The sequence below is a fragment of the Sminthopsis crassicaudata genome, chromosome 3 (assembly GCF_048593235.1).
Source record: "Sminthopsis crassicaudata isolate SCR6 chromosome 3, ASM4859323v1, whole genome shotgun sequence".
NCBI classification, from domain to species: Eukaryota; Metazoa; Chordata; class Mammalia; order Dasyuromorphia; family Dasyuridae; genus Sminthopsis; species Sminthopsis crassicaudata.
The window spans coordinates 421,382,717-421,454,805 of NC_133619.1; the positions used below are offsets into that span (position 1 = coordinate 421,382,717).

A 72,089-nucleotide genomic window follows, 5' to 3' on the forward strand; every position below is an offset into this window, starting at 1 on the left:
ATAAATCAATAATATAATCAATACAATTGTAATATATCAATCATTGGCTACATTTAATGAACCTATAAATAAATAGATGCATGAACATGATTTGTCCAATTATATAATTCTTTTTACTTTATAGATTGTATTTCCCTTCCATTTTACATATTTCAAAACCATATAAAAGAAAGGTCTGCATAAGTCTAAGGACAATTTTTGTGTTTATGGATTTCCTAGGTTACCATGTCAAACACTTTCACCACTTAATTTCTATTCAAGCCGGTAATGAGCCTTTCCTCACTCTAGCTGATCCTTCTAATATGGCTATCTAACTATCCTTCCAGATCATTCTTAAATTCAACAAGCATGATACCTATTTGTTCATCCATGCCATTGAGATGTATTGTACAGATTTAAGCCATAGACAGAGCCATGGGAAAACCCTAAACTCTGAACTCTAAGTCAATAGATTTAGACACAAGAATCCTTATGTAAGGTTTAAAGTCTCTGTTTCTGAGATTGACATCATTGGCATATGTGATCTATTGATGTAACAACCCTGTCAAAAAAAGAAATAAATTTAGCTTAACAAATGGTTTTCAGGCAACACATAGATTGTACATCTAGTATATTATCTCCCCTTTTAAGTAGATTTTATTTGATAAATTTTGTTTTCCTATGACCTAGATTTCCCTCTATAGCCTTCTCTAGAAGGGTCTTTCAAAAAAGGAAAATTCAGAAAACTAATCATTATATTGAAAAAAATCTGAAAATATATGCAATATTCTATATACATGTACCTGCTACCTCTCCAAATAAGTGTGTGTATGTGTGTATGTACATGTGTGTAGCCTTTTCTTTTTGTTGATAAATTATTTTGTGATGTATGCCTAGCAATAGAATTTCTGGGTCAAAATGTATGACCATTTTAGTCTTTTATTTGCACAATTCCAAATTGCTTTTCAGAATATTTATACTATCTCATAGCTCAACCAACAATTCAATAGTATGGCTGTCTTTCTGCAATCCCATCAATTCTAGTTCTATCTTCTGTCATCTTTGTCCATTTGCTGGATATGATGAATGTTCCCCTTTTTTAATGAAAAAATCACATCACTTCACATATTTCATAAAAATACATGCAAATAATTTTCCTATCTAAAATTTTATTCTAATAAAACTAAGAATTTATTAAATTTTATCATATAATATTGAAGACACAAAATGATGTAACATTAAATTTTCATAATTTCAATTATGAAATAAACTATTACTGCAATGGGTGGATTTGTTTTTAAATGTGAAGTATATATAAATATATATATATATATATATATGTAAGGTGATTTTCCTAATGTGAAGTATATATATATATGTAAGGTGATTTTCCTAATATGACTACTTGTGTTTCAGCTATTAATCAAAATTGTTACTTTATACTTTTACAACTGTTAGATTGTAAACTCCTTAGGAAAGTTTTTGTTTTTCTTTATATCCAACACAATACTGTGCTTGATACATAGTAAGCATTTAGGAAATGCTTATTGACTTGACTCCACATTTAGTAATTTTAGTCCTGCAAGACTCTTTGTAACCCCTTTTGGGAGTTTCTTAGAGTGAGTAAATGACTTGTATGGGGTCTTTTTTGGGAGGCCAGATTTCAGTCAATTCAGGAAGATTCATTTTCCTGACTTCAGATCAAGTACTCTATGAATTGAGCTACCTAGTTAACCCACTGATTTGACTTAACCTAATCTAAAGTGTCATTCCATAGGAATAAGATATGATTAGGTTTGTATTGGTTTTGTGGAAAACTAGATAATTCTTTATTCATCTACAGACAAAATATTAAAATTTGCAGGTTCAAATATTTGCCTCAGCAATCAACAAGGCTATTAACTATGCTTACTTAGATATGGTAAAAGCAAAGGTATCATATTTGTCCATAGTAAATGGGTTCCTTATCCATTCATATTTAGAAATATCTGGATCCCTAAAATAAAACAAGAATTACTAATATTAATTATCAGGTCTTTGCTTCTATTTCATTTGAAGGCTAGAACTTTTTTCATTGGGAGTCACAGAACATAATTTAGTAAATATGTTATCCTTAGCTATAAAGTTTTGTTGGTAAAATGCTTTTATGTTTCTTGAATTAATGAATAAATTTGAAGGCCTTGAATTGATTATTTAGAATAATCATGTTTATCAAAATCAAATATTCAATTTCATGAGGAAACTTTTGTAATGAAATGAATTTATTTTGTTTTTCTTATTTCCTAAGAAAAATGGATATTATTTCCTTTTTAGTTTCAAACATCCTTTGAAGTACATAGACGTGAAAAAGCCAGTGTTGGACAAAATAATATGTGATCCAATTTGATATTCCTCTATATCACAAAATTGCAGAAGTCACATTTTTAGTCATGTTATATTTAGTCCTAATGAAAATTGAACTCCTTTATATCAGAGGTCAAGCATGTATTATTTTCATTTAAAAACCTGTCACTTGAATTTTTCTGTAGCATTACTATCAATAAATTTACAAAGAAACAAATCTCCTCTAATATCACTTTTTAAAATATACAATGTATATATATATATATACATATATATGCATGTACATATATATGTATATATATATATATATATAAAATCAAATGAGCATCTTTAAATATATCTGTTGCTTAATCCTCTAACAATGCAAAATGGAAAGATTTTTATTCTTTCCAGCAACATATCACAAATGTCTTCAGGCATATGGACAATTCTCCTTTCCACAATATCATCTTCAGCTTCTCTGAATAATTTGACAAGTATCAATCTAGACATATAAATAACTCCAAGTACTAGTAATTTTTCTTCAATGTAGTGGGTTTTTTTTTTAATGCTTAGCAATGTTGTATGCAATTTTTGTGGTACAAACAGTACTTTTGAATTCACATGTTTTTAAGGTTTTTTTTTTCTTTCTAGAAGTATTTCATTTTCTTTGGAAAACAATTATGTATTACATGTATATATATAATGTAATTATATATATCAATGTATTTGCAAGATACTCTTTCAATTAAGTCAGTTTCAGACTATCAACAACTAATTAATTTGTTCAAAACAAAGATGCCAATGATAAATATTTGACTGGACTTGTGATTTTCATTAGCAAAAGAACTTCCTTTGGGAGATTAATATCTGCTCCATAATACATAACCTTTTAAAGTTGTTTGGGGCATTCAAAGATTTACTCAGGCAAGGTGACACTGTTAGTATGTATAAAAGGTGGGACTTGAACTCAGTCATTCTTCCTTGAATACCACTTCTTGAGTCACTATTCCATAGTGCCTCTGCACCCCTCTGTCTCTCTCCTCTCTCTCTCTCTCTCTCTCTCTCTCTCTCTCTCTCTCTCTCTCTCTCTCTCTCTCTCTCTGCATATATATATATATAATTTTAAAACATATTTTAACTTTTTACTTTGTATTTCCATATGCCTTCTACTTGAACTATTTATTCTGTTATTTTTGCTTGTACTAATTGTATCTATTCTGATGAATTTTTCTCCAAAGAGTTTGTGTATTAATCCACTGCTAAAGACAACAAAAAATTAAAACATTTAAATATAATTATTGAAAATTTCAAATAATTGTCTATTAACCATTCTCATGTTATTTAATTTTTAATCACATTTTTTTGGAAAGCAGTTTGCTGAATTGTACATACAAAAATGAGAAACCAAGAAAAATAACATGTTATACTAGTTTTACCTTCAATACATGTTAGTTAAGTTCTAGTTTATACATTTCACATTAACATTGCAATAAGCAGCCTAAAGAAATAACTTATCTGTGGCCTGAAGAAATAACTAAAAGTGACAATAGCAGGTTACAACTTCATAAATGCTAACTAAAGTTTGTTCACACCATGTTAAATAATTGTATGTTGCATTCATTGTCCTTGGGATGAATTATCTTGTTAGTCTCACTTTTTTGGACTTTCATTTAAACATTGTTTTCATTGAGAAGAATCATTTAGTTATACAGAAGTGAGAAAATATTCAATATTTATTTAATTATCATTTAATTTTTAATTATTAAATACATATACAGAGCTTGTGTTCCCATCCCCTAGAGGAGTGCACCTAGGACATGAAAACTGGCCTAGCATGACCTATTAAAGACAAATCCATGCTGTCTCTTAGTCATTCCTGCTTCCTTGTACAAATCCTTCCCCTTAAGATCAACCTTTTAATAATGTATTTTATAATTTTGCCATGAATAGACAAAATTCTTATACCCCCATATTATTTTGAATGATAGGCACTATGCCCTATATCATTTAGAAGGAAATGGAATGAAATTTCATTTGGAATATCTTTTGCCAAATTCCTGCCTTAGGGATACCTCTCCTGGTCTCTACAATTTTTCAAAGACCACAAACAGCAAGCAAACAATGAGTGAGGTCTTCAAGTTCTTTCAGTATTCAAAGGTACATTTCTTCCAAATTTCATTTATTTTGGACTATATTTGTCCTACATTTTCCATTCTGAAATTAACTTTGCCAGAAGCAAAATGTAAACTTTCCATATCTTCCTTCTCTCCATTGTCTATAATTATTACTACATTCACCCAGACGTCCAATTCCTCTCCCCTTCAGTACTTTCTCAATCTGTTACCCCTGCTATGCTTTCATATCACTCCCTTTCCATTCTTGACCTTATATCTAGCCAGTTCAAATCTACTCTTGAACTCCTTACTCCATTGTCTTATTCCCACTCATTCCTTGCTAAAACTCTGCTATAGATCACTCTTACCATCTTCTTGATACAAGACACAGCTAGAGGAAGTCACACAACCATGATGACTGGGCACCTTATAAATTTGTTTTCCTAGTTCAATTAGGCCCTCTTTGAAGCAAGAAAGCTTTTTTTTTTAATCATTTCCTAATTGTTTCCCTATCTCACTTTTCACAATAACTTTTCAAAACCTTTTCTCCTCAAGCCTCCCATATATAACCTGTACTGTACTGTACTGAGAAAATTAAGGCCATTCAATAATATGAGTTATCTCTTCTCCCATTCTGTTCTCAGCATCACTTGATATCATCTCCCCTTCCTTCCTCCTTTCTCTCAATCTCTGGACTAGCACCTCTGGTGTGAGAGCTTGCTGAGATCTTTTCAGAGATGCTTATCTACCTTTGGTGCTTACCTGGTGTTCAACTCTTACCTGTAGCTTCAATAACCTGTATAACACATGCAAGGGCCGCAGTCTAGTAAACTTTTGGCAGGCAGGCTAATCCTGGTTAAAAGTAACTGAAAGACCTCAAAAGCATTGGTGAGTTAGGAGATAAAAAGTTTGTTCCAATAGCCATTAAAGTAAGTGAAGTAGCCCCTTAATAAAGCACTTAGAGCTTGGTCAAACATTAAACACCAAAATCATTCACTACTTCTAAGACCATTGTCAGTCATCCTGACTTTTGTCTTGCCAATGGACTTCAATGATTCTGGGAGAAAAGAGGTTGACAACTTTGTGCAACTCTGCCTCAGTTAAGTCCAATTCATACACTAATCAAGAATTCACCCCATGATGCCATTGGTCTGATCCAAAATTAATAAACAATATACCCATTAATCCCATCCCTATCTTCTCAATTAATTACAACCTCGATGATTCTATCTTTGTCTCAAATTTTCAACCTCTATCCACTGTCTCCTTTCTCTGCTACCTTTCAAGTCTTATTCTTAAAAAAAAATCTTCCTTTAACTCTGCCATCCCCTCAAGTTATTGTCTTGTGCTTTTCCTTTCATTTTCAGTAAAACTACTAGAAAAAAGATGTTAGCTCTTCTGCCTTCACTTCCTCTCCTTTTAATTATTATTCAACTCTGTAATCTTACTGTTGACTTCACTATTTAGTGGAAACTAATCTCCCTGAAATTGCCAATGGTCTTCTGTTGCCAAGTTGAATGGTCTTCTTTTTGGTCCTTATCTTTCTCAATCTATCTGCTGAATTTGAAACTGATGACCATTCTCTCCTCTTTGGACTTGGTGATACTACTCTGTCTCCTGATTTTCCTCCTGCTTGTCTGACCACTCCTCTTGTTTGCTTTGTACATTTGTCATCCAGATTGTGTCCTTACCTGTAGGTGTTTCCCAAAGCTTTGTCTTAGGATCCTTACTCCTCTTTCTATAACCTCTTCTCAGTTCCTGTGGGTATAATTATTACACAAATATTGCTGACTCCTTGATGTAAATATTGAGCCCCAATCTTCAGTCTCACAAATATCTGTTGAAAATTTCCAAATTACATAATCCAGAAACATCTCAAACTCAACTTGTTCAAAGTAGAACTCATTTTATTTTGCCTAGACACTTGTCTTCTAAACTAAATCTTGCTGCTTCTGTCTTCCTAATCTCTCTTACCTCTAGACTGTTTCTATCTATTCATGTACCTACCATTTTATTTCAGGCTTTTATTATTTTCACCTAGATTATAATCTTAATTGACCTCAAATCACTCTTAACTTCAGTCCATCCTCCAAGTCAACAAGAATTTATTTAGCACTATGTGCCATGCATTGTGCGAACCACCAAGCAAAGAAAAAACAAAAATTTTAAAAGATCTTATTCATTAGTTCATAGTCTAATAGAAGTATTGACATGCAAATAAGTATGTAGAAATAAGATACATGTTGGATGAATTGAAGATCAACAATAGAGAGGAAGTTCTAAGATCTCTACACAATTGCCAGATTTTCCTTAAGTACATCTTACCATGTTGTCCCCCAATAACTTATTACCTCTAGAATTAAAAATAAGCTCTTTTAATTAGCTTTTAAAGCTTTATCATAACTTATTCTTCCAATCTAATTATTCATTATTCCCCCTTCTATTCTGATTCAGCCAAACTTTTCTCTATTCATTGTACAAGCCACTCTTTAATTCCCATTTCCCTGCCTCTGTTGGCTAGTATTTGACTGGCTGTCATCCATGCCTTGAATGCACTCCATCCTCACCTCTACCTCACAGAGTCTTTTTTTTTTCCTTCTTCAAGATATAGGTAGAGTATTACCTTCTACATTTTGTTGTTGTTGTTGTTTGTCCTTTATTTTCAAAGAGGACCAAAGATATCACAGGGCCATGCCTTGACTTACATGTGGGTTGGATTTAAGTGAAACAGAGCTGCACCAAGTCATCTCTCATATGGTCATTGAAGCTCAGTGACAAGACAAATGTCTAGATAAATGGTGATGGCCCAAGATGCAGTGGATGACTTTGGTGTCTTCCATGTCTGACCAAGTTCTAGACCCTCTATAATACTTGCTTCAGTCGTTTTTGTGAATATTGGAACAAATTGTTCTCATCCACCCATTCTGCTATGGGAAGTCTTCACAGGTTTGGAATCCTTTCCTGATGATCTATAACTTCTAATACTCACTCTTTCAAACTATATTCTATTTAACTATTTAGTATTTTTCTTTTAATATTTATTCTGCATATGTGTTATGTCTTTTTTCTGTCCCCCTTCACAATGTATGGTTCTTGTGAAAAGGGATCAATTTATTGTATTTGTATGTTCAGTGCTTAGCACACAATATTGGCTTAACAGATATTTATTCATTGATTGAATTCATATTTCTTCTTGAATCTTCTTTCTTCCAAAATAGATTTTTAAAGATCTTTTTATTGTTCTCAACATTCATTCAAAGTTTAAGTTTGTTTTCAGCTTTAGGATGCTGATAATTTTCCAGAAACACATCAATTTTTTAATATACATTTTGATTATATTCATTTTTTTCTTCCAAAAAACATATTGTTACCAAATTATCTAATATTTATAAAGCACTAACCCAATAGTTGGCCCATAGTAGATGCTTAATAAATACTTATTATGTTCTCCTTCCCTCCCTTTCCCTTGTATATAAAAAGATATGAAGTAACAATAGTCTTGCTTTAGATGGATCTCACTTTTTTCTTCTTTGTAATCACTTACTTGTATTATCAGAATTTCATTCATGAATTTTTTTTCATCTTTTTTGAGTTACCTTTCTTCTTCAATGATTGGCCATAGGATCTATATAGTGAAAATATTTAACATATTAGATTATTATTATATTTTCAGGTTGACATTATAGACAAACTATAAAAAAACCTGTTTATAATAGTATCTTATACTATGATTCAAGCACAAAGGATATAATACATCCTCTGGTGGCCATCTTACCAAGTTGATTGAACAATCTGAGCACAACAGAAACACACCGAGATTTTGGGCCCTAGATTCCCTAGTAGCCCAGTGGGCTATATCAGTACAATCCTATTTGTACTGAATAGGAAAATACTTCCTTTTCTTCCTCCCCCATAGACTGTTTCATTTTGTTTTCTTTCTTTCAGTTGACTAATCCTAAAATGACCAAGAACCTCCTTCTACTAGATTTATAAACTTCATGTAATTACTTATCCCTTTAAAGGCAAAAATTCCCTTCAAATGCTCATCATCAGTTGTTAAAGGACAGGTCAATTCTTTGAGAGCCTCCACAGATGTGAATCTTAACATCAGGAGTTGCAAGGCAGCCTTTGCTGACATGGTTATTGTGGACTGGGAATGAGATATATTGGAAGGAGAGGGAAGAGGAGAGAAGTCAGATAACACAACGGCCTCTCAGACAGAGAGATCAGAGAACAGCAACTGCCTCTCAGTCTCCTTGTAACATCTTCTCATTAGAGGAGATCCATTCTGCAGATCTGGGTTGGATCTCCAGCAGCCACTGTCAGGTGGCTCCCATGTATTCCAACAATCAGCTATCAAAATCATTAGTACTTGCATATTGCTCCCTGTCCCTTCTATCCAAATGAGGGTTCAACTGACCCACATTCCAGCATGCTGCAACAAGATAAAATATAACTGCATTATATGAAAAAGAATGTTTCACTAAAAATTATCATATTATACAAAGCTTTACTACACATCAAAAAAATTCTTTATACAAAAATTATATTACATTTGTTATGCTAATGTCAAAAACCTGTTGCTCAGTTAAACCAAACTTCCTTTCCTTGATATTCAACCATGTGAATAATTAACAAGTATTTCAGATACAATTTTAATTTCTACTTTTTTCACATTTAATATATGCTCCATCACTTCTTTAGATGTTATAAGATGATATCAACAGACATTTTCAAGGAGTACTTCCATATCAAAGGGATTTTAAAGGTTATTCAATTCAACTTTCTATCCATATAGGAATCTCTCTTTCAATATCCCAATCAGGTAGTTTAGTCAGCCTCTTCTTGGCTAACTTCAGATTATTATAATTTAGATAAATTATAATTCAGATTATTATCTGGTAGAGAATTCATCACTTCACAAAATAGTTCTGTTGCTAATCCATTCTAATTTTTAAATAGTACTTTAAAAGAAATCAAAATTTACTACCCTGTAATGTCCAAGAATTAGTCCTATAGAAAAAGTCAATTCTTTTGTAACTGACATCTCTTGAAATATTTAAGGACAAAAAAAATGTATCTCTCCTTGATATTTTATTCTGTAGGTTAAAACCTCCCAGACATTTCAAACATTTTTTCAAATTTATATTGTTTATAAATCTTAATATAAAGGTTCTATCACTTTTTATTTAACCTTACCTGTAGGTATGGTGTCAAAAAGTTTGGTCTATACAGTCCCAAACCTGCCTCTTCAATATTGCCTCCACCTGACTTCCCACCTTTAACCATCTTTAGAAAAAAGGCTTTTATTGGTTTCTCTATTGTCCCTGTTTCTGTTGTTCTTGGCTATTGCATTCATTCACCATTCTTGCATTTCTGTTATCTAGGATGTTTGAGAAGCAAATGATCTCCTCACTTCTAATTTTCTTTCTAAAAATGTTTTGAAAATAATGTTTTTATTATTGAATGTTCATCTTTTTTCATTTGTGATTAAGCAGAGATTTGCTGACAGTCATCTGAGAATTTTCAAAACAATATTCCATTCCCTCCTGTATTCTCTGGTGGCTGCAAACTAGTTTTGTATTATCTAAATTTCTTTTATTTAAATGTCTTTCTTCTGTTTGCTTGCAGGATTTGTTGTTTCTAAAAAAGAATGATTAAAATAAAACACTTTAGTCTTGAAATTTGAAGCCTTGGAGGGCTTTATTATTTTTTTTCCTCTAAAAGTAATTTTCATATTTCTTCAATTAGCATTTCATTTTCTGAATTTTTGATAGTTTTCTTGAACCATTTATTTCACTGTAGTATTCAGATTTTTTTAATTTTCATGTTTTTCTAGAAGACCTATAATTTTTTATATTCTCTTTATATGTTCTGTCTTTAAGATGATTATATTTCACTTGAATTGAGAGCATGTTTTCTTTTAATGTTACTGTTTTGTGCTTTTCTTCTTCTAGATTGTCCAATCCCGATAAGTTCTCTTCTCTTTTCTTTATTTGGTGAGATTTGCCATCAAAGAATTAAATTCATCTATTCTTACAATTATTTCTGCTTTATAGATAATAAATTCTATTCTCCTTAATTCTAATTTCTCTTTTAATCCACTCAGAAACAGTGTGATGTGGTTCTATATTTTAAAATGTCATAGGGTCATTTGTCTCATCTAATGCTGAGTAATTTTCCTTCATGCCAATATTTATTCACAGAGGTCTGAATTTATTTACTAGATTTGAAGACCATATTTCTTCCTACTATTATGTCTCCCTTATTAATTTATCTTCTTATGCATATCTTCTTCCTGACATTTTTGTAATTTCAGACTTCCCACTCCTTATTTTCCCCTTTCATTTTTGAATTTCCTCTCCTGTAATGGTGATTTACCTAGGGGCTGGGTTTCAAAGTATTTCAGCCTCTTTCCACACTGCTGATTCCATCTTCAGTCTGCCCCATATGACTTTTGGGGGGATCAGAACTAGCTCCAGATTAATGCTAGACCGTTTCCTTTAGGTTTAGTGGTCCACACATAAGTATATGTCCTGTTCCTCAGTTCTCTAGCTGAGAAGATCAAAGCACTTCCATGTTGGTGACACTACAGCCAGGGTGAATTTCTGTAACTTGGAATTTATATGTCTGAGGGGCAGGCTAGTAGAGTGAGGTCTAATTCAAGCCTAGATATATATTCTGCTCTATCCCTTATCCTATACCCTGGATCTTCAAGGAACTAGAAAGAGGGGGGGAGGGACCAGATTGTGAAGTTGGATATTATTGAAAGCTCATGATTCAGGTCCTTGGCTTGGCTAATGAAGCCTCATTTATCAGTAGCAAGATAGATAGTAATGGAAAAGTAGTAAGTGAGATCAAAGCAACAATATTTCATGGGACTTTTTTTTAAACTTCTTTTATACTAGAATACAGAAATTGTTTTCTCTTTGGCACATGATTTCTGATTTGGAAAAATCTGAGAGGTCATGAAGATCAGAAAAAAATGTTTTGTTTTGTTTTTTTTTTCTTGTTGATCACATTCCCCAAAAGCAAAATAAGTTCAATTTCATCAAAAGTGTCAATGGAGATGTATGTCTATTGAATTTCTCCTCTCATTTCCTTACATTCCACTTTTAAAGCTAGTTGATATTTAATCTATCCAACAAGTTTCCTCCACTCCTACCCCAAAGTCTTAGATATTTCCACAGAATCACAAATACCTAAGGATTTCAAAGGAACTTTAGAGACAAGTTAGTCACAATCTATAACCAAATAAGAATTCTCTCAACAAAATTCATAAGTGATCATCTATGTCTGTTTGATGTTCGCCAGAATAATTTTATCTTTTGATAGCTATAATGTTAAGTTTTCCCTTATATGAAGACTAAACCGACTTGTTTGCAACTTCTAACCATCATTTAATTGTCTTCCCCAGGATCAGCAAGATGTCCAATTCCTTTTCTATTTGACAGCCATTAAAATACTTGAACACAGCTGCTATATCCCTTTTGTGTCTTCTTTAAATAAAATATCCCCAATTCTTTCATCTGGTTTTCATATTTTATTAACTGGAGACTCTTCACAATCCTCATCCATCAACCTTCCACCCTCACAATCTGCCATCTATAAATGGTCTCCAATTCATCAGATTGTCCTAAAATGCGATGTCCATAATTGAACACAATATCTATCCAGAGCAAAATATAAAAAACAGTACTATTATCTTCTAAATACTCAAAGATTACCCTTGATAGAATGTATATTCCTTCAGAAAAAGAATTGTTTTATTGTATCACCAGTGCCTGGCACATAGTATTTGATAAATGTTGCAGCCTAAAATCATGTTAGCTCTTTTGGCTAGCCTATCACACTTTTGAATTCATCAACTGTTTTTCAGATGAATTGCTTGCTGCCTGGCAAAAGTTCCCTCATCTTATACTTTTAAAGATGATTTCTTTTAATCCAAATGTAAAACTTTAAATTTATTCTTATGAAATTTAATTTTAATCAGTTCAGCAAAATATTTAAGACTGCTGAGGATTTTTTAGATCTGTGCTGTTTTATAATGTGTTAGTTGTTCCTCCTAGCTTTATGCCATCTATAAATTTGATAAGCCTGCCATCTATGTCTTGTTGGAATCATTGATAAAATTGAGAAACAGCACAAGACCAAGGACAGATCATGAATATTGTACCTGAGACTCCTTCCAAGTAAACATCAAATCTAAATCTATCAATCAAGACATCAATCACAATCTATCAATTAAGCACCTACTATTAGTCAGCCATTGTGCTAGGCCTTGGAAATACAAATGTAATGAGTAATGTACATTACAAATGAGTAATGAGTTAAAAAAAAAAAAAGTAAAAAATGAGTACAAATCTCCACAAATGACTCCTCTTTGTGTTAGGTTACCCATTTTGAATGCAGTCCCCAATTGTTTACCAGGCTAAATAAAACTTTTATAGCATAGATAATAGAGAAATTAAAAGTTTTTTTTTTAAACTAAAACTAAAAGGAATATTTAGAATAATATGATCTATCACATGTTATTCACAAACAAAATCAGGCTCAAAGACAGGAACATGAAGTTATTGGCACTTATTAAAGCAACAGCTTTATTACAACTTAATTATTAAGTAATAAATTATTATAATTACTTCTCTAGACAAGAAGCTTATGAGACATAATAAAAAATTAGAAAAACTTGCCAAGTAATGACCTAAAAGAAGAATGTTTTCCTTTGACAGTCAATATATCAAAATTTTGCTCTTATATGGCCTAATTTTCACTTATCATTTAAAAACACTTCAACATGGCATTTGGTCTGAAATATGCTCACCGATGAACTTAAAAAGATGCAAAATCTTGTAAAATAATGCTAAGAAAGATAGCACTTTCATAAATCTTTAGCTATGCAGGGCCAATGAAGATATGTCTTAAAGCATTTTTTTTTCTATTTAATGTAAGGTGGGACTGATCCTCATATGAATCAACGTCAAGTCACCAGAAAATACAAGCCAATGAAGCTATATTGCATAGTTACTAGGAGAAAAAAAAAGTTTAAAATAACTAAATTATGAATTACCCAACAGTTTTCCTAAGAAGAAAGCCTATCAGTTACCATGGCACCAAAGCAAGTAAATTCTTGCTCATATCCTTTAAAGCATATTTATAAACTAAATAATGGAAGGGGAAAATGTTATACTTTTGACCTTCTACATTGGCCAATTGTCCTCCATGACCTATTTTGATAATAATAAAAAAGAGAGAGAGCTATTCTAATTAAAAAGCAAAGATACGCAGGAAACATTCTCATTAGGGTTATTCCTGTATGGAATGATTTTCTGTTTCTATTTCCCAGCTGCAAATTACAAAAGAGATGAACTAATTTGAGAAACTTTAAAACTTAATTGGTATTAATCTTTATGGATACAGGTCTAAGAACTTGAAAAGATATGATTATTACAATGTACAAGATATTTTTACTGTAGCCTTACATTTTAAAATAAATTATTTTTAGAATCTGATCAAAGAAACACAAAGAATAGACAAAAAAATTTTCAAAACTTTGCTGTTATATTCACTATGTTCTACTGACACCTAGTGGTTTGTAAAATTAGGTAAAAGTATTGAACAGAATGGTATATAGACACATTTTTTACTTCCTAATCCTAATTATTTTCTATCACCCCCCCCAATAATTCCTTTTTTATCATTTCCTACAAGAACAAATAAAACATACACATATGTTTGTGTACAAACATGGAAATGAATATACATATATAAATAGTATTATTCAAAGAATAAATTTACTTCAGAGCCAACTTACTCAAGAAATATCTTTGAGGGGCGGAGCATCTAAAACATATTAAACACCATATAAAATATAACGTGAAAATATTCAATCATTCTAAGAAGCTTTTCCACACAAGTCTTGAATAGTCCCTTATTTTGATTTGGAGGCAACCTTGAGTTCTTGGATGTTTTTACAATGCGATACAAACTGAAAAGACTTTATGTATGGGCCGTGTAATTGACTATGTCTTTTGTCTAAGTACCAGACTAGTGAAGTACTAAAAGGGTCACCATCAGAAGGATGGTGTACAAATGGTAGCTTTTTGGTAATCTGGGACTTATAAAAGATTTGGAGTATTCTAGAGTCAGTGTAATATAGTGATAGAAAAAGAGGTGGAACATGCTAAGAATCAACTAGCTATATAGCCTAGCTATAAACATTAATTTAAAGGATGATACTAAATGTGAGATTTTTTTGCCCAAGAATGAATAATACCTACTAGGGAAACAGAACTCAATTCATTCTTATATTTCAGTATGATTGGAAGTTAAGACCCTTTAAGTCAGGGCCTATTTCATTGGTTTGCATGCCCCTAGCATCTAGCATTGTGTCTTACACTGTTTGTTTTTTGGTTTGTTTGTTTGTTTGTTTTATTGGATTTGAGAATTCATTGGTATAAGAAATTCATAATGAGGATACTTACTCTATCAATGCAGATCCTAACCTAATCTACAATTTATAATCACCAAGATTATATTCTTGGATCACCAAGAATTAAAGTGGCTTTCTTAGAGTCACACAGTCTGATTGTGAAAGAGGCAGGACTAAACCTAGAGCTTCCTAAGTGTGAAGTTATTTCTGTCCACTACATCATACTGTCTCTCACATGGTAGTTGCTTGTTGAATAAATGGAGTAAAGTCAAGTCAACAAGAATTTCTTAAGAATTTACTATATGCCAGCCATTGTAAAGCCCTGGGAATACAAACAGAACAAAAGGTTGTTCCTGACTTTCAGGAACTTTTACTTTAAAGAAGGAAGACAACATATAAAAGGAATCTGAAAAAACAAATGGGGAGTCAAAGAAATGAAAACTTCTGGCATGGGGACCTGGTAAAGAAAGTCTAGAAAGTCGAATGCCCCTAGAGAAGACTGAAGACATCATTGATCTGATCTCTCTAAAATGAAGTTTCTGGAGGAAATAGTCAGAAGGGGGAGCTGCTGGAGAAGCCCCTTTATAAGCCTATCAAAAAGAACAATAATATCAATGAAAGAAAATTATATATTTCAGTTTAAGAGGGTGGGGTATGACATGCCAAGATTGTTTCCCATTGATACAATAAAAAACTTACTTTGGCTGTGGTGTGAAGGATAACTTGGAGAAAAGAGAGACTTGGGGATTAAGGGATTGAAGAGATCCAGAATTCTGGAAGTATACTTAAGGCTCAGTGTAATTTAGTCCTACAACAAAGTATTAATTCAGTGGAATTGATAAGACAATGGTTATCTAGTTTAGCATGTGAGCTCTAGTTCAGTAAGATTGCCCTAGTGATATAATGACTGGCTTATAGTCAGTATAATGAATGGATTTAATTGTAATAGAGTATTTAAGAGATCAGAGTCAGATCTAGAGGGAGGACTCCAACAGACTCAGAGAGACATTCCATCTTCATCAGCCTCATGGTGGCTGGCCTGTCCTCCTGCTTCTCCCACTGAAACCAAAGCTGTTTGAAGGGCCTCCAGAAAGCTAGCGGAGCCCCAGGCAAGAAGAAGACAATGAAGTCTTTCGGACTTTTATCTCTGGCTATTCTCCTGGTGATCACTCAGCTGAAATGAAGGCTGATCCCAAGACCTCCAGAAAGCTAACCAGAACATTAAAGGGGATAATTAAGAGTTTATAACAATAGCTTTAGTGTGATTAAAAAGGAGTCAGAACTAGGGAATTTTTTTGTTAATGCATTTGCTTTTTATATGTACTGATAGATGAAATAAAAATTTTCAGCAAAATTTTAAAAAGAAACAAATAAAAGTAACTTATGTCAGTATGTCATAGCAAAGGATAAACAAAAAGATCCCTTCCTCTTCTGCTCTCTGAATGGCCCTTTTTAATGTGATTATCTCAAGGATCTAGAAATATTCAAGGACAAACTACCTGTAAAAAGAGATCATGGTCAGGAATCATTACAATTATCTTAATCACTTTGCATTTGTTTCCAAGTTGGGCTATCTTCCAGGTGCTATAAGATCCATTTGGAGTTTCTCTATACCTAACTCCATTCCTAGAAACAGCAAAGGAGTTTAGAGGATTGAAGGCAATATAACCCAAGCCAAGAACCTGAGTTAATACTCAATAAATCTGCAACATATATTCCTGAGTCGGTTGAGAAGATAACTGAGCTTTCATTCAACATTGTCAATTAAGGCAATATAATTTAGGGTAAACCAGCATACCTTTAGCAGTAGGCATCAATGCTGCCCAAATCTTATCCTAGTGGCCCCAGCAGTACTAGACTTGTGGGAGTTCTCAAGACTTTTCATAAACTCAGGCCAGGCATTCCTGGTAGGAATTTATATTAGATCTGTTTCTCTATAAATGGCTGACTTGGTACAGACTTTTCATGAAAAAACATTTATCCCAGATCCAAGGAGAAAATTAATAATTATGTATCAAATACCAAGTTGCTATACCTGACTGTCTTCTCTTGTTCACCCTCTCCTACTCCTCTTCCCCACACCCCCTCCACCCATGAAAAAGGAGAGGAAACAAAAGACTGGCTTCTTGCTTCCCTTGGGGGTGGACTAGTCATTGGACTAGATAAAAGAGGAGATTCTTTGCCTCAATTGCTATCTTGACTTAATCACTGAATGGGTGCAGCCTCAGTCAAACTGAGGCCTGTTAAAGGCCTTAGCTTAAAAAGGCCAACGTGTCCCATTTCATCCAGGATCATCTCCAGTTGTTTTGATTCATATCTTATCATTGGACCCATGTAGCTCTGGAGGGGAAAGGGAGGCAGGTGACCTTGCCCTCTCTCATTTAAACCCAACTCACATATTATGGCATCACCTCCCTGATGTCATGGTCCTCTTTGAGAACGAAGGACAAACAACAACCACCTTACATTAATATGAGCCAGGCACTTCTGTTGGACTCATTCTACTTTTGAGCATGGTTGCTCTGCCAGGTTTCTACTACATCAAAGATGCTTCTCCCAGGATAAGCTCATGATTTCTAAATTCACCCCCATATATCCTTCTCTTCCCTTTGAGTAGAGGATGAAGGGTGGGATACCAAAATAACTTTCAATATCATCTTTTATAGAGGTCAAAAATCCCACTCTCATCTCATTCTACTTTGCTTTTATTGCTCTGCCTAGTTTTAACTCCATGGAATAAAATGCTGATGGCATCCCATCTCCATTTCAAGCCTTATTCTGTGTATTGTCTCTCCCTTTAGGATGAAAATGCCTTGAGGGAAGAGGCTATCTTTCTTTTTATTAATGTATCTTCAGTACTTAGCACATTTCCTGGCACATAGTAAGAGCTAAATATATGGTTTTTGAGTTGGATTAGTTTGGTCTACTGTGTCAGGTGTTGTACCATACAAAGCAACAACTAAATGTTCTATGGAAATGTCCTCTTCATTTCTGGTAATACTCTAAGGTTCTATCTCTTCCCTCATTAATCTCTGTACTATTAGACAAAGAGGGGACTTCACAATCACAATTTCATTCATGAGACTAAGATTTACTTTTGTTAGAATCTGCCAATTTCAAATAATTTATTCAGCTCTTTCATTCCTTCAACCAAGTGCAGATACATAGAGATAAACAGATTCCTGCATGGGAATTCTGCTTTCCTGCAGACTTGCTATTTCTCCCCTGGATCATTGCCCAGAAGATTCCTCTGCAACCTCCCCTCTCCCCCTCAGAAAAAAAAAAATAAAAAAAAATCAGATTTTCAACATGGGAGAAGGAGGGTTGGTCATCAGTGGACTTTCTCCACTGCATAAATTTAAATATGAGTTCTCTAACACTATCTCACCCAAAAGAGTAGCTCTGCAAAGCTGGAAAATGGCCAATTTAAATAACTAGCCCAGGAAAATTTTCTGTACTAGGCTTTATAATGCTGTATCAGAGCATCTTCTGCATGGGAAGTTAGGGGGGAGGGGAATGTAGAGAGAAGGCATAACTAAAGTTCTCTAAAGGTATAGCTTCAAGTATTAGGTATGGTCACTCTTCACAATTATGGTAGCAGCTTCCTAAGAGAAATGAGCCACTTCTATAGACAAATGGAATCAATGGTACTTATCTTTCACCACCTGGCTTAATAAAAAAAAAAAAAAAAAAAAAAAAAAAAAAAAAAACCTCAAGGAAAATAAGCCAAAGACACTAGATAAATATGGCTCCTTCAAGGTCAGGGTAATTTACCTACACCAAAAAGCATCCTTTCTGGAGTTCTATGAAGTCAGAGTTATTTTCATAATAAAATCAAAATGTTTTAATTTTTAAACAGCAAATATCCATTGACATAGCACATACGATCAAAATATCTTGGGGGAGGGAGGTAGTCCTCAAGAAATTTTAAGAGTAGAAAGGAGTTTGAGCATCAGAAAGTTTGAAATAGTATTCTTGTCTTGCCTTTCTCTCTTGGAATACAAATCCTTAGAAAACTATTTAATCAAATCTGGCCAAAGGGATTTATCTAAGGAAAAAGAGGAAACCAGGAATAGGGAATAGCTTCCTCATCTGTTCTCTATCTTATCAGTGTACATTTTAATTTTTCTATTAGCCAACTTAATTCAATTCACAAGAACTAATTATAATACTAGATGCTTACATATCTAGAGCCCTTCTTAATAAATTCAAGAGGGTTAGGGTAGTTGGTGTCCAAGGCATCCTCCTATATCCCTATAATACCAGTCTTCATCAAGACTGCAGAATTACCCTCTTTGAGTCATTTAGGGAGGAGACTGAAGACTCTGAGTAGGCCTGTGGCTCAAATGAAAACTTATTCTTGATTATAACAACAATAGTGAACTTCCTTGAATGCCAAAAGAGATTTACAAAAATAAAAAGAAAAAAAAAAAAAACAGGAAAAAAGAAAAGGAAAATGACCTACATATACAAAAATATTTTCTTTTCAGGACAAAAACTTTAGAAACTGAGAGAATGCCCATCAATTGGAGAACAGCTCAATTATAACTATGGTATGTGTTTATGATGGAATATTTTGTTCTTTGGGCAATGATGAGAAGGATGCTCTCAGAAAAAAAAAATCTGGAAAGTTCTCCATGAACAAAGTGAAATATACCGTATACAAAGTAATAGCAATGTTCTAGAATGACCAGCTGTGAACAACTTTGTTATTCTCAGTAATACAATCCTCCACAACTACTCTGAAGGATTTAAGATGAAAAATCCTATTCATACCCAGAGAAGGAATTATTGTGTCTGTATTTGAAACATTCTCTATTTCTCTTTCTCTCTTTTTAATCCTAATTTTTCTTGTGGGTTTTTATTTTATTAGGGTAGAAAATCTGTGTTTTCTTTCATAACTTTACTTTTATGGAAATGTTTTGTATAACTTCATATGTGGTTTCTTAATTGTAGGCTGGGTTAAAGGAGAAAATCTAGAACTCAAAGGAGAGAAACGAACTCAAAAATCTTTTAAAAATGTAAAAATAAATAAACAATAAATACAAGGAGAAAAAAAGTGAATTTCCTTCACAGAGCTATTTATTGGTTAAGACTTTGGCAATCCTAGAAATTCTAATGATACTCATATCCAAAACTTCTTCCTAAATTACAAAGTTAAATTCAAAGCTCATAACAGGCCACCTCAATTATTTGAGGAAAATTTAAGATAGTTAAATGTGGACCAATAATCTCAACCCAGTACAGTCCTACATTTTAGGTCAACTTCTCCCCACCTACAGAAAATATTTGTCACTCAATGAGACTACTTAGGATAGCTGGTGTTAAGGGGAGACTGAGCAATGTTCAACTCAATTCTATAAACACTGATTAAGCTCTATCATTAAAGAACTCACAAGTTAATGTGGGCTACAACATGCAGACAAATATGTATAAAGAAAACTAGATGTAGACTAGGAAATAATTAAAAGAGGAGCAGCTAGTAGATAGATTGTAGAGCATGAGGTCAGGAAGACTCATATTCCTCAGACAGTGTGACTCTGGGCAAGTCACTTAACCCTGTTTATCTCAGTTTTCTCATGGAAAAAATGAGCTGGAAAAGGATATGGCCGACTGCGCTAGTATTTTAGTAAGAAAATCCCAAATGGGGTCACGATGAATGGACATAACTGAAAGGACTCCAAAATGACAACAAAATAGAGGAAGCACTGCAATTAAGAGGAGTTGGTTAGGGAAGGCATAAAGACAAATGGCTTTAATCGCGTAGAGACTGAATCACCGTTAGGGAGACAGACCTCCTTACATCGTTTACCCCAATCCCCAGCAAATGGTCAGTAGAGGAGTCACCAAGCAACGGCGAGTTCGGATTCCTAACTAAATACTGCAAGGCTGCGGGCTTTGACAATAACCCGCGACCTGCCAGCAGATGGCGCCACCCTGACAGTGACGCTCTCGAGCTTTCAAGAGAAGAGGGAGGGGTCGGGAGAAAGGTGGGAAGACGCCACTGAGTTCTCTCCCTCTGCGCAGGCGCGGCCGCAGCCCAGCTCTGGAGTCCAGAAATGATGGAACTCGCAACAACCCTAAAGCAATGTTCTTGCGCGCGCGCGCGCTCCCGGTTGTCTTGGGAACCAGTTCGCTTCTGCATCGGGATTCGGGCTTGCGGCCTGCGGGAGAAGTTGCTAGCCGAGGAAAAGCTGAAGCTGCAGCAATGCCTCGTGGCTTAGGCGGTGGCCGCGGCAGCGGAGCTGGGGGCTGGAGTTCTGAGAAGCGGCGGTGTGTGAGCGACTGTCTGAAGAAGCACCAGGACCAGGCCCTGAACAGCCATATGTACCTACTGCGGGAGACCGGCCCCACGGGCTTCCTGATAAGCGAGAACGAACCCGACGGCTCCAACTATCGAGTAACCGCCGTTCCCGAGCTGGAACGAATCCCGCCCCTCCCCCCCAAAAGGAAGTTCCTTCCCTTGGTGTGGGCACCCCACAGTGACCCTGCAGTCCTCTCTGGCGTCCCAAGAGCCACAAAATTAAGAAAGAAAGGGAGCTGAAGAGTTCCCAACTTATATAGAACCCCAGGAAAGTCAAGCTCAGCTCCTGAAATTTGGGGCGACATGAGGTCCTTATGTCTATATAAATGGAGTCTTTCTGACTCCCAAGACCTGGATTCTATCTATATTAATGTCATTCTACTTCCCCCTATCCTTGTTATTAAAATTCTTATTTTAAGGACAATTTCTGTAGTTTCACCTTTTACTAAGTTTGGGAACTACAACTTCCCCATTAAAAAAAAAAAAATCTTTCTTTAAAAAAAGTTCTTAGGAAATGAAATTTGTTAAAATCATTATTGATTTGTGAAAAATCTTAATACTTTTTATTGTATTAAATATAGGTCTTTATTTTCTTTCAAATATTCATAATAGTGGTAACATCCCAAGATGTTAAGATCTAATTCAGATCCTGCTTCTGAAACCTCCTGTAGCAGAGGAAAGTCATCCTCTTACACTTTGTTGCTAAAACACACACGTGCACACACAGAGTTCTTTGAGCAGATTTTATAAGCAATGGCATGTCCATTCTTAGATTCTTAAGAGAATAGGCAGGTAAGGAACCTGCCTATAACAATGTAGCTTGTAATAGGGGAATTACCTAGAACACTAAGAAGTTAAATGACTTCCCCAGGGTCACACTGTCCTTACATGTCAGAGTACATTTGAATCTGAGTTTTTCAGGATTCAAAGAGGTAGCTAACTTTAGAGGCCTAAGACATGGAACCTGTCTATATGTTGCCTACAGCACTCCCAAGGGTGATAAAACCAGACTTAAATGGTCATCCTTAGCCCCTGCTTCTATTTGAATTTGACACTCTTACAATATAACATAGGGTCTCTATGAACTCATTAAAGCAGCAAGCAATATAGAATCCTCCTAAATCCCATCTAAATAATAATAGCTGTTCTCCAAAGAGAATAGATTAGATATAAGTAAAACTTTTTGACAATGTTATTAAATACTGTGGTAGAACACTGGTTTTGGAGTTCGAATATCCAGGGTTATTCCCTGTTTTGTTCTTGAGCAAACTACTTCTCTGGGGCTCAGAGAACTCAATAAAGTGAGAATGTTTGTACTAGCTGATTTTCAAAGTCTAAATCCTGTAATTTTTTAAGTAAAGGGCAAGGGTTTTCATTTTTTCAAGAAAAATTTAAAGAAAAAGAAGATATTTCTCCTTGCACAAAATGTAAAGACAATTTTTTTTTGGGGGGGGGATATGCTAGAGTAGGGGATTGCCAGCATTTTCTGTAGAATTACTTTTCATTTCCCAAATGTTATCACTTTGATGGGTACATTACATTGCAGATTGCTGGTGCAAAAAGGGGACCTAATAGCACTAGCTGGCTTTTAGTCGGATCACGTAAAATTGACCAATAAATTATAATAGACCTGTTCAGGAATGCTCACAAAAGATGCCTTGACCAAGTTTCTTTTAGCATTAAAACTTGACTTCCCCCCCCCTTAACAATTTAGTTGATTAATCACAATTATGATTTTAAAATTTAAGTATTTTTCTTTGAAAGGTTTTCCTTGGAGATCCTCATACATGCAGCTGTTCCACATTTCTGAAAGGAAATGATCTTTGTAAGCATATATGTTGGTAAGTGATTTAGCGTGCCAGATCTGCTACAAATAGGCCACATGCCTATAATTTACCTTTTCATAATTTTGAATATTATTAGATTGAAAGTCACTGGTATTATGGAAACAGATGAAATGACTTTAATCAATTTTTTTTCTCTTTTTTAATCCTGCATTATTGAGCAATGTTTAGAAAGTGAAGTGGAAATTTTGGAACATCATTTCATTATTTATATTTTTAATGTATGTAGTAAAATGTTACTTTCATATCCACAAAATTTTGTGGAAATTATGATAGAGAAATTGAAATGTAAGCTAGAAATAAAGTCTTACTGACCTATATCATTAAGTTTAAGAATGAATTCAGTCATAGAATGCAGAGATTTGCTAATTCAACCACCTTTCATTTTATAGTTGAGCAAACAAATGATTATTATTTCTTAATCATTTTGTTCTACATTCTCAAAAACCTGTGTTTTGTTTTTAGTATAAATGAAGAAATTTAAAGTATTTCCCCTGAGTCAAGAATGAAAGGATTATCCCTCTACTTTATCTTTCCCCTCTCTTCCCTTCCCTCTTAAACATTCTCCCCTTCTCTCCCTCAGACAATGAATAGCTAGCCTATCAATGTAACTGAATATAACAAGATTCTCTGGAAATAGTTTTCCTATAAAAAAGCTTTCTTTTAAAGTCAAACTTTTTTTAACAAGGAATTCCATATATATAATGTATTATGCATAATATACATATATGCATACTATTATGTTTATGTATATGTGCATATGCAGAGGGAAAGTTTAGTTAAAAACTGACTAAATAGAATTAAATACACATACATACACACATTTAAATCTCCTTAGCCAATTTGTAATGAAACTCAATTTACCTCACTCTGCTACTGTTCCAAAAATATTTACTAGTGTGTCAATATATAAACTGTGGCCCAGTGACCCAAGTTTTGTACTTTAATGGTCCAAGTTTGAGCTTGAGGCTGATATTGTTCCAGAAGAATGGGAGGTGGGCAATGGGAAAGGATGTATTATAACTTTTCACACTTTTGAAAGGTGGGATTCAGGAACTTCTGTCACTCAGCTCCATGATTCCCTTCTTCATTGATGCCATCTCATCCTGATCTATGCCACTGCCTCTTGGAACCCGAAACTTACAGTCTAAGAATTCTTTTTTTGAACTTCATGAAAGAGGACATATACGATCTCAATGAGCCATTAGTAGTTCATAGAGTGAGGTTATGGAAAGGCTACCATTCCTATACCTATACTGTTACTCTGGTTTTATCTTTTCTTTCTGCTTTCTGGTCTGTGCCTCGCTTGGGGAAATCTCTCTAAAAGACAGATTCTACAATTGACTTTCTTTTTGACACACCTAAGACAATCAGGTCATTCACAGTACTTGGATACTTGACATCTTTGATGAAATAGATGGGCATATCCTAGTAGATGTCTCCTAATTCTTTCCTAGGTTATTAGTGGGCATACCTGAACAATGGTTTGGCAACAATGGTGAGCATAGGCACACTTAAGTTGATCCAAGAACTCACACACAAATACCCCTTATGTACATGTGTATGCCCATACATGCATAATACATAGAGGTGCACATACAAACATATGTATGTATAGGGCAGCCAGGTGACACACAGTGCCAGACCCTGAGGATTTATCTTCCCAAGTTCAAATCTGGTTGCTGTTTTACACTTTACTTAATTCCCACCTCCAGTTATTTCTGTTGTAGTCTTTGTATGAAGTTTTGGAAAACCAGACGTGGCTTCATTTCACTACCCCACTTTGAATTTTTTTTCATGGAACACCCAAATCATAATCTTAAACATAGGGATTCCTAGACCTGTTAATTATTTTAATAAAAAATAAAATAATAAATAAATAAAATAATGTAGGAATAACAATGTAGGAATAAAGCTATTTCTTATACCAGAAGAATTTTGTCATTCAATTTAAGGAAGACCTTCATATCCCTATAATTGTAACTCTATCCCACAAAAGTAGTGTAAAATCTGACAAGTGTATTATAAATTTGCTTCTCTTTTCATTTACCTATGCAAATGACCTTTCTTCATATTTCTTCATTTAAAAGAACTAAGTTGTTACTCAAGCAGTTAAACAGTTAACTAGTTTTAAAGGTATATTTTTGCCATAGTTATACTTAAATAATATAAAGCTATTAATATTTTCCTGTCCTAAAATTAAGGTGGCATTATGTAACTGATGACTTTTAATCTCTAAAATATATAGTCTACATTTTACTTTTTTCTTTCCATTTGTCTTATTGTGCATTAGGATATTATTGAAAAAATTCAAGCTTCCAAGAAATCATGAATGTAAGTTTCTGAATTGAGGACCTTTTAATAAATTCATTTACAAAAATGTAAAGCAAATTTTCAAATTTCAAAAACTCCATAAAGTTTTAACATGGCTGATTCTTTTTAAGCATTTAGGCATTAATACGATTTCTTTACATTCTCTGACAAACAGAGCACATTGTCATTTGTCTGTAGCACAAATTGTTATTTCAAATAATTGGAATTCTTTCATAGTCTCTAAGTTAAAAGTATTTTTAAAATTCAAGGCACTCTTTAAATGTAAAATATCTTATGTTTGGTCAATGATTGGTCAGATAGAACTTTATCAATATTTGCTAAGGAGTGTTTCATTGGATCTATTTTTTATTGGAAGGTGGATGTGGAAGACGACAAACTGGAAGAATGAAATTTTGTTTTATATTTGTTTAGAATCTAGAAATAAGTAGTTAGAAAATGTCATTCAAAAATGTTTATTGCTTGAAATTATCAACCTCATGCAAAAGGTAACATTTTTAAAAAGTGAAATACTTTGACACTGTTCACATTCATGAAGTGTATATTTCAAGCAAAAATAACTCCTCTCTGCTTTAAGAAATCATCATATAAAAAGAAAATAAATATTTTGCAAAGTAGTAGTCATATAATTTGTCTTTCTATCCACTTAGAGATGATTCCATTGCTCCCTTAAAATAGACATTCTTTTAAAACTCTGATTTCAGTCTTCTCTTTTCTGTACTCCAAAAACCTACTTCATAAGCTGGTTGTTACAGAGAAGGTGCTTTGTAGATATAAAAGCAGACTACAAATGTAAGTTCATGTTGTCACTAAAAAATTAATGACTATCAATTTTTTCCCTTCCTGACCTCTACATTACCATTGCTAGCACTCTACTCAAAATCTTATTTGTATGTCTCTCTAATACCTTGAAAGAATAGATTATGTGAAAGAAATATCTTTCCTTTTAATAAAGAATTAGAAACACTTTAATAACCATAGTTTACTACTCCTTTCCCATCATCTTTGCTAGATGAAACTGAAAGATATTCTCAAGTGCCTTACACAAAAACAAGATATCTTTGTGACAAAATGCCTATATTCCCACTCTCCTGCTCCACAAATGAGTATGATTTGAAGGATGATATTACTAGGCATCCAGAACTTTTTTGTATTTAAGGAAATGTGAGAGTTAAGACTTTTAAACATTTAAGGGAAGATAAGTGAGATGTCTCCCAGAAAGACAGTAATTGTTCTTTATCTGATAACATGTATTACAAATCCCTATCAGTCACTCAATAAACAAGCATTTATTAAATGTCTACCAGTGCCAGTAAATCTTCTATGAACCATGACTGCAAGGACAGAAACAATGTCTCAGCTTTTAAGAAGCTTATATTTTAGTAGGTTTGGAAATAATATACAGTGAATAAAATTCCAATACTTTCATGGCAAATGTAGCTAAGGTGATTAAAAAAAAAAAATAAGGCATTCAGGAAAAAGAAGGATTAAAATAGAGCAGATTTTAACTTGAACTGATCAAAAGTGCAAATACTGGGAGCATATTCTTCTAGACTAGAAAACTATACACACACACACACACACATGTATGTATATACTCTGGATAATTCTTGTCTCTAGTTTGTTGTCCTCATTGTCACAACCAATATATAAAGCTCAAATTTTTCTATTTTCTATTTATGAATTCCTTTCCCACTGCCTAAAAATATGCTTTTTTCCTCCATCCTTAAAAAAAATCCCACTTATTCCATTCCTACTAACTATCATACCTTATATTTTCCTTTCCAGCTAAATTCATAGAGGAAAATATATTCAATGCCTTTTCTTCCATTTTCACTCTGTTTTGTGGGGGGAAGTTTAGTAATTTGTTTTGATTTTGCAATTCTGCTTATTTTTCTTACTTTCATATTCTTTATAACCTGAATTCCAATCTCATCATTCTTATCTCTCTAACTACTAGTGATCTCTTAATTGCTAAATGATCTCTTCTCAAACCTTTCTTGACCCTTCTCTAGTATTTAACATTATTAATCATCTTTTTTCGGATACTCTCTTTTCTCCCGGTTTTTCATGATTTTGTTCTCCCTTAGTGTTCATCTGGCAGCTCTTTGTCAGTTTCTTGTTTTGAATCTTTACCCATGACACAGCCATCACTACTTGACTGGAATTTCTTTAATAGTTTTAATTGTACTTCCTGAGTTATTTCCACAGATTCTAAAGTGATTTTCCTAAAAAGCATAGTAACTGTGTCACCCTTTTAGTCAAAAATCTTTGTTATCTTTCCTTGGCATTCCCCATCCCCATCCCCATGCCCCATAACATCCAAAGCATTTCTAAGGTAACCTATATATACTGCATTATCTTACATATACCTAATAATTTACCTGTCTCCCTGACTAGAATGTAGGGTACTTGAGGCTAGGTACTTGAGGACTATTTTTAGTCCTTAATATGAACATGTCAATTGAGCACATAGGAAATATCTAACAAATGCTTATAGATTGATTGCTTGAGTTACTTGCTTAATATAACAACTAATTAAGGTTGGCCAGACCATGTCAAAATTTAGGTCTTCTATCTCCTAGGCCAGTACTTTTTCTACTGTATCATATATAATAGCCTCCATTTTGTAATTTCTCCACCAGTTTTTTTACATAGATAACTCCCTTTCCATTTTCTAATATATTTTCAGTGAAAACACTCCTTTTTTTTAATTATAGCTTTTTATTTACAAAACATATGCATGGGTAATTTTTCAACACTGACTCTTGCAAAACCTTCTGTTCCAAATTTTCTTCTTTCCCCCCACTCCCTCCTCTAGATAGCAGATATTCCAATACATGTTAAAATATATGTTAAATCCAACATATATATATATATATATATATACATACACACACACACACAGATCCATACAGTTATCTTGCTGCACAATAAAAGTCAGATATTAAAAAAAAACTGAGAAGGAAAACAAAAATGTAAGCAAACAACATGGGAAAGAGTGAAAATGCTATGTTGTGGTACACACTCAGTTCCCATAGTCCTCTCCATGGGTGTAGATGGCTCTCTTCATTACTGAACAATTGAAACTGGTTTGACTCAATTCATTGTTGAAGAAAGCCATATCCATCAGAATTGATCATTGTATAGTCTTATTGTTGCCATGTGCAATGATATCCTGATTCTGCTTGTTTCACTTAGCATCAGTTCATGTAAGTCTCTCCAGGCCTTTCTGAAATCATCCTGTTGGTCATTTCCTACAGAGCAATAATATTCCATAACATTCATATACAATAATTTACCCAACTATTCTCCAGTTGATGGGCATCCATTCATTTTCCAGTTTCTAGCCACTACAAAAAGGGCTGCCACAAACATTTTGGCACATACAGGTCCCTTTCCCTTCTTTAGTATTTCTTTGGGATATAAGCCCAGTAGTAGCATTGCTGGATCAAATGGTATGCACAGTTTAATAACTTTTTGGGCATAGTTCCAAATTGCTCTCCAGAATGGTTGGATCTGTTCACAGTTCCACCAACAATGTGTCAGTGTTCCAGTTTTCCCACACCTCCTTCAACATTTGTCATTATAGTTTCCTGTCATCTTAGCTAATCTGAGAGGTGTGTAGTGGTATCTCAGAGTTGTCTTAATTTGCATTTCTCTGATCAATAGTGATTTGGAGCACCTTTTCATATAACTAGAAATAGTTTTCAATTTCTTCATCAGAAAATTGTCTGTTCATATCCTTTGATCATTTATTGCAGAATAACTTGATTTCTTATAAATTTGAGTCAATTCTCTATATATTTTGGAAATGAGGCCTTTATCAGGACCTTTGAATGTAAAAATGTTTTCCCAGTTTATTGCTTTCCTTCTAATCTTGTCTGCATTAGTTTTGCTAGTGCAAAAACTTTTTAACTTAATATAATCAAAATTATCTATTTTGTGATCAATAATAATCTCTAGTTGTTCTTTGGTCACAAGTTCCTTCCTCCTCCACAGGTCTAAAAGGTAAACTATCCTATGTTCTTCTAATTTATTTATAATATCATTCTTTATGCCTAGATCATGAACCCTTATCTTGGTATATGGTTATTAAGTGTGGGTCAATGCCTAATTTTTGCCATACTAATTTCCAGTTTTCCCAGTAGTTTTTTGTCAAATAGTGAATTCTTATCCCAAAAGATGGGGGGTCTTTGGTTTTGTCAAACACTAGATTGCTATAGTTATTGACTTTTACCCTGTGAACCTTACCTATTCCACTGATTAACTAGTCTATTTCTTAGCCAGTACCAAATAATTTTGATGACCACTGCTTTATATCTAGTTTTAAATCTGGTACAGCTAGGCCACCTTCATTTGACTTTTTTTTTTTCATTAGTTCCTTTGAAATTCTCCACCTTTTATTCTTCTAGATGAATTTTATTGTTATTTTTTTCCTAAGTCAGTAAAATATTTTTTGGGAGTCTGATTTGTATAGCACTAAATAAATAGATTAGTTTAGTATTGCAATTTTTATTACATTCAATCAGCCTATCCAAGAGCATTTGAAAATTTTCCAATTGAAACACTCCCTTTTTTTTCTTTACCAGTTTTTCTTCATTGGTAATGAGATTTGAAGCATCTTCCTTCTCCCCAATTGTTGTCCTTTATTTTTATCTTCTATGAAGGTAATAACAAATCTACATTTGACATACCTAAATATACCTTTCTTCTAAAGTTGTCTGAATTGTCTTTAAATTTTGTCTGACTTATTTCATAATGCTTTTTAAAAAAGATCTATATTAATAAGACCATCTGTCCTCTGAAGAATCATATATAACTGGCACTCAGAAAGATGAGTAACAGAAACTGTATTAATAATTTTATGCAGGTTTCTAATGATTCACTCTAAATATGCTAAGTATACTTTTAATTGAGTTGTTTTACTTAACTTCATTTTACAATTTTTTTACATTTATTTCCCTTTCCAAATATCTGCCCCCCAAAAAATTGCTAGCAATGTTCTGCTGTTACCTCTTTTGTTTTCTTTCTATTCTTAGGATCTTATAATCTGCTATCAATTCTTGCTCCAGTTCCTCTATCATAGTCACTATTTGCATCTCTTAGATATTTTCTTTTTTGCCATCACTAGAGTAATATTCAATGAGAGAGCTGGCACATGACAAATACAAGCCTCCAAAGTTTAATTTTTTATTTTATTTTTTATACACTATTTTATAACTAATACCACATACTGAATCTTTCCTCATGCTCTTTTCTCCATGGTGATAATGAAGAGTTTACCTCCCTTCTATCTATAAATAACCTGATTTTTCTATTTCTATTTTTGTAGAAAATCCATTCCAAAAATCAACCAGAATTAGCTGTGTATCATTTTGCAATATAATTTTTCTAATGTTTCAAGGAAAATTTCAATTTTACATAAAATATTTTAGTAATTCTGCAATTTAAAATGGTTATCAATGAATCTTAATTTTAACTCAATTTTTCTCAGATGCTTTTCAGTTGGGTCTTGTGGAACGAGAAATCAATGAATTACTAGAGGGATTACATCGAGTTCAGGATCCAAGGCCAGCTAAAGAACCACATGTTGAAAAAGATGGACACCTCAAACAGAAAGAAATTTGTTCAGAAGATATCTGTTCTATATGTCAAGAAGAGCTCCTAGAAAAAAAGCTGCCAGTCACCTATTGCAGGTGATTTTTCTCTTGAAATTAGAAAGTTAAGGAGAAAATCTTTCTAATTTAACTTGTCATGCCCTTTCAGAGCATTATGACTCATTAATACAAGAAAAATAGAAAACTTTGAATGTGATGTTAATACCAATTAAGTTGATTTAGAATTATTTATGGTGGTTCAATGGAAAGGCTGGCTTAAGATTCAGAGGACCTGGGTTCAAATTCCAGTTCTGGTACTTAAAATCTGTAAAACCTTGGATAAAACTGTCTGCCTCAGTTTCCTTCTTTCAAAATGAGGGAATGGAACTAAAAGACTTCTTGAATTTCTTTCAGCTCTCTTAATCTATGAATCTATTAATTAAAGGTTTTCCAAAAATGAAAAAAAAATAAATTTTTTCTATAAAAAATAACTTCTTGTAAGAATTATTTTCATACTCTCTTCTAGGTGCATCTTAATATATCAAAAATTAAATTAGATTTATGAAATCAATCCTAAACTTTATTAAAATTTCAAAATAATTTTAGTGTTTTATATATGTGTGTGTATATATGCATACATCCATATATACTTTGAAAGTGAAGAAATGAAGTAATTGTATTTATAGTATTACTTAAAATTTAAAAGACAAAACTTCTATCGTTTCAGTATGGTAAAATTCCTTGCAATTTTAAAAATCTATTTTTAAAATATTGATAAGTTATTGTAAAATTTTACTATTCAAATATTGTGTTTTATGTGCATAAAAGCATTATAAACATTGAGATGTTAATGCTAATCTGCCTTCTTAAATAATAATTATATTCTTTCAATTTCTTCTATTCATTTCCATTAATAATTTTCTCCCAAAATTTTTAGGGAGCTTAGTTTTCCATATATGTTTTATCAACTTATTTACTCTAAGAAATATCCCATTTCCAAAGTATTTCTTGAAGTATTAGGGAAAAAACTTCATCTAATCATAGAATTGCTGAAATGGATAATTCTTTCAAAGTAATTTGCAAAGAAAATGTTATTCTTCATCTTGAACAATTTCAGATCTCTGCTTGTCACTGATGAATAATTTACTATCCTCTGAAGCAACCTATTCCATTTTAGAACAGCCTTAATTATTTCAAAATATTCCTTATTTTATATTGAGCCAACTTTTACTGCCCTAATTTCCATCAGTTGGTCTGGCATTTGCCTTCTAAAGCCAAACAGAAACAATTTAATACTTAGCTACATGATGATATTTTAGATATTTGAAAGATATACCTCTTAAATTCTAAATATTCCTAAATATTAAATTCCTAAATATTCCTAAATATTAAATTCCTAAATATTCCTAGTTACTTCATTCAATTCTTGTATGACTTGCTTTTGAGTCTCCTTAGTAATCTTATTCTAACCACTGCCAGTGTATTTTAGATTGTCTTTAGTCTCTAAAATGTGACTACTAAAATTGGATACAATCACTATGCTGAAATGGTCCTCTCTTCCCCCAAACTGTATTTATGAGTTGTTTCTGAATCCCAGGAACAGAATTTTGAACTTGTTCCAATTAATTTTCATCTTGTTTATGGATGAAATAGAGATATTTGTGGATCCTAATTTAGTTACACATTGTGTTGTCCCTCCTCTACTTTGTCACTTGAGAAACATTATCTATGTCTTGCTAAAAGCACCAATAAAATATTGAAGGCAATACAATTAAAGATAGGACCTTAAGATAGCAATCCTCTAAAGAATTCCTTATGTTGATCCATTAATCAACATTCTAGGTTCAGTCAATCAACAATACTAGACAGATTTCTCCGTAAGGATATTATGAGAGACTGACCAAGTGATATCTGTATGAGATTCACTTATATTATGCCCATTATCTTATTAAGTGACCATTAAAAAAAAAGTGAAGTGTGTGTACCTACCATACAATTTTTTAAAAATGCATTCTTATAGATTTATGTTACCATTTCTTCATAAGTGATTCCATAAGACTGGCCCTTTAAAAATCCATTCTAGAATTTTTTTTTTTCAGGAAACAATGAAAGCTCACTAGGCAACAGTCAACAGTCAACAATTAAAGTCGCTATCTTTAACCTATTGTTTGTATGCCTCAGGCCCTACAATATCTCTCCTACTCATTACAAATCCTTGAAGACAATATAATTTTAAAACTTGAGATTTTTAAAATACAATGTATAACATTATGGTAAGTGGGTAAAAATTTTAAATTGTAATAAGTAATTCTCAAAATAGTCTACCAATCCTACCCCACTCTGCTGACATCCAGTTTCATATTTTAGACATCTTTATCCACTAGACATTTTTAATTAAATTTATTTAAAATAGAACTCTTTGTCTTTTCCCCCTAAACCCTATTCCCCTCTTCCCTTATTATTATAAGGAGATTACACCATTTCCCAATTCCTCAGGTTTTAATAGTCATCCTAATTAATAGAAACCTAATAGTCATCCTTAATTCTTTACTATCTCTAACCCACCATATCCAGTCTTTTGTAAAACCTATTGATTTCACCTTTGCCACATCTCTCAAACATAACTTCTTTGACATTTGCCACTACTCTTATACATGCTTTTGTCACCTCTTGCCCGGATTATTATAATATTCTATTTATGGGTCTATCTACCTCAGATCTCACTCTATACTCCATTCAGTCACAAAACTGATTTTTCTAGAATGAAGATCTGACCATGTCACTATTCTTTTGAATAGACTCCAGTGGTTTCCTATACCCTCCAGGATTCAAAAACCTTCACTTTGGTATTTAAAGTCCTTCAAAATATATCCCTCTCCCACATTTCCAATCTGTTTACACCTCACTCTCAATCACCTACTCTTCCATTCAGTGACGCTGGCTTCCTGGCTATTCCTCAATTGATTGAACTTTACCTACTGGTTTTCCTGACTTCCTTTCCCAATCACAACTTCTCCAGAAAGCCCTTCCCAAGCCCTCTTAATTCTAGTGCCTTGCCTCTTAACTTTTGTTTTATCTTTTATATAGTTTCTTTGTATATGTTTGTTGGCATTAGATTATGAGTTTCTTGAGGGCAAAGATTGTCTTGACTTCTTGAATTCCCCAAACTTAAAAGTACCTGGCACAAAAGAGCTTAATAAATGTTTATTGATTTATTTATTGATTGGCAATTTAAAAAAAATACAAATAAAGAAGCATTAATAAAATATAATCTTACATTGAAATTTTTCTGTTCTTTTTCACTTAATACTTCTAGAAATGTATAATTTAGTAGAAGGAGAAGTTATACCTAGAAATCAATTGAGAACTGTCTTATGAAGGGGGGAAATTGTAGTAATTTTTTTCTTATACTAACAATTAATTTGATATAACAATTCTTGGTGATCCATGGTTAACAGAGAAGCAAAGTAGATGGGACATTAAATAGTTGCATTGTTTTAGGCAATATATATATATATATATATATATATATATATATATATATATATATATATATATATATATATATATATATATACTTATGCAAACTCTCTATTATGTCTCTAGGTATGGTTGCGGTAATAGTGTGCACATAAAATGTATGAAAATATGGGCTGATCATCAAGATAAGTCATCAAAAAACTCTGTTGTCAAGTGCCCTCTGTGCAGAGAAGAGTTTGCACCTTTAAAACTCATTTTAGATGAATTCAAAAACTCCAACAGACTTGTGACAGCTGCAGAGAAAGAAAAGCTTGACAAACACCTTGGAATTCCATGTAACAACTGCAGACAATTTCCAATTGAGGGAACTTGTTATAAGTAAGTAATAATTAAAGTTAATTTTTAAGTGAGAAAAATAGCCTTTATTCTTCATAGTATTCAAAGTTCCTAAACTATTGAGTTCTATTTTAATGACTCAGATTGAGTATTTGCAGAGAATGATTCTGCAAGCCATTTCAAGATAAGCCCAAACTCTGTTAGGTGTATGCAAGTATCAACCCCGAAACAGATTATTTGTGGTCTGAGGATCAGTTTATTAACATATAGAAAGGATCATTGCCAAATGGTTGACCACTATGGTATTGAATTTTTTTTTTGACACAAAAAGTAAAGAAACGTTGAGGGGCTAAAAGCTACACTGGTGGAAAATTTTAAATTACAAGTTTTTCAAAGTGAATACTAACTTCTTAGCATTTCGTGTTCTTCTCCTAAGTGTTTCTCCCCTAATATTTGCTACTGTCTTTTCACCTAAGTGAAAACTACACATTCAGAGTTAATCATCAGAGAAGCATCTGCTATACTCAGTCATTTTAAGGGCTTTCAACATTCTATTCTCACAGTTTCTGATTCCTAGTTTTGTTCCAACATGACTCTGAGGCTTTAAAATTGCTCTTCAGAACAAGAGATTTAATCATAGCATCTTCCTCTGGTATTTCATACTTCTCATATTATGAAGTTGACCAAAGAGTGTCTCAAACTTAACCCTTCTGGTCTTTTTGTATTCTTTTCTTCCCTTTTTTGGAAGTTTATGGAGATCTTGAGATTTTGTGTCCCAGAGTTTCTCAATCTAAGGCCTATGAATTTTTAAAAATATATTTTGATAACTGTATTATACTTTATTTCCTTTATAATCTTACTTAATTTTATTTTATACACTTAAACTATTATTCTCTCAAGAAGTCCATCAGCTTCACCAGACACACCAAAAAGCTCCATGACATAGAAAAGATAAAAAAAACCTGGAGCTAGAAGGGCATAACAACCATACTGAAGAGAACCTATGCTTTCCCAAAGCCAATATACCCTGAATTTGATATTAGTCAATCAACAGACATTTATTAAATACTTTATGCTAAACATCAGGGACATAAAGAAAAGCAAAAATAGTCCCTGTTCACAAAGAACTTATTGTCTAATGGGGAAAACAACATGCAAACAAGTATATACAAACAAGATACATTAAAGATAAATTGTAAATTATCTTAAAGGGAACGAATTAGCATTGAAGTCAGAGAAAGGGAAGATTTTAATTGTTACTTCAAGGAAGCCAACTGGTAACAATAAGGAGAGAGAAAATTCAAGATTTGGGGAACAGCTTCCCCATATATTTTAAGAAGGAATTATTATCTTGTCTATTCTAATGAAGTATTTGCTTCTGAGTTATTTTTGCATGTATTTTGAATAAACAAATTTGAAAATTTGTTTTTTTTTCTAATCATTTTAAAAAAGAAATTTCCAGCCTCATTTCATCCTACTATTCTTTACATGGGAGGACTCCTCTATGTACCAACCAAACTAAGTTAATATCTGTTGTTCTATGCAATTATCTTTCTAATTCCATGCATTTGACCAAGCTACTGACCAGCCATGTTCTCACCTGTTTATACTTTTTTTCCAAGAACTACTTTAAGCATCACCTTTTCCATGATATTGTTCCTTATTTCCTCATATGTAAAAGTGATCTATAGTTCAATTTTTTTTGTTTTTATTTAGGCCTCTTCACTTTATTTAGAACTTTCCCTTTCCCTTGTCATATTCTGCCTTGTATCATATTTATTTGTGATGATACAGTACATGAGACAGCCAAGCAATGCAGGAGATAGAGTTTTGGACCTGGAATCAGGAAAATGTGAGTTCAAATTCAGCTGCAGATACTTACTAGCTAATAATATAGTACCTACCTCTCTAATTTGTGAAAATAAAATGAGAAACATTTAATAATATTTATAAAGTACTTTGAATATTTTTAGGTACTACATAATACATCTATTATTATTCAAATACAAAAATAATTTTTCACTAGACTGTGAGCTGCTAGAGAGTAGGGACTACAGTTTTCATTTTTGTACCTTCCATGCATAGGATAATATCTAGATATAGTAATTTATTAATAAATATTTAATTGTTACTACAGTTCTGATTGATACTTAAACTAATAGACTGAATAACCCTATAAAATCATCAATATACTTATACTTATTAGGAAAATGAACCAATAAAGATTTTCATTCAGTTTGAATCATAAGGATTCTGGTAATTCTAAGTTAACTAGAAATTTTAGTTTATTAGAATATTTCATATAATTTTTTGTCATTTTTTATGTCCTTAATATTCAAATTGGAAGAAAAAAATAGCTAAGTAATCATAATGCTTATTTTCTTCATTAAAATATAAACTTCATAAAAATCATAAAAGATATATTGCATTTCTCATAACATTTGATGTTTTTAATGATGGAATAGTATGACAAATTTTAGTAATTTTTGTAATTGCAGCAACCAAAACTGTACTCAAAATAGTCATTTTGTAGTTTTCATAATCTAGTGACTCTTAAATATGCTATCACCTTTTCCAAATAAGTCAAAATTTAATTTCTTTTTTTTACAGAGGGAATTGGGGGTTAAGTGTCTTGCCCAGGGTCAGACAGCTAGGAAGTGTTAAGTATCTGAGGCCAGATTTGAACTGCAGGGCTAGTGGTCTATCCATTGCACCACCTAACTGTACCTTCACAATTTAATTCTTGAAACTATTAGAAGTCTATTAGAGACATTTCTAATTAGATGTCCCATAGGTTTCTCAAACTCACCTTGTCTAAAATAGAACTCATTCTTTCCCCTAAATCTGTCCTCCTTTCTGACTTCCAAATTCTCTTGAGGTTACCACCATCAATGTCAGAATCACCATAGATGCATTATTCATGTCCCCAAACCCCAGTCTATTTTCAAATCACTGATATTTTTTCCCCACAACATCTCTCAACTATCTCTCTTTTTCTCCACCAAAGAGACCCTCACCGTAATTCAGGATTTTGTTACTCCTCATTGGGTCTATTGCAATAGCCCCCTAATTAATTTCCATTTCTTCTTTTCTTTCACATCATACTATTTATAGATGCCAAGTTGATAATTCTAGAATACATCTGATCGTTTCATTTCTCTGCTCAAAAAGCTCAGTAGCTCCCTATTGCCTTTATTTCTTTTTTTGTATTTAAAACCCTTCACAATCTGACTTTCCACATAAACTGGCTACCTTATTCTTCACACATTATATAATCTAATACTATAGGAAGAGAGATTACTAGGGTGAAAATAGTTATGGAAGAATATTATTTTAGTTAGTAAAGGCCAAGTCTTTAAAGGTAGGATTTGGAAAATTGAAAGAGTGAGGAAAGGGCTTTGTAGGAAAGCTATCAGATATGCAACTTAATCACACTCCTATCTTCCAGTCTTTACATGGCATGGACTATCTCTGTGTCTGAAATGTATTTATTAACTCTTCATTTTTACACTCTGAAAATCTCTGGTCAATGGTATCTCCTTTATGTGATCTTTCATCATTTCCCCCTCTATGTGACTGCCTCTTTTCCTCTTAAAAAAAAAAAAAAAAAAAAAAAAAAAAAAAGCTTCAGGGGTGGAGCCAAGATGGCAGAGATGACACATGTTTTTCTCTGACCTTATCTACAACTCTTCACACTAATTATGAAATCCAGCCTCTGAATTAGCTCTGGACCACCAGAACTCACAAAGATTGGGAGTGCAACAAATTATCAGCACAAGATAATTTCAAAGATCGCCAGAAAAGGTCTGTTTCAATCAGAAAAGGGGGGGGAGGCACCCAGTGCAACCAGCTGAGTACATATACTAGGGCAGACACCACAGAGTCCCGGGCATTGCTGACTCTGCTACTGTTGCTGATTCCAGGGTGGTGCAGACTCTGTGTGGCAGAGAATCTATGGGGAGGAATCTACAGCAGTGTTGGCCATTCTGCCCTGGTAGCAAGCTTACAGATTAGCAGAGAAGTTATAAAACATCCAACACAAACATAAAAGATCAATAGTGAACCCCAAAACTCCAGAATCTCACTGGACTTGGCCACACACACTCAACACCAGCAGTGAATCAGCACTGACCCAGCACAGCTGCTGCTTCTTGGAAAACCTCCACTGGACTAAAGGCAGACCTTAACATAAAAAAATAAAAATAAATTTAATAAAAAAGTAAAGAGGACTCTAACGATAGATAGCTTTTATGGCAAAAGAGAAGAACGGATTTCAAACCTTGAAGCGTCTAAAGGCAGATTGTCTCCAGATAAAGCCCCAAAAGGCAATATAACCTGGTCCCCATCGCACAAGGCTCTCCTAGAAAAAATTAAAAAGGATCTTAAAAGAGAGCTAGAAGAAAAATCAGAAAAGTAAATTAAAAAATTTGCAAGAGGACTTGGAAAAGGCAACACAAAAACTATGGGAAGAAAATACACTACAAAATAGACTTAGTGAAATGGAAGAAGCACATAATTCATTAAAAGATAGATTTGATAAAATGGAAAAAGAAAGCAACTCCCAGAAAAACAGAATTTGTGAAATGGAAAAAGAAAATAACTCCTTAAAAAACAAAAAATTATGAAATTGACAAAAATTCCATAGAACAACACAACTCATTTAAAAATTCAATTGGACAAACACAAAAAGTAAATGAACAAAATCACTAAAATTCAGAATGGAACAAATGCAAATGAATGACTCAATGAAACAACAAGTATAGCCAAGCAAAAGCAAAAAAATGAAAAAATAGAAAAAAATGTAAAATAACAAATTGGGAAAATAACCGACCTGGAAAATAGATCTAGGAAAAACAATTTAAGGATTATTGGACTCCCTGAAATACATGATGAAAAAAAGAGCCCAGCCACTATCTTTCAGGAAATATCAAAGAGAACAGCCTGATATCATAGAAATGAAAGATAAAATGATCATTGAAAGAGTTCACCAATGTCTCCTGAAAGAGACCTCAAAATTAAAACCCCAAGGAATATCATGGCTAAATTTGAGAACTATTGGACCAAGGAAAAATATTATAAGTAACCAGAAAGACAAAGGAAAAGAGAAATAGTAGGGGAAATGTATAAGAAAGGGGGAGGGTCTCCAAAGAGGCAGGACTGCTTGAGGCAAGTAATGCTCATGAGTAAAATATTGGGGAGAAGGGAAAGGGGAAAAGGAAAGAGAAAAGAATAATTTGTGGTTAATAAGATGGCAGGAAATACAAATTTAGTAGTTTTAACTTTAAATCTGAGTGGAGTGAACTCTCCCATAAAATGTAAGTGACTAGCAGACTGGATTAAAAGCCAGAATCCTACAATATGTTGTTTACAAGAAACACATTTAAAGCAGAGAAATATATAGAGAGCAAAGGCTGGAGCAGAATTTACTATGCTTCAGGTGAAGTGAAAAAAAGTAGGGATAGCCATCCTGATCTCAGATCAAGCAAAAGCAAAAATTGGTCTAATTAAAAGAGGTAAGGAAGGAAACTATATCTTGTTAAAGAGGACCATAGATAAAGAAGCAATATCAATATTAAACATATATGCAGCAAGTAGTATAGCATATAAATTCCTAAAGGAGAAGTTAAGGGAGTTGCAAGAAGAAATAGACAGCAAAATTATAATAGTGGGATATCTCAACCTTGCATTCTCAGAACTAGATAAATCAAACCACAAAATAAAAAAGAAGTTAAAGAGATAAATAGAATACTAGAAAAACTAGATATGATAGATCTTTGGATACCATTGGAGATAGAAAGGAGTATACTTTCTTCTCAGCAGTCCATGGAACCTATACAAACATTGACCTTATATTAGTAAAAGGTAGGGGAAAATAGATCAAAAAGAAATTGGAAACTAAATAATCTCATCCTGAAGGATGAATGGGTAAAACAGTCATAGACACAATCAACAATTTCATCCAACAGATTACAATAATGAGATAACATACCAAAATTTATGGGATGCAGCCAAAGCAGTAAAAAGGGGAAATTTTATATCTCTAGAGGCTTACTTGAATAAAATAGAGAAAGAGAAGATCAATGAATTGGGCTTACAACTAAAAAAGAACAAATTAAAAAACCCCAATCAAATACCAAACTTGAGATTCTAAAAATAAAAAGAGAGATCAATAAAATTGAAACTAAAAAGACTATTGAATTAATAAATAAAACTAAGAGTTGGTTTTATGAAAAAACCAACAAAATAGATAAAACTTTAGTTAATTTCATTAGGAAAAGGAAAGAGGAAAATCAATTTGTTAGTCTCAAAAATGAAAAGGAAGAATTATTCACCAATGAAAAGGAAAATAGAGCAATTATTAGAAGTTACTTTCCCAAATGTTATACCAATAAATTTGACGTAAGTGAAATGGAGGAATACCTAAAAAAATATAGATTGCCCAGATTAACAGAAGAGGAAATAAATTAAATAGTCCCATTTTTGAAAAAGAAATAGAACAAGTCAGCTCCCTGAGAAAAAATCCCCAGGACCAGATGGATTTACATGTGAGTTCTAGCAAACATTTAAAGAAAAATTAACTCCAATACTATATAAACTATTTGAAAAAAATAGGGAATGAAAGATTCCTACCAAATTCCTTTTATGACATAGACATGGTACTGATACCTAAGCCAGGTAGGATGAAAACAGAGAAAATTGTAAACCAATCTCCCTAATGAATATTGATGCAAAAATCTTAAATAAAATATTAGCAAAGAGATTACAGATAATCATCCCCAGTTTAATATACCATGACCAAGTAGGTTTTATACCAGGAATGCAGGGCTGGTTCAATATTAGGAAAAATATTACCAAAATTGACTATATCAATAACCAAATTAACAAAAACCAGATGATTATCTCAATATGTGAAGAAAAAGCATTTGATAAAATCCAACACCCATTCCTATTAAAAACACTAGAGAGTATAGGAATAAATGGACTTTTCCTTAAAATAGCCAGTAGCATCTATTTAAAACCATCAGCAAGCATCATATGTAATGGGGATAAACTAGCATCATTCCCAAGATCAAAGTTGAAACAAGGTTGCCCACTATCACTATTACTATTCAATATTGTATTAGAAATGCTAGCCTTGGCAATAAAAGAAGAAAAAGAGATTAAAGGAATTAGAGTAGGTAATGAGGAAACCAAATTATCACTCTTTGTAGATGATATGATGGTTTCCTTAGAGAACCTCAGAGAATTAACTAAAAAGCTACTAGAAATAATCCACAACTTTAGCAAAGTTGCAGCATACAAAATAAATCCACATAAATCATCAGCATTCTTATACAGCACTAACAGAATCCAATAGCAAGAGATACAAAGAGAAATTCCATTTAAAATAACTGTTGGTAATATAAAATATTTGGGAATTTATCTGCCAAGGGAAAGTCAGGAACTATATAAGCAAAACTACAAAACACTTTGCACACAAAGTCAGATCTAAGCAATTGGAAAAATACCAAGTGCTCATAGACAGGTTGAGCAAATATAATAAAGATGACAATATTCTTATACTAACCTACTTATTTAGGGCTATACCCATCAAACTCCCAAGAAACTATTTTACTGACCTAGAAAAAATAACAGCAGAATTAATCTGAAACAATAAAAGGTCAAGAATTTCAAAGGAATTAATGAAGAGAAAAGCAAATGAAGGTGGCTTAGCTATACCAGATCTAAAACTATGTTATAATCCAGCGGTCATCAAAACCATTTAGTACTGGCTAAGAAATAGAGAAATTGATCAGTGGAATAGGTTAGGTTCACAGAACAAAATAGCCAGTGATTATAACAATCTAGTATTTGACAAACCCAAATGTCCTACCTTTTGGGATAAGAATTCACTACTTGACAAAAACTGCTAGGAAAATTGGAAACTAGTATGGTAGAAAGTAAGTATAGACCTACACTTAACACCATATACCAAGATAAAGGTCTAAATGGGTTCAGGATCTAGACATAAAAAACAATACTATAAACAAACTAGAAGAACAGAAGATAGTTTACCACTCAGATTTGTAGAGGACGAAGGAATTTGTGTCCAAGGAATAACTAGAGATCATTATTGATCATAAAATACATAATTCTGGTTATATTAAGAAGTTTTTGTCCAAACAAAACTATCACAGACAAGATTAGAAAGGAAACAATAATAAACTGGGAAAAAATTTACATTCAAAGGATCTGATAAAGGCCTCAATTCTAAAATATATAGAAAATTTACTCAAATTTATAACAGTTCAAGCCATTCTCCAATTGATGCATGGTCAAAGGATATGAACCTTTTCAGATAAAGAAATTAAAACTATTTGTAGCCACATGAAAAGGTGCCCCAAATCACTATTGATCAGAGAAATGCAAATTAAGACAACTCTGAGATACCACCACACATCTCTCAGATTGGCTAAGACTACAGAAAAAGATAATGATGAATGTTAGGATGTGGGAAAATTGGGTCACTGATACATTGTGGGTGGAACTATGAACAGATCCAAACATTCTGGAGAGCAATTTGGAGCTATGCTCAAAAAGTTATCAAACTGTGCATACCCTTTTATCCAGAAGTGTTTCTACTGGGATTATATCCCAAAGATATCCTAAAGGAGGAAAAGGGATCGACATATGCAAAAAAAAAAAATGTTTGTGACAGCTCTCTTTGTAGTGGCAAGAAACTGGAAACTGAATGGATGCCCATCAGTTGGACAATAGCTGAATAAATTATGGTATCTGAATGGAATACTATTCTATAAGAAACGATTAGCAGGATGATTTCAGAGAGCTTTGAAGAGACCTACATGAACTGATGCTAAGTTAAATGAGCAGAACCAGGAGATCATTATACACAGCAACAACACCACTATAAGACAAATCAATTGTGATGGATGTGGCTCTCTTCAACAATGAGATGATTCAAACCAGTTCCACTTGTGCAATGATGAAGAGTACCATCTACACCCAGAGAGAGTACCATGGGAATAGAGTGTGGAACACAACATAGCATTCTCATTCTCTCTGTTATTTCCTTGCATTTTGTTTTGTTTCTCAGTTTTTCTTTTTCTTTCTTCTTGATCTGATTTTTCTTGTGCAACATATATTATATGTATACATATATGTATAAATATGTATACATATATTGGATCTAATGTGTATTTCAACATATTTAAAATGTATTGGACTACCTGCCAGCTAGGGTGGGGTTGGGGGAGAAAGGGGAAAATATGGAACAAAAGATTATGCAAGGGCCAATGTTGGAAAAATTACCCATGAATATCCTTTGTAAAAAAAAAAAAAGCTTTAATAAAAAAAATTAAAAACAAAAACAAAAATTTTAAAAAAAGGCTTCATATTTACTTGGTGCATATTTTGCAACTTAAATATATACATTTTTCCCCTTGATAAAATATATTCTTTTTGAGGGACTGTTACATTTTTATTTGCATACCCACCTAATATAGTCTCTTTCATACAGTAGATATTTAATAAATACTTGTTGATTGATTAGTTGAGAAGCATTAAGGAGGTTCAAGTAAACTTAATTAAGTCTATGCAGACCAGAGAATTATGTGAAACGAAGCAGGATATAATGAAGATATGTAAACCATTGTTGTGGAGTGGAGAAGGCATAGATCAAAGGTGATGCAAATAAAATTTAACATTATATACAGAAGTGATTATTTTACCATGTTTACCTACAAAGTATAAATACAAAACAACTATCAATCCTGCAGTGACAATCATATTACATTGGAAATGGAGGCAAAGGGTACTAAAAATTACAAAGTTCTTAGATCATTGACTAAAATTGATTTAATTGTTAGTATTCTCACTATGTAAACTTCATCCAGTTGCCAACAAGTTGACATTATTACAAACAAGTTGACTAGATACATATGGACATTTCCTGCTATAAATAAATACTACAATAAACTTTCAAGATATAGAATCAGGAAAGTATATTGAATGGATCCCTTGTTGGAGGATTTGTAAAAAAATTTAAAGAGAATTACAAAGATTAAGAAGAGAGCATAGGTGCTTTGATCTATACTGGTGGAAGAAGACCCAAAACTTATGTGATTGTGGTTACCTCTCTTTAAGGATAGACAGATGAATAGATTTTATTTACATACATATATATCTATATATATATATGTGTGTGTGTGTGTGTATGTGTGTGTTTATATATGCATATGTATATAGTCTATACATAGATGTATATGTAAGATGTTTATCTTATTACTAGAATTCACACCAATTATCAAAGAGTCATGATATAGAAGTATATGGGTGAGAAAGAAAGTTAGAATCAGAAGATCTGGCTGTGACAAATCCAACACTTCCTCTTCTATAAATGTAGTTAGTCATTCAATTAGATTGAGTCTTAAATTTTCACATGTAAAACATGAATAGTAGGACTCACACTAGTGATTTCAAATTGTTGTATACAAAGAGTTATGTGAATCTTAAAGTACCACTTATATAATTGTTATTAGAATTGATTAGAAGATAAAACAATGATTAATTTTATAACATGTTATAGTATAACGATAGAGGACAATAATAATATTCATGAGAGGAAGCCTGGATAGTAAAAAGAGACAGCTAGACTTGGAATCAGGAGACCAAGATTTGTATCCTGGTTCCAATACATATTAGTGGTAAAAAGAGGATTTAAAATCCCTGTAACTCTTACTTCAAAGAGTTGTTTTGAAGTTTAAATGAGATAAAGTTCTATATAGGGTTTGCAGATCTTAAAGTGTTTTATAAATATCAACAATTTTACTGTTGTTTTATTATTTTAGATTATCTGAATTACAGGAAATCTTCCATCTTAAGCTTCTTGATCATCAATTAGTGAGGAGCCTAAATAATTATTAGCTTTGTTGAACACTCATTGAAACATGCTCCAAGAAGGTTAAAGGTACAAGGGCTTTCTTTGGTTTGTTGGTGCTTTACATTAGTCTGAAATATAAACTATTCATTTCTCAATACATTGCGGTATGAAATCTATCAGTAAGATTGTTTTAGAGCTCCTTTTAAATGATGTGATCAAAGATGGACGTTATCTGTATGAAGTGAATTTTGAAAATATTAGAATACATATATTTATATATAATGTCTTAAGTAGGCATTAATTTGGATTTTTTCAAAGCCAAATATACATAAATTTTAGATAAAAGATTACATTCCTCCAATGATGCCCTTTTTAATGTCAATAAGAGACAAGTGTAACGTATAAGCAAAAAAAAGTAAAAACAGTAATAGCAATCACATATATCTATTTATTGGTGAATATATTCAATAAGAAATAATGCTTTTTTGAGATAGTGTGTATTATTTCATAAAGAAAGAGCTGGTTGAAGAGAAAAACTTGAATTCAAATTCCATTGCTAACACAAATTGGCTTGTTATCCTAGAAGTCGCTTAGCCTTTCAGAGTTTTAGAAATTCTCTAAGACTTCAAGTTACAGAAAGGATGTTGATATACATGGAGTTTCTTCAAACTCCAGGAGTTCCATATACTAGCAAAACACAAGTCATAGCCCTATCCAATATTATTTAAGGGAAATCTATTTAGATGAATTCATAAACTTATCCCTCCACCAGTATATATCATAATCATTTCCATTTTGCTTATATTGTAAGTCTTCATAGAAGATTCACTAAAAGTAAGGGAGACTTTTTTTTACTATTTAGGAAGTATTAGAGCAAGATTCATGTTATGTATCTGTTATCCCTTATTACAAGACTGACCAAGCTTCTCTTCTGGTCATACACAGCACTGATGATCTCTTCTTTCACACAGTCATCATGGGCAATATGCTATGGCCTAACTTCATCCATCATACGTCTTACCATTTCTCTTTATGACACCTCTAATTTTGATTTTTAGGGGGTGTTTCATGAGTCAGAGCCATATCCTATCAACCAAAGAATAGTAGTTTTTAAAAGATTTTTTTAAAGCATGCTGTAAGCAGCTTGAATTCTTTTAAATACCTATTTAGTTTCCTAAATGTCATCCATCATGATCTCCTCTTTTAGCCTGGATCCATTTTATTATCTGTAGCCACTTGGTCTTTAATTTTTTGATATATGATTTGCTCAGTACTTACAGTTTCAGGTGCCTTCCATCACTTTTATAGAAAAATACTTATGATAAAGTATTATAGACAGGTGAATTCCCGGTAATAATCCAAAAGCCTTTGATCTTTTTTGATTCTGAGTCCAGAATTTTTAATAATAAAAATAAATTAATGTTCATATAACATTTTCAAGTTTGCAAAGCACTTTGCAAATATTATTTTATCTATACAACAATGCTTGCAGGTAGATACTGTTATTTATCTCCAATTTACAGATAAGGAAACTGAAGCAAACAATAGGTAAATGACTTGCCCACATAAGTAGTAAGAGTCAAGCAAGATTTAAATTCAGGCCTTCCTGATTTCAAGTCTGCTTCTATTCACTGTACTTTCCATATGCTATTTTCTAACATCATCACTATACTCACTTGTTGCTATCTTTGCACTGAAAATTTAACTATTAAGATATATTTTGATTTAATCTGAAGTTTATTCAACTCTTCATATTTTCTCTTTCTTTATCCTCAATAAGTACTGGAACATGAATTATAATTGTCTTTATATTAGTCTGCTTTTATTTATCATTAGAAGTGTTAAATTGAATGACAAATTTCCCCATTAAATGCTGTTACTTGTGGCCTTCAGACACATGATGAAACGAACTCTACCAACTCCTTATTTCCCTTTCTTAGAAGACTTTTGAGTCATCCATCAATTAAGTTATATTGTGTACTTGCATTTGGATTTCATTATACACAAATGTGTGGCTGTAAAGAGCTGCCCTCAAAACAAGGAAAATTTCTGATCATATTCCCCTTCTAACATATATTAAGTCTGTGACCTAAAAGATATCATTTAATATTTCAGTATTCTAGGCAACTCTTTAAGACACTAAGCTACAAACAAAGTGCTGGACAGCATTGGTAAAAGTTTCCTCACTCCTAAGTGAAATCACAGATTTAGGTCTTCCTCTTGCTAAGAAAATGAACATGACTATGATTCAGTTCTCCTATAATACCTCATACTTCATTAGTTATGGAGAAAAAAGTCAAACCATCTCAGAGCACCAATAATGACATTTAAATTTAATTTAAAATAGTATAACTCTTAATACCCTTTGCCCCTTTTTTCCACTAAGTCCCTGTGAAAACAGGAAAAATCTACATAGAACAGGGAGACCATTTTATATTTTATATGTTTCCTGAAACACTATAGTCGAGAATTTCATCACCTCTAAGCCAGTCTTTTTTTTTAATAGTATTTTATTTTTCAAAATACCTGCATAGATAGTTTTCAATATTCACCTTTGCAAAACCTTGTGTTCCCAGTCTCCAAGACAGCAAGCAATCTGATATAGGTTAAACATGTGCAATTCTTTTGAATATATTTCCACATTTGTCATGCTGCATTCCCCAACAAAATTCGATCAAAAGGGGGAAAATCAGAAAGGGAAAAAACAAGGTAATAACAATAACAAAAAGGTGAAAACACTGTTTTGATCCACATTCACTCTTCATAGTTTTCTCTCTCTCTCTCTGGATGTGGATGGCATTTTCCTTCACAAATGTATTGAAAATGACTAGCCCAGTCTCTTACTGATTACTCTTCTATATATTTAGGTAAGCTGGCTCTTGCACAGCAATAGAAACAGTCTATTTGGGGACCCATTCCAGTTGAGTAGAACATGCTAGAGCTTGTACCCTCCTGTTATGAACCAAGATCACCTTTGTGCCATGATAAGATATTATAAGAGAACTGTGATGGCACTTGAAAATTATATTCCCACCAAAAAAGAGAAATTCTCATCTTCACTTTTCATACTAATAAATGAATTTTTTTACTATTTTGAGTGATTTTAAACAGTTATGAATAAAATAAGAAATCAATTGAGATTTTTAAAAACATTTAGTAAAATTTATCCAAATATAGTAAATTTTAATTTTAGCAAAAGTATAATTACATGCTAAACTATGTTCTCTTATTCAATCAACAGTGTTTATTGATACTAACCACTTACTCATCATGTTAATATTTCAGTATTCTAAGCAACTTTCAAGGACTCTAAGCTGCAAAGAAAATGCTAGCCTGCATTGGTAGATATTTCCTCACTTCGGAGTCCTTATACCAATGAAATCACAAATCTAGTTCTTCCTATGGCTAAGAATATGAACATGGATATGATTCAGTTCTCCTACAATACTTCACTTTGTTATTCTTGGACAAGAAAATACCATATAATCTAGCTGTTCCGGGACATTAATAAAATGGATGAAACAATTACTGAATAAATTAAATGAAAAGGAATGCTAAAAATTTTTGGTATATGTCAAAATGTTAATGGAGATATAGGCAAAAATAATTGTAGAAGACTGCATGGAAGAGTTATGTCTTGAACCAACCCTTGAAGAATGACTAGGATTTGCAAAAGTGAAGGAAGAGCATTCTAGGAAAGTTACCTGACAATCATAATTTTCCAAAATATCTGAATTTAGCAATTTCTTTTTTTTATATATTTTAGGTGCACTGAATGTACTGAATATCACCTATGCCATGAATGTTTTGTTAATTGTTTCCATCCTCCACATATTTTTATCTTTCGGCAGGTATAGTATACATTTCAAATATTTATTATTTTCTCCATTATGGGGTCTATAGTAGCAATTCAAAAATATATTTGAATTGTGATAACAAATTGCCCTGTATTTTTATTTTAAAATAGCCTTTATTAAAGGCCAATAAAAAGAACTATAGAAATGGCAGAGAAGTAAAAAAAGAAAAAAGAGGTTTGGTGTAAAGTATAAAGGCTAACAAATATAGAAAAGGCAGAATAGAGATGTGATTATAGATCACTATAGAATAAGTAACACTAGTCAAATGTGAGTGGTACAGAGACATGATAAAAATTATAATATTGAGAAAATTTGACTTGATAATGTGAACAAGTCATTGAGACTCAGTACCTTTTATTTTGAGTATTGTCATCATCTTATTGACATCTACCAGATAGTCATTTGCTAGTGCATAACTCACTTTTAAACAGAAGGATAAGAACAGGTAAATATTTTATAGCTTTTTTCAGCCTAAATTCAGAAATAATTAACATCACACATAATTTCTGACAATAATACCTAATTTATCCTGTTAACACTTTAAACCAACAAACATTATGATGAAGAAATTCTTATGACTAGTAATCAAGTTGAACCTTAATTATAGAATCACTTTTGTATAACTACAGTTGGTCGGAAGTATTCCCTTTTATAAAGCTGTCTCAGCAACTTTAAATCATGGCACCTCATTTTGCCTTTTGGGTCCAAACAGAACAAGTCTACTTGACCTTTCACATGATACCCTTTAAATATTATGTCCCTTTTAAAATTCTTTTCTTTTTCATATATCCATTTCTTTTTATTGATCCTTTTATGGCATAATTTTTCATAATCTTTATAATATTATATCTGGATATTCTCCAGTTTATCAATATCCTTTAAAATGTTTCCAAAATAGAATACTGTACTTCAAACGAGGCCCACTCAGGACAAAGGACAGCAAGTTGTAAACCTCTTTAGTCCTAGACAATACATATCTCTAAATACAGCATCGGTATGCATTCATTTTTCTGGCTATCCTATCACACTAATTACTGATAATGAGTTTGTTTCACTAAACCCTCCAGACATTTTTCCATATTAATTGTTTTCTAACCATGCATCTCCTATCTTTTGGAGATAATAGTCATTTATTAAATGTTTACCATGTGCAATGTGGTTTTATACAGTTGATATTTTAAAAATCTAAATGATTTTATATTTCTGCCCCTATTTTATGTCATCTTACTATACTGATTCTAGACACCATTCTAAATTGTTAAAATGTTACAGATTTTCTAGAATTTTGGTAGAAATCAAATCCAGGCTCCCTGGCCTATGAAAATCAAGCTCACAGGTAGCTTCTACTTTTTGTTTTTAAATTAAAGTATTTCTTCTTTTCCAATATTCTACTCTTCAAGATTTTACAAAGATTATTGACAGTCCCTTAGCATACACATATATCAGTTCTTTAAGTAAGAAAAAGTTCATCTAAGTCTCTTCATCTCAACTGTCCAGGGACAGATAAATGCTTTCTTACTTTTCATTTCACTTCCCACTTAATTATTTTTTATCTGTTCTTTGTGATCTAAAAATTCCCCATTTGTCAGAGAAAATAGAAGCAAAAGAAAAGGGAAATAATTCTGCATTTTCTCCTGTTATCCATTGTTATAATAACAATTCTAAGCTGTAATCATTCCTTTTTCGATCTTTCTCTTCTCTCCAGCCCAGAATTAAATAACATTTCTTGGTATCTTTAATATCCCTCACCAGTGTTAGTTTATTCAAACTTTACCACTCAGGACCTTATTTTTATAGAATTTCTAATGCCTTTGAATTCATCTTAGGTTCCTATCTTTACTTTCATCCTCTACTAAAGGAAATTTAAAAATCTAAACTAATTGATGGATTCCATTTGTGTCCACATCAGTATTTCTAAATAATGCCCCCATTTTCTCATTAGACTCATTTTTCCATAGTCTTCAGTTTTTTTAAGAATCTAGAATTTTAGGGACACAAGAACCTATTTATTCTTTCTTTGAATTATGTAAAATATCTTTCTGAAACCCAAGATGTATGTCTAACTACTCTACCTTTTTTTTCCCATCTCTATTACAACTTCCCAAATGGAATGTTTATTTCCACTTGTTTCCTACTATTTTTATCTCAGCAACCAGTTCTTCATTGTTGGTGAAAATCATACCCATATTAATTGTTCCTCACATTCTTTCTGCCACTCTTCAAAAATGAAATTAACATTAAAGCAAACCAATTAGCTTCTCTGCTTCAGGCAGACAGAGCATTCCAGGTAACAACTACATAGTTGACGCCCTCTATCTCAACTGTTAACATGCTCCCATGCCTGGTTAAGAAAAGAATTCTATTTCATTAAAAATTTAGAAGTGGTGCTTTCCTGATTTTAGAAAATATTATTAACTATCAAATTCATGAGCGACATTATCTGCCTTCTATTTTTAGATAAAAGAAAATAAAACATGGATAAAAGCACAACAGTTTTTATGAAAATTACTTCATTGTTTTTAATACTTCACCTTAATGTACACTATGGTGCTACAACTTTATGTTCAGTATCTGACACTGTAAATTGTAATTGTAAAATAATATGTAGATTAGGAAAGAAAACTTAATCATTTAAATGTTTTATAATTTTTATGTCATGAATTTTTAACCGTAAAATTATGTAGAAAATGTCCTTTGAATTAAAAAATTGATCACCTCTTTTTGACCAACACAGAAGAGAAATCAAAGATGGAAATCACTAGAAAATAATCCAGAAATATGTCCTGCAGAGAAAATCATAAAAAATGCAGAATTTATAAATCAGTCTGAAGAAGAAATGACACACCTTGAAAAAAGGTAAGAATGGCATTCTAGGTAAATTTAATCCAGAAAGTTCTCTGACATTTAAATTCTCTCAAATAATGTTTATCAGTTTGAATTTGTTTCAATGTTTTCAAGATTGGCCTTTCCAGAAAGAACAGTGCTTTCCTTTGAAGATTCCTAATTTTTTTTTAATCTCCCTGCATAGCTGATGTTTAAAGATGTTTAAAAAATAATTATTTAATGAAAAGTTCTATTAAATTTCTTCTCTTGTTGAGAAGAGAAATAAATTTTATCCCACTAACCAATTTTTCTGTGACTTCTAGTACCTACCATATTTCCCCTTTATTCTTATTCTCCTTTATACTTATACTTCAGTGATCCTATAATTTTATTAGTGTTGCTGTTCTTCCACTGATGTGGATTGCATCCTTTCTGTGATCTTATGTTCTGTCTTTGATCATGACTGTGGCTGAAAAATTAATCACCCTATGAGTGATAAACCAGGATTTATAATTAATAAAATGTTAAGAACCTCCCAAAATTGGGATTGTATTAGTACAAACCTAAACACAATTCTGAAAAAGGTAAGTTGTCTTTATCCTTAGTGTTAATAGATGCTTGTTTATTTGAGATATAATGGAATTATTCTCTGAACCAAACCTTTAAATTTTTTTCTGTTTTCCCAAATGGTATTAGGACTGTATTGTTCAGAGTAAGAAATAGAGTAGATTTGTTAAACTTTGTAGTTCATAAAACTTTATTGTCTTCAATCAAAGAAAAACCGTAAGGGTAATAATTAGCATTGGCTTTGATATGACAATTAGCATTATAGCTGTTGTATAATTATTTTATGATATATAGCCATAAACCAATATTTACACTTCCATGTTTCTTCTTATTGCAGTAGCAGTTGCACACCAAAGCATGTAGTAACATCACTTCCTCTCATATTAATTACAAAATATAGTAAGCTGCTTGCTCCAGGTAATCAGTGTCGACTTTGTTTGAAGCCATTTTGTCTTGGTCAGCATACAAGACTATTATCATGTAAACACAAGGTAAAAACAAAACTTAGTAGTAATCCATGTTCATTTCAACATTTAACTATACTTCATGGCTTTACACATAGGTAAATATAGTAGTGATTTAATAATATATCATTTATTGATGCTATACACTTTTTTATTAAACTTTGAAGAAATTTGGTGTTGAGATAAAGCATAGCATTGTAATATCACAAAATCTTAGAAGTGAATGGACTAGAGAACTTAGAAGTATGTACCACCTCATAAGGAAGAATTTCTAATGATGATTAATAATTTTTTTCCAGTAAAATAAGAGTACAAGATTTTGGTCCTTCCTTATTGCCATATTGCACCCTTTTAAATGGGGATATTAATCTTTTTTAATCTTATTAAGTGCCTTAAAAAATTTTTTATAGAAAAATATCCTCTATCCTGGGGTAATAGCACATACCTACAAACATTGCTTCTGGGGAGGCTGAGGGTAGTGGGTAATGGGTTTGGGAATTCTAAGCTGCATTAAAATTAATGTACAAGTCTAGCACCAGTGTAGCAGGCCCACAGGAGCAGAGGGCCACTGAGCTTCTTGAAGAGGGACTAGTTAGGCCCAAGTTAGAAATGAAGCCAGCAAAGCTTCTATGACTATCAGCAGTTGGGATCAGGTCAATGAGTAGCCATTGTACTTCCAATCTGAGTAAGATAGGAAGACTTAATGTCCCTCCTCCCAAAAAATGTATAAGTATATGTGGATGCATGTTTATATGTACATATACATATATATATATGTACCTTTACATACACACACATATTTTGTATATATTTGTACATGTATATATAAATATAAACATAGGTTCACAGTATATTTTATTAAATGTATAATTGTTGTTTCATGTGAATTAAACCCAGAGTCTGAAGCTTTTTAATAATAATTAATTGTTAAACTTTTATTAATTTCTGCATTAGAAAATAAAAACGTGGATAGATTTAAATGGAATTATTCATTCAAGAAAATTTAATGTTGAGTCTTTAATATGACTTGCAAAAAATGTTTATCACATGACTCAAAATATAATGAGTACAGAGATTAATTTAAATTGTATTTAAAGGAGTCTGGCTTATCAGAAATTTGAAACATTACTTTTGAAAAATGAATAATATATTTGGTCTTTGCTTAATAGTTATTATTTGTGTTTTGATGAGACTTAATATACTATATTACGAATGATTATAATCAATATGGTTACAACTCTAACTTATACTTTTTTTTTTAAAGTTTCATAGGAAATGCATTGACGATTGGTTACTAAACATAAGTAATTCATGCCCTATTGATGGCCATACTGTCTATAACCCTTTAATTTGGAAAAATCCACTGATTAATGGACATATACAAAAGCCATTACCACATAAAACTGCCACTCATCTGTCAAAACAGATATATCCAGAACTTTTTATACCTGGCACTGGATTACTCCTTAAAGAAAGCAGACCTGACTACTTACCTAAAAAATCTAAAGCTAATTTAGAAAAAGTCAATAATCATCAAGATTCAGGTTTGAATGAGAATTTAACAGTAGATAGTCCACACTCTTTGCAATCAAGTGATCCAAATTCAAGTAAATTAATCTTTGATTGTAAAATAAATCACCATTTCCCTACCTATCTTCAGGATTTATCCCTTAATTCGTCAGAGAAAATATCTCAAATGTTTCTTCCTTCCATTACCAATACTGGAATTTATGCTAAATCTGGAGGTCCACTTGTCAATGGAAAGTTGTATCACTCTGAACAAAAGCCAAAGAGGAATAAAGAATGCATGGATGATCTTACAATGAAGAAGATACTTGCCACTAAAATAAGAATTGACAATGAAAGTTCAAATGGTACATTTCCAGAGGATTTTCATCATATGGCAAACTGGAGTACAATTAATCCAAGCTCATCCAAAAGGGAGACTAATATGGGAAAAATCAGACGAAATCATGGCCTCCTGTCAAGAAGACCTATATCAAATGCTTTAAATACTAAAACTCAAGAGTTGTCTTTAATAATGGAAGGAGTTCCTTTTTACAAAAATTAATATTGAATATTTTCTAGGATTAAAATATATATACAAAAATAGCACATTTTTACTGACAAATTATAAGTATTATTCTTGGTCTTGAGATTTATATACACATATATGTGTCTATGTGATTTCTTTACATAATACACATATGTAGTTATCTGTGAATAGCATATTGCACTGTTTATTTTATAATATAAACAACTTAATCCCTAATAAGGATGAAAATTTAGATGTTCTGATGAGAAAAATTTAAGAAAAATGTTTTTAGGTCATAATAAAGCATGAATAATATAAGACTTTATGATCATTTCAATAATTACAGAGTTTGATCTAACTTAAAATAAAAGAAATAAGATTTCTTAGAATTACTTATTTCAGATATCTCACATTGTTGTGTTATGCAAGTTATTTCCCTAGAAATGTGATTTGTTTCTTGCATCTTTAATAATAATGAGTACAGGATATATATATATATAGTATATATTTAGTAGCATACAGTCTGCAAGGGAATTTGGATGTGGGGTTTTATTATGAATTTTTTTCTTGAAGTACTATGTTCATAAATTAAGAATAAAATTTAGTCATGCCTTTTTTTATTCTTACAGTCACTTTAACATATCTAAGTGTTTGCATTGTTTTATTTCTGAATCAACTTGACAGATTTGCATTATGGAATTCATTATGCTAATATATCAAATATTATGTTTTATGTCCCAGAAAGTAAGGGTTAAAATATTTTGTTTAAGGGATACTAGTCAGATTCTGCTTTGGTTTCTCACTTTTCCATAATTGGTCAGATTTTCACATCTTTTCATTTTCTAAGATATCAATTTTTCTTCTACTGTAGGGAAAAGGAAAATATTAATTTGAAAACTCTCATTCTTTAGGTATAGTTTGGAATAGTTGAACTGTGATGCATCTTCCAACTTTTAAGATTCAGAAAGTCAGTTTAGTCATCAAAGGTATTATTGGAATAGACACGTGATCAAAGACTTCTCCAAATGTCATTTAAATTTCTAAATAATCTTGTTCTAACTGCCTTTCCAGATTTATTACATCTTACTCCCCCTTACACATTCACAATGTAGCCATTATACCCAATATAACAGTTTTATCTTTGTGCCTTTACATGGACAATATATCCTCCATGTTTGGATTGTACTTGTTCCTCACATCTGCCTCTTAAAATCCCTAGTTTTCTTCAAAACTTAATCATATTAGCTGTTACAACTCATATAAGTTCCCAGTTACTTCTTGTTTATTGTGTATATATATAAATATATACACAAACATATATACACATACACACATATATGTAGCTTTATAAAATGTAAGCCACTTTCATTTTTTGTCTTTGTTTTCTTACTGCCCAGCGTAATGCAAGATATATAGTAATTACTTTATAAGTGCTTGTCAGTTGCTTGATTAAACATAACCTCTAATTAATCAAAGCAGTAACCATCTTACATCAGGGGTTCTTAGAAATCTTTTTTTGTGTGTCATGGACCCTTTTGGCAATCAAAGCTGACTCCTTTTCTCAGTAATGTTTTTTAATACATACAAATTAAAAGGAAACCAATTATATTGAAATGTAGTAACCAAAACATTTTTTTAAAAAAATAACTCAAGAATCCATTTTAAGACTATTAGTAGCACTAACGTCTGGATTCTAATCAATATAACAAACATTTAAGATGTACTATGTATCAGACATTCTGTTAGGCATTAGGAATATGAAATCAAAATAAAATAGTCTCTCTGAACTCAAGTAGCTTACATGGTCTGTGTTGGGGACCAATAGGTACAGATACAAGTAAATACAAATATATTAAAAAATGATTGTGAGCAGAGGATGGGCAAAATAGGATAGGTGCAATAAAGGGACAGGAATGACATGGATGGAATGGTAGTGAGGAAGCAGCTTCAATCTAGGCAGCTTCCAGCCATATGGTAATTCTTTAAGATGATAAATTGTAGAAAAGGTGCCACTCTACATTGATAAAGGAAGTTAAAATCAAAGGTTAAATTTTTTTAAATCATGAAAGATTATTATATATTACTAATAACCAGAAAAAAATGTAAGGCAAAATATCTCAAGTTTCACGTCACATTGAACAATTTAGAAAAGATGACAAAAGATGGAAATAATCAATATTAGACAGTCTATGGGAAGACACACACCAAACTATTGGTGGAGCCACAAACTAGTCCAACCTCCTGAAAAGCAATTTGAAATTAAATTGTGCTTTTAAAAAATTACTAAGATGTCTATACTCTTTGCCTCAAAAATCCTAATAACATTTCAGCAAAAGGACCAAAGATAGATTACAAGATCCACTATGTGTCAAAAAAGTCATGATGGTTACTTATTGATTTAGAAATGGCTGGAAAAGTTACAGTATATCAATAGTGGAATATTACTATTTTCTATGAACAAATATTAGAAATTTAGAAAAGCATGTAAAGATATATGAACTGAATTCAAAACAGTTAAGGTTGGAAAAAAACAGGAAAATAAGTATGCATAACAAAAGCATAATTAAAAACAAGACTAAATCTGTATAATTTTAATGACTATAGTTGGTCCTAGAAAAGTTAAAAAAAAATACACATCCTAATTTCCATCTAAGATGTATGTCTGAGTAGATGAAAGCTGCCTTGTACTATACATATAACTAAACCTGCAAACCTTCAACTTTGCACCAGAATGAATAATCTAGAAAGCCATAGGAAATACTACAGTGATTTCTTAAACACCATATTGGTAAAAAGAAGTCAGCCAGATGTCCTAAAACAAAAGATTAAGGGAGCTCACTAGTATCAACACAAGTTAGCCTCCCAGCACAGCCAGAGACTTATAGGGATGCAGATAGCATGCAAAGTAATATGTCCAGAGGAAACAAAAGTGGAATAAATGAGAAAACTATAATGGCGAAACACTGGAAGTCCCGAGGAATAATGTTGGGCAGTGACCAGTATGGTACTGCAATTTTCAGACAAACACTAAGTCCAGAGGATGTGTGATCCATAAAACTTTATCCTGAAATATTAACAAAGTTACTAAAAGGCCAGTATTCTGAAACTTCAAAGATCAGTGGTGTCTAACCCTAGGAGATTAAAGGCCAACATTCAAAATCTACCTCATTCAAAAGCACAGCATAGTTTAGTAAAGCTCAACTCTGGTGTAAATATCCAGCTCAAGAACAAAAGTTGGAGAAAAATGATTAAAATTTGAGAATCTAAAATCCATGAAAGGAATTTCCTGAAAGGACAACCAAAACCATTTCCTATAACAATGAATTAACTCTCAAATGGAACAAATAAGACTCAAAATCCTGTAAAATGAGATCCCAAAATCCTGCTCTGCCCTAGCACTTTTCTAGCGAAGGTCCATGCTATTTGAGTGCTCCTAACTCTGATCCCTGGTTATGTGAATCTATGCCTTTCCCTATCATAATTCCTTATACTGCTTGCTTCATGCCATCTGACTCTGACTCCTTTTATATCACTTTTTTCTATACTTTGCCATTTTCCTTATATCCTCTATGCCTTGTTAAAGTGTGATTGAAATATTATTCCCTATTATCATGATCTTTCCCAACAAATTCCCAAAGAACCAGGCATGCCTGCTCCATTTAATAATTCCATAAAACTTAACAATTCACATAGCTTGAAAGAAAAAAGATACTCCTATTTCGTCACTTTACAGAGATTGTAGGTCCACAAATGTACCCTACATATATTTTCAGACTTTTAAAATGTATTGATCAGTTATGTTCCTCCCCCCCTTTAAAAAAAAATAATTGCTATAGGAGATGGTCTCTCAGGTGGCAAAAAGGGAAAGTATGCTGGGGAAAATTATGTTGGTGTAAAAAAATACATAATTTAAAACAAAAAAATTCATAGGAAAAAAGAAATCAATTGAAATCTAAGGGAGTGTTGGGGCAGCTAGGTGGCATAGTGGATAGAGCACCAGCCTTGAATTCAGGAGGACAGGAGTTCAAATCTGATCTCAGACACTTAACACTTCCTAGCTGTGTGACCCTGGGCAAGTCACTTAACCCTAGCCTCAAAAAAAAAAAAAAGTGTTATAGAGTGCTGGCATAGATTGGGGAATGGTTATATAAACTGTGGTATATGAATGTGCTAGAATATTATTGCTTCACAAGATAATGAGATGATCTCATAGAATTCTGAGTGCTAGGAACTGAAGCAGAATGAAGCAAGCAAAACCACAAGAATATCTTATACAATGAGAGAAACATTGCACAGAAAAACTTTGTAAAGGTTAAAAACTTTAATCAATGCAATAATTAAATATGTCACCAGAGTACTATAATGAAGCAAATTACCATTTTCCTGCCAAAGAGGTAAGGGACCAGGATATAGACATGCACACATTTGTACATGATCAATGTATAGATTTGTTTTGCTTGATTATCTGTAATTTGTTTCAAAACTTTTTTTTTATCTCCTTAGTTTTTAATGTTTGTGATAGGGTGGGGGAAATGTCAAGAAAAACAGGTTAGCAATAGAATTTTTTTTTTTTTGGTAAAAGAAGATCATTGTAATGGTAGTTGGAAAATGCACAGAAGAGAACAGAATTTCAAAAGGAATCAGAAGCAAAAAAGACAGTTTTGAAAGTAATATGTTAAAATTATTCTATGCTCTGGGGAAAAAATAGCACAAAATGGAAATTCATGATTTCTTATAAAATCCTCTTTTTAGATTCTTCTCTCTTGGTGGAAATGCTTTTTTTCCACTGGTTTTTTTTTTATTATTTTTGCTGTGCAGTCAATTATTTAAGATTATTTTTTATGTTGGGATCATTTTTAATAGTATTTATCATTTCAAATTTTATGTAAAGGCAATTTTTAACATTCATTTTTTAAAAAATGTTGAGTTCCAACTTTCCACCCTCCAACTCTTCTCCACCCACAAAACAAGAATTTTAAATAGGTTTTTAATATATTTTTAATTTTAAATATGTGCAAACATGGAAAGTATATTTCCCTATTAACTAAATTGTGATAGAAGAAACATTTGAAAAGAAGGAAAAAATGATGAAAAAAGATAAAGTAAAAACAGTATGCTTCAACTAATTTTCATATTTCATTGGTTCTTTTTCTGGACATGGATAGCATTTTCTTTCATGAATACCTTGGATTGTCTTGGATAGCTAAGAGAATAAGCTGAGAATAGCTAAATTATTTATAGTTGCTATGCATAGTATGCATAGAAATATCTATGGGTATGAGGATTATGGCACATGCTGTCAGAATCAATGTGCTGATTAGACTCATTTTTCTCTCTTCTTCCCTTTATTTCCCATTTAATATTTGTTATAAAGGAAAGTTTGCTTGAGTAAGGGATGGAGAGAGGGATTTATTCCAAAATGAATGTGATGCAAAAACAGAAGGCCTCTATAAAATAATCATCAAAGTTCTTCAGTCTTTAATTATCATTCAAACAAAAATAAATTTTCTAATTTCTTTTGCATACAGGGTACACAAATATGAAAAGATAGACCCTTCTTTCTAGGGGTTTGCCGCCTTCTTGTGGTGAGGACTATACTTGCCCAGATAAATACTTAGTAACTGAATAAGGGAAAAGTATTAATAACTGGGATAATCAGGAAAGTCTAAAGAGATTGGCAAATCTTAAAACACTTTGTAAATGTGAGTTATAAAAATTAGAGAGCTGCTAATGTAAATCCACAAAATCACTATCAAATGTTAGCAGTATGCTATATCACACAAATTTTTCAGTGTTTTTGAAGGTGAATGATAGGCATAAATATTTTATTGAAAGAAGCCATTGTAATTAAATATTTAGAGGCATGTTTACAAGAACTTTTCCAATAAGAATTAGAGGTTTAAAATTTTCTGATATAATTTTTCTTCCAAGGAAAATCTACAGGGAAATCTGCTCTTTTTAATGTGTTATAAAAGTCATGAAATATTTCAAGTTAAAATGAAATTACTAGTGAATAGGTGATTACACACTAATTTTTCATATTTTTTCTGACATGTATTTTCCTGACAAATGAGGAAAGTGATTCATAAGTGATCATTTGGCATCTTTTTTTTTCAAAGATTTAATTTTAGAGTTTTTAATGAATTGCTCTGATAGTATACTCATCTGTTTTCCAAGATTTGTGAGCCATTGAAAATGCTCATAGTATTGGAAAACCTCCCATTTAAAAATCTGTGCCTCAGATATTTTGGATTGCTTGCCATGTAGGGGAGGAGGTTAAGGGAGGGAGGGAAAAAAATTTGAAACACAAGATTTTATAAAGTGAGTGTTGAAAATTATCTATACATATGTTTTGAAGATAAAAACTTTAATAATAATTTTAAAATAAAAAAATAAATGCCCAAAATAATTTTCTTTCATAAATGGCCATTGTGTTCTAAGTATTATCCAATATATTATCAAAATATAATACCAACAACTTCATGCCAATAATGATTTTATATAATGTGTTTAAATGCTATAAGAAATGAAGAATTCTATTGTAATTAACTTCAAAATGCTATTGAAGCTGCATTAAATAGTTAAAAATTAATTTCACAAAAATTTTATTTCAACATACTTTTGAGTCAGCAAGGTAGAAAAATGAATGATTCAGTTGCTACTTGTCATACTCTCACAAAAAATTCTCTTTATAATTAGCATGTATTTGACTTTTTAAATGCCATAATTTTTTCCTAAACAAATGTTATAATGTTATAATTATAACATTATGTTATAATTATATGTTATAAAATATTATAAAAGTGACTATTCTTTATATGGCAGGAGCTAGAAAGCCTCAGTTATCACTAAGAAAGTATTATACAATTTAAGAATATAGAAAGTTGCATGAGGAGAGAACATAATGACCAAGGTTCTTTGTAGGAGTAAATTTTTAATGTACTGTTTGGGAATTTTACTATAAAATTCCATTAAGCCTGATGAGAATCACTTAAGTAGTTATATTTAAATCACAATAAAAGTTAGCTTTCTTTTTCTAAAAGGAGGATGTCTTTCAAGGAATCTTCAAAATTCTAAATTCATATTTGGAAGGATTCTTTAATTTTCTATGATTTCATGAAGGTTTTTTGCTGTTAATAATCCTATGCTTTCTTTTGTAATTTATCAAATAAATATATATTGGACAAGAATCAAACAATATTATCAGGCCCACACCTCTTCCTGTGTATTGGGTATTACTCAAATGAGATCATAGAAACATTGGAATAGGGGAGTAGTGGAGAACTGACTGAATCTAACTGCTAACTTTCCAGATAATATAAACTTCTTCATTAAAACAAACTGTGTCCCAATGATCTTGTGATGAAGAGAGCCATCTACACCCAGGACTGTGGGAACTGAGTGTGGTTCACAACATGGCATTTTCATGCTTTTTGTTGTTGTTTGCTTACATTTTATTTTTTTTCCTGTTTGATTTGATTTTTCTTGTGCAGCAAGATAATTGTATAAACATGTATGCATATATTGGATTTAACTTCTACCATGTTTAACAGAAATAAATTTAAAAAAAACAGTTTGTGGTGTAAGAACAAAGCAGGGGATAGATACCTTGTTTTATTTAATCTGATTCCCTTTTAATTGTAAAAGTTTGTATATCTATTATGAAGTGTCACTGAGATATAAACACGTAATATTCAGACTCCCATCTGATTCAGGAGACTCCACTAGCTACAGGCCAGTATACTATCGCTATCCTATGACTGTCTCAATGGACCTTGAAGACTATGACTTGTTGGGGTGGTATAGGTGGAAAACATGTAGCAACCCAAGGATAATATAGCAGATATTGATTCCAGCATCTTCTCTTCCAACCCACATGTCTATAAATTCTAAAAATATCAGAGGTAATGCCATCTTTTAAGATTTTTCTTGTCAAGATATTAGGAGACATTCTGTTTTCCAGAGCCAAGGCCTAGCAAGCAAGCTGTGCCCTGAGGTTGCCCTAACGACAATCCTTTGTGTTCACCCTCTAAATTATCTCAGCCATAGCAAAATTCCAGAATTGTTTCATATAATTATTATATTGCTTTAATTAGAACCAGGTTGGTAAAAAGCTGTACCAAGAATAAAACTTATATTACTGTTGTTGTTACTTATTGTTAGGGCTACAACTCAATGCATAGCAATTGCACTGCATTCCCCCATTAGGCAGACCTATGACACTTGTGTCCTTGCTTGCAAGCAGTTTTTGAAATTAGACTTCTTTTGATTCTTTACTCTCCTGTCTCTATCCTGCTGTGTTTAGTTCTGACTACTCACAGATTAGATCCCCATTCCATCCAGTTGACATTCTAAACAATGTGACCACTGGTATGGAGTTTGGTTTGTTGTCAGTGTAATTTTGTTATAGCAAAGATTATTTGCATAAAAGTTCAGTGTAAAGTGAGGGTAGTCTCAGTAAAGTAGGTTACTGGATTAACTGATAAGGAAAGAATCCATCATTACCATAAGTTTTAAAGACAACGTGTTGATTGCATGAGGAAATTGTGAGAAAATAGCCAAATCTTATTTTCCTTGTTAAAGGATTCCTAAGGATTTCTATAATAAAAATCATTCTCTTGTTTGTGTGCCAATAAAACTCCTTCTAGAAAATGCTGCAAGTCAGTTTGGGTGGCCTCTTTGGGATATTCATCAACTCTAGGAACTATAATGCATAGGTTGAATGCAGGAAAAACCACAGGTGAAAAATATAGTTATAAAAGTTGGCATATTTGGGGTAAATAAATGTATTAAATTGGTAGAATATCATAACACTCAAAATTGTTATACTTTCTATAATTGTTCCACCTACCATAATGATAGTGATTGGGTTATTCTGCTCATTTTATTTTTGAGTTCCAGTGGCCTATATAACATGACTCTCTCATGTAAGAGGAAAAGCAAGAGTAAAATCTATAAACATGAAAAAGATATGATAGTCATGTGACAAAGGAGTTGAACAGAGTGAAGATAAGACTGAAGCACAGCAGGAAACAAGTCTAGACTATTTCCTGGGCAACCCATGTCCAAGGCACAGAAGGAACCACAGTAGGAGAGCGAGCCAGGGAAACATCTGGGAAGAAATGTACCTGTGGATTTGCAAAAGGTCTGCTACCAATACAATTGATAATATCTGATTATGATCTGATAGGCTCAGACCAAGGGATAGAATCAACTTTGACTTTCCTTGTATAAGGAAAATGAAACAGTATAATCAAGGCCAAAACCTTAACTAAGTTACGAAGAGACTGATCTAGAACTTCTGAATTCTTGCAAAAACCAGGACAAATCAAAGAAGAAATAGGGTTTACCCAGACATGCAAAAGTATGGGAAGGATCACAGTCAAGCTAAGTTGCAAAGTTCTCTCTTCCTTCACCTGCAGCTGGAAGTATGAGTAGACAGAAGAAAACAGAACAAAATGAAAATACACCAAGAATTGAGAGATGCTGATGTGTAAACCCAGAAGAAGACTCTATAAAATAAAGTCCAAATAAAATCTCACAAGGATGAGAAAATAATGATACATAAAATATGTCAAATGAGAACTATGGAGGAAATAAATGGGAAATAATTATTACTTATAAAAGAAGGTGGCAAGCATTTTCAAAGAAATGGTCTCCCTCAAATTTAGAATGATACAAATAAAAAGCAATGATTCTATAAAAAAAATTTTAATCAAAAAAATAGAAGAAAATGTAACATATATATCTAAAAAACTCACCTGAAAAACAGGCTTAGGAGAGCGTAATATAATAATTATCAGACTACCTTAAAATTGTAAACAAATGAAAAATTTATACATACCTTTTCCCAAAAAAATTATGAGAAAAACTACTCAGTTCTATTAGAATCAGAAAACAAAATTAAAATAGAACACATCTACCAATCAAATCTTGGAAAAAAAAAAAACCCAAAATTTAAATTTCCAAGTATGATTGAGCTCAAATCCAGAGCTTCCAGATCAAAGAAAACTACTATAAGCAGCCAGAAAGCGTTCAAGCACAAAGGAGCCACAGTTAAGATCACAAAAGATTTGGATATTATCAAAGGCAGAAGATAAAGGCTTATATCCTGCAAAACAATATAGTCCTTGCCAGCAGGGAGTAAGGGAATGAGTGGGTGTGAGGGACTACTAAAACAAGAAATAGAATAAAATTTTTGAAGATTCCTGATGAAAACACTTGACTTAAAATAATCTCAGAAATATAAAAATTGGAGCTTTGAAAAAATTAGAAAGGCATACACAGGACATGTGTATTTGGAAATGACTCTATAATTATGAAGTGTTTACATTTTAATACAATTAGAACAAATGTCCTTCCAGAATCCTACTGTCTTCAAGAATCATTAAAGATACAAAAGGCAAAAGGCCTAGAGATATTTCTATTCTGTTGTACTGATCTTAAGGGGAAAAAATAAAGGGGACAGAAAAGGGAATATGCTAGAAAACAGGAAAAAGAGTGGGGAGAGCACTTAATAACAATACAATTACAGAAGATAAAGAATATGTCAACATAGAATAAGAAAGGGAAAGGGTAATTTCCTTTTCATTCAAACTGGAAAAAAAGGAGATTTTAATACACTTATATGTAAATCCAGAGTTTGGTAAAGAGGAAATTAAAGACAGGGGAAAGAATAATTTAGAGTGGGATTAGTGATTGTTTGGTCATAAGTAATAAACCAAAAACTCCAAAATTGGAGAGCAAAACATGAAAAGAAGATTTTTAAAAATAGTTTAAATGTAATCAAGATGGCAAATCAGATTGTTTCAGTTATAGAGCACCACTATTAAGCATAACCTTTTGTGACTTTCTCAAAAAGAAGAAAAATTACAACATAGGCTAGAGGGAAGTACATAATCATAGTTTTGAATGGGAATGAGATGAACTCATGATATTTAAAATAGTAGAGTGGATTAGAAAATAGAATCCAACAATATGTTATATACAAGAAATACTTGAAACACACATATTTATATTTGCTAAAATTAGAGAAAACTAGGCTCCACGTGAATTCAAAACATAAATAGAACTCATGAATTCACACAAGGGAACAGTAAAAATGAACATGATAAAAAGTGACAAAGCTGTGAAAAGATATGCTTAAAGTCAATATAGACAATGAATTAATATCAATACTGCATATGTCTTAAAAATAGCAACTACATTCTTAAAGGCAAATATAATTGAATTGCAGAGAGGATTAGTAAAAAATAAAACCATAATATATCTATGTATAGATATAGATATAGATAAAGATATAGATATATACCTCTTTCAAATTTAGTCAAATCTAATGAAAAGATAGTGAAGAAGGATATGAATGAACTATTAGGAATTTAAATATAAAAGATTTCTGATGATTACTAATGACAATAATAAACTAAACATTTCTCAAAACTTTTAAAACTAACCAAATATCAAAGCATCAAAAACCTTACAAACATAAAAGTACCAGAAATATTAAACATATTTTTACTGATTAAAATGTAATACATTAAATTCCATAAAGAACTTTTGAAAAAGGATTAAAATTTAATTAGAAACTACATAATTTATTCTCAAGCAATTCCCTGGTCAAAAAATAAATCATAGAAACAAAAATCATCAAATAAAATTATAAAAACGAGACAATGTAACAAAACTTTTGGGATATATCTAAAACAATCCTCAGGGTAAGGACTCCTAATTTTTTTTTAATCATTTACCATTGTGGCAATTAGGTAAAGCTAATGGATCCCAATATATTGTTGCCTAAATTCATAAGAATACTCAAAAACTCTACTAGCAAAATCATCAGACCCAAAAGATAAATCTTGGGCAAAGCATCTGAAAACTACTTGTATTACCCCAAAATGGCAGGAGAAGTAAGAGTTTGTATGCCTAATTTGAGGAAATCATGAAAGAAATTATCCCTTAATTCTTAAAATTAAGGGACAAAAGAATCCACAAGATACCAATGATGAGGCTTAGATTTAGGGAACTAAAATGAAATTAGGGTTTCTGGTGATCAGGGAGTTAAATAAGATGTAGTGGCAGATTCAGGGTTCAGGGAACCAAATGGAGAGGTTTTGCTCCCCACAACCCCTTGGGATCCAGTGCAAGGGTAGGGAGTTTGGCAGCACAGAGGTTCTCTGTAAAGGAATTTACAGACCTGAAAACCTAAATTGATAAAAGAGATTTATTATGGGAATTGGAAGAAAGGTTAAAGTCTGGTTATGGAAAAAGGTGATAATAAAGCGAGGATGGCACTGGAAAAAAAATATTATTCCAGCGGGCAGATAGATGGAAAATGGAGTTTTGCACTGAGAATGCAGTTCTCAGTGGACAGAAGGTCCTGGCAGTTAAGAGAACTGCCAAGGTCCATCTGCAAAGACCTTAGTTGATGGAAGCTCATTATATCGCTTGTCTTGGTAGGGGTTGGGAAACCCACAAGACACAATGGCGGCTGGGACAACGGGAGCAGATCAGAACCAGTGTTGGCTGGGAGAGCCCAAGTTGGCTCAAATCCAATAGGGGCTGGGACAAGCCGGAATTTCCTATTGGAATTCAAAGGGGTGCTTTTGACCAGGATTTGTGAATCAAAGGCCCTGGCTTCCAGGACTGATATGCCTCAGCCAGCAGGGGCTGGGAATCTGAAAGGAATCACAGATCAATCTGAAAGGAATCACAAATCAATAGAAAATACAGTTTCTTAACGGAACCACAACCCACTTCACCAAGAGAGACTAATTTTAGATGTGTTGCCATTAATCTCCAGAATCACAGTCCTAAAAAGATAATGTTGCAACCAACCAAAAAAAATTTTTTTATAAACCAGGAGGAAAAAAACACCAGAATGCAGTTTCTGTCATCTAGGATAGTAATTAACAGAAAGATTAAAATATATAATTTCAATTAGTGTGATATTTTCCAGAATGCTTCAGCCAAGAAACATGAGAGATGAAAAATTTCTGTATTATGATAGCATAAGAAGACTAAGAGACCTTGCTAAAGGTGCTATTTAGAAAATGGGCAAGCAAAAATTTGAGCCTCGTACAAGCTACATGAAGAGCTTCTGATCCCAGAAATAATGTAGTTAAGTATATAGCACTTTGATCACCATGTGATCCATGCAGCAGTGAAGGTTTTTTTTTTTTTAAGAATGAGAAATAACTAGGCATCTTTTAATATAATCAATTGATAAAGAGAGGTTGAAAATGAGACTCAATGCAATATGACAATCATTTTACTGTTTCCCTCATCAATTCTCAGTATATTCTCTGGATCAGTTATTCCAAACATTCTTTTCTCCAACCACTTGCTGGTCAATCTCCCTTTAATTATAAAATGAAGATAATGATAGCACCTATTTCCTAGGATTGTTGTGATGATGAAAAGAGATGCTTGTTAAACATTTAGTATAATATCTGGCAAATGATAGATGTTTAATAAACACTTTCTTTTTCCTTCCTTCTTCCTCTTAGGAGAAATTCACTTCAACTTTTACTGAAAAAAAATGAGACCATCCATCTCTTATCCAATTCCACAATTCAGAAATTGTTCGCAGTTTCTTCTTCTCCTTGCTCCAGTCTCAGAAGAAGAGATAGCCCTTCTCACCAAGATTAACTTCTTTACTTGTGTCACTAACCCCATCTCATTCCATTTCCTTTTCTCCAGTAGATTGCCCCTTTGATCATTGTTTCTCTTACCAGTGATTTTTTTTTATTGCCAAATCAAATGGTCTTTCTAAATTATCATTCTTTGTGACCTCCATGAGATTTTGTAAACTTATGATTACCTTTATATTCTCTTTTATTCATCTTCATTATATACTCTTTAAGTTTTTGTGATACTAATCTATCCTGGCTATCCTCCTACCTGGCAGACCATACCTTATTAGTCTATGCTGGATTTCATACAAGTGATTTGCAGTAACTGTGGATGTTCTCCAAACTTTTTTCTTGAGCCTTCTCTACTCCAACTATTTCACTTGGAGAAATTGTCCACTCCCATAGTTTCAATTATCATTTTATACCAATTAAGTTTTTTCTCTACTAATTAAGCTATAATTTCTTTCAGAAGAGAAGTCTCAAATCCACAACATCCTATTAGACATCTCAAACTAAAAGTACAATATACATGTTAAGATCAACATGTCCTAAACTGTGTTGATTTTTACAAAATTTTCAATATTATTGAAAACATTATTTCCCCAGTCACCCAACTCACCACCAATATTTACTCATTCTCTCATCCTCCTCCCCATATTCTATCTGTGGCCAAATTCTGTTTGATTTGACCTTCTTAATAATCCTTGACTATGTCCCATTCACTCCTTCAGTACCTTGATGCAGGCCCTCATCACCACTCAAATGAGGTATTGCAATATCCTTTTAATTGGTCTGCCTTAGTCAATTTTCTCTCTATTGCAGTTAGCTGTCAATTTTCTTTTTCTAAGGTGCAGATTTAACTTTCTCACACACTCCACCCCATTTAACAAATTCTAGTGGCTCTCCAAATATAATTCCTCTATTTGGAGAAGTCCTTAAGAAACATGGCAAAGTTAGAGCCTTATTTATAGCCTCTACTTATCAAATTATTGCTTGCATGATATCTTTAAACATAGCTAGATATTCTTCATCCTTAAAAAAATTACAAAAAGATGAATCCTCCTTTGGAAGAGTCTTTCAATAAATTGTCTCCTTTCTAAATTTCCAAGTCTTCTTAAACCTTTATACCTTTCCTCTCCCCTCATCACCATATTCTCTATAATACTGACCTTATTGTTCCTCTAATAAGATACCCCATTCCTCAATTCTAGAAATTCACTAACACTCTCACATCCCTGAAATTCTCTCCTTACTTCATTTCTGTCTCCTGCTCTCCTAAGCTTTTTCCAACCTTCTGCAAGAAACCCTTCCCAATCCCCTTTAATAGTAGTGCCTTCCCCCTTTAATTATCTCAAATATATTCTTTATCTTGCTTGTACTTAGCTATTTACATATTGTTTCCCTTATTGGACTGTGTTTTTGCTTTGCTTAATATCCCCAGTGCCAGATGCATAGTAGATATAGAATAGATGCTTGGTGACTAAACAGACATGTAAAATGAGATGATTACACTAAATGAACACTTATTGCCTTCCAGTTCTCAAATTCTAGGATTCCATACAGTTAACAGTATGTATCACTGCTTTTAGTGTGTTATCTAAAGTGTGCCATTTCTTTTCCCCTGAGATGCAGGCTAATGACCCTCTTTTCTCCCTTTCCATCTATCTATTTTTCTCTCAGGTTAACAATTAAAAGGGAAATGAATGAGAAAAAGAGTGAATTTCTAGGAGGTCACTGGATGAATCAAAGTTCTATTATGAAAATAACTTCCCATGATTTCACATTCTACCCCAAATTCTAAAAAAGTAAAAATGAGTTAATGTTCTCTAGTATAAGTAAAGTTCAAGTGCAATATAATCCCAGAATAAGGAAATTATTTCTCTTGTATTTCTTCTCTGCTCTGCCTTGACATGAGGCCAATGAAACTTGTACTCTTTGAATAGTCTTTCTTTTTAGATAAATCATGTTCAAGTTCTGGGCTGGAGGATAGCCTCATTTGATCCTTGTTTATGTCAGTCTTCAACTTAACTCTTTAAAAAAAGTTTCTCCTCATGGAAGATTCAGCTTCAGCTGACACTCTGGGGCATCTTCTAACAACTTTGAGTCCTTTCAGCACAAACAAATGGTCTTTTTAGCTTTTAGGGATCTCTTCATCCCTTCAGTAATATTATTTTACACCTTTTTACCTCCTGCTGTATTTTATCCTATTTATTTTCCATTTATGGTTTAAAAAAAATTTGAATGGGATCAAGAAGTGTAGTGTCTTTCTGGAGGCCCCATGTTGGGCACCAAAATATAATGTCCTTCTGAATGTTCTTATTAGGGCACCAAGATGTAGTGTGCTTTCTAGACTCCCCCAAATTGGGGTGCCAAAAAATCCTCTCTGGAGAATCTCGGGACCAGCCTTGGTCTTAGAGGAGAAATGAAGGAGGCAGGAGACTCACGAAGATGGTCAAAAATGGAGTCCTTATTTCAAGTCTTCTTAGCCTTTAAATACCTTGGTATGATTACATCATTAAAACACACTAAGTATGTGCCATCTAGAGAACCATTATATCATTACATCAAACTGAACAAATGCTAACTATAGTAGCATTACATCATCACATCACACTGATTAAGTGCTAACTATAAACACCTTGCTATTGATATATAAATGCATCTCTTTACTGTAAGTATCCCTTACTTCAAGTAGAACACAGGTGGTCATGTCCTCCCTGACTTCTCAGGAAAGGGAGGTAGAGAGCCAAACCAGAATTTGTCAGCAGATTCCCTCTGGGCTGAAAGGTCTTATACCTTACCCAGAGTTTCCCCACTATCTGTGGCTCTCTACAAAGAAGCACCACTACATTTATTAAATGCTCTAAAAAGATGTATCTTCATAAAAAGTTAACTGAATTATTGGCTAAAATTCTTCTCCTCTTTCTTGTCTTCCATACTTATATAACCAATAAGAGCAATTAACCCAGACCCAAGAATGGCAAACTCATTGAAAACAGGAATTATTTCTATCCCAAGCAGTGCCATGCACATATTAAGCAAGTAATGACTAAGTCAGTCAACTAAGATATGAGTTCTAGGTAGTGTT

The 72,089-nt window shown here is 32.5% G+C and overlaps 1 protein-coding gene across 2 annotated transcripts; it reads left to right on the forward strand.

The window, feature by feature from the left end:
• Positions 1–20,778: 20,778 nt before the first annotated feature.
• Positions 20,779–55,780, forward strand: ZSWIM2 (zinc finger SWIM-type containing 2). 2 transcript variants are annotated; one of them, XM_074302910.1, is made up of 9 exons: positions 20,779–21,250; positions 22,919–22,995; positions 25,292–25,332; positions 30,827–31,028; positions 34,536–34,787; positions 49,391–49,475; positions 52,216–52,337; positions 53,209–53,362; positions 54,600–55,780. In XM_074302910.1, exons 1-9 carry the CDS (start codon positions 20,939–20,941, stop codon positions 55,404–55,406), a joined length of 2,052 nt encoding a protein of 683 aa, XP_074159011.1. In that variant the 5' UTR covers positions 20,779–20,938; the 3' UTR covers positions 55,407–55,780. The 2 variants fall into 2 exon arrangements, with proteins under 2 accessions (XP_074159011.1, XP_074159012.1); XM_074302911.1 differs by lacking the exon at positions 25,292–25,332.
• The last annotated feature ends 16,309 nt before the right edge of the window (positions 55,781–72,089 follow it).

Excerpts from the sequence above, each read along its gene's own strand:
- ZSWIM2 (XM_074302910.1), top strand. The coding sequence starts at position 20,939 with ATGTTCTTGCGCGCGCGCGCGCTCCCGGTTGTCTTGGGAACCAGTTCG. Across the intron at positions 21,251-22,918 it reads CCGACGGCTCCAACTATCGA|GTTTTCCTTGGAGATCCTCA; the intron begins GTAACCGCCGTT and ends TTTCTTTGAAAG. Across the intron at positions 25,333-30,826 it reads GCTTCCAAGAAATCATGAAT|ATGCTTTTCAGTTGGGTCTT; the intron begins GTAAGTTTCTGA and ends AATTTTTCTCAG.